Source organism: Triticum aestivum, chromosome 7D, assembly GCF_018294505.1.
Source record: "Triticum aestivum cultivar Chinese Spring chromosome 7D, IWGSC CS RefSeq v2.1, whole genome shotgun sequence".
Taxonomy (NCBI): domain Eukaryota; kingdom Viridiplantae; phylum Streptophyta; class Magnoliopsida; order Poales; family Poaceae; genus Triticum; species Triticum aestivum.
In genome coordinates, this window is record NC_057814.1 from 505,482,318 (window position 1) to 505,554,406 (window position 72,089).

The window sequence follows — 72,089 nt, forward strand, 5'->3', positions numbered from 1 at the left end:
TGAATTCTAATGGAATTTACAACAGCCCATTTACAGTTTGTTAAAAGTACAGCCCATTTTCTAGCTAGGACAACGATTAATAATTTCAACCAACCGTTGAAGACAAAATTCAATAAATTTCCCACATTTTGATGGGATCCGAAATATTTTTATCCCGAAATTTCTAGTCAGATTAATATAAATTTGTATTACGTAAAAATCCAACGAAACATTGCGCGCGCAATAATGAAATTTAAGATTTTCAAAATCCATAAATAATATTTTATAAACTAATTTCGTGTTTGGTGCATTTTTTATAGTTACTGCCCAGTTTTTATAATTACATCCCATTTATTATTTTTTAAAGCCCCATTTTCCTGTTAAGCCTAATGCATCCCTCTAGGAAAGATTGCAGCTTAGCGGGGCGGAGAATAACAAGTTGACCTTGCCTGGGTATTCCTCAAAAAGACATATAGCTGGGCTAGCCATTTTCATCTTGAAAAAATTAGTATCTGGGCTGGATATCTGGCCTGGGCTAGACGGGCCACAGCCCGCCCAGTTAATACCCTGCTCTCCTCTGAACAACAACGAAATCATCGCCAAGAAAAACTCTGCAGTGCTCACGCCTCAAAAACACAAATACTACTCGAGCTGCTTGGTCCCAACTGTCGGCCACACCTTGTGCAATTCTCTCGTTTATATTGACTACATAGGTTGACAATGGTGTGGGACCATGATGTCAGGAAACTAGGAGAATGCAAAAAAAAAGTTGTACATAATAAGGAGGCACTTGCGTACGTACGGCTATGGCCCTAGTGGGTCCCTAGTGTCATCCAGTCAAAATAAAGTCATCTCCTGAATCCTCATGTTCGTTGACGATGTTAACAATGCTCGGTGCCACGGCGAGCGCAACAACTCGAAGGACAATGGAGAAGGCCTCGCGGGCCCTACGGATGGTCTGATACAGCGCCCGCTGCTCATTCAGGAAGCCAGGATCATCGGACACCTATGAGTACCTTCGTGAAACTGAGACGGCATGAAACGGTAAGGCCGCGCTTGGGAGCTCTGGTTTATTTCAAACCTGTATTAACATACAAGTGTAATTTACTCGTCATCGGAAACAACGCGTAAAATACAGGCGTAATGAAACCGAGGGCCCGAGGTCTGTAAGTAAAACCGGCGGGTTACGCGTGTAATTTGAGAGACCAGTGTATATTTTACGAGCACTGCTATATGGACGACATTACTAGACGATACATGCACGACGTGCGTATCATGCCATCCATGGGCAAGGCTGAAACAGCAGCTAACGGCTGGATTAGCAATCGTCCGAGTGTCGTTCAGCGTTTTTATCGTGTGTGAAGTACTTCCGATATTTTACTGGTCGAAATCGACCAACCAAGCGCCTTCGCCCGAGACCATCTGCTTTAATTTACAAGCGTCAGTTTTACAAGCGGTTTTGGTTGGAAAACGACGATCCAATCACGGCCTAATATCATGAGTTGGTCGGAAGATCATATGGTTTCACGTCTAACCTACCCGACTTGTCGTATAGGCTATGAATGAAACATCAGACGATGAACTTCTTAAGCACGGAAACAACAGAAGAGGATGATCTTCTTAACAAGCAAATCACTGGCATTAGATCGACATGCAAAACAATACGAAGCATTATTCTCAGGAGGCACGGTGAACAGCTCGTGATGCCGCATGCCACAACATTCCAAGCTCAACTTTGCAATCAAACACAAGGCCTGGCATTACATAGACAATATTCAGAACAAACTCTTAACACAAGAATATCTCAGCAGAGTAACTATTTACTTCTAAACTGAACACAGGAATAGGAAAAAACACTCGACGCTGCTCACAGCAAGGGCGTCCCACTCAAAAATATCAAATGCATGTCTTCTGGCTAACATCAATGAGCAAATTTTGACAAGGTTTTCCAATTCCAATATATTAAACTAACGTCTTCTTGCTAACATCAATGATTAAACTTTGACAAGCTTTTCCCATTCAAAATATGTAATGCCTATGATCGTGGAGTCCTGTCGTAGCTTCTTGTACTTGTTTGGGCACTTTTTGCCCAGGGCACTCCACGTGTTGTTAAATTGCCAATGGTCTCTGCAGACTAGTCATGTCACCGGTGTCTAATAATACTCTGTAAAGCTTCTCGGTCATTCCTTCTGTAATGTAGCGCAAACAGTGACTACTTCTTTCTGCAAAGTGGAACGACCAACTGGACCCAGTAACGCAGCAGTTTGCCTTGGACACATTGGCTCCTTTTGTGCAGTTCAACTAAATCAAAGTCGGAATAAAACCGAGCTTTAATTTTGATATCCCTGTAAGCAACAATAGGTATAAGGGAAACAATTACTGAGAAATAACGGTTGATGACTTGTACTCCCAGAAGAAAAGCATCTACTGATCTACTTTATCTTAATGGGAAACAAAGCAGGAGAGTAGCAATTCTCCATCAGTGTGATTCATTCATATTGACTGAGACATTATCTTAACAATGCCTTGTTTCAACATGTATAAAGAACGACAAAGCAGAAAAGTACCATTCCTAAAACAATGCAACTGATTCATTTTAACAGAGACATTATCTTAACAATACCTTGGTTAAACATGTAGAAAGAACTACAAAGCAGGATAGTACCATTCCTAACAAGTGTTGCAGTTTTGAACTAAGATTCAGTAGTTAATTAATTCTGAGAGTGGCATTGCTTAATTTTACCAGCGGCATTAGATTAACGAAAAGCATAAACAGTTCCAGGGAGAGTGGGCGCAACAACAGTATGTGCTTCCATCTACTTATAAAGGGGGTGATGCAGAGTTTGTTGTAACAAAGCAACAAGCATCATGTCTGGGTTGGTCCCATTTTTGTTCACTACTTAATGGGAAAAGACAGCAATACAATAGCTTCAATTCAACATTTATTTAAAACAGTACCAATACAAGTAGCACAACATCTCAAAGCACACTGCACAATCATGTGGATGAAGGCCTGTACTGACCTTTCATGAGACCGACAAAGGTAAAATACGAATCTCGATCTCCTTTTGTGCAGTTCCACCAAAATTAAGCAAAGTCACCGGTGTGACATTCAAGTTGAACTGCACAAAACACTCTTAAAACATAAGTGTTTCGAGTAGCGAAGCAAAATGTCGCAATAGCAACAAGTTGAATCGATAGCCCTGTTTTAACAGAGGCAAAAAAGGAAACAATTACTTGCCGATAAAGGAGGATGAAACAAACGGTGACAGAAAGAAGCATCTAACTTATCTTGGATGGAAAACAAAGTAGGACAGTAGCATTTCTAAAACGGTTGCATTGATTCATATTAACAGAGACATTCTCTTGAAACAACATTCGTTAAAAAATGTAATTTACTTTTAACAGTGGCATTGCTTCAATTTTCCGGCGGCATTCTTAGATTAACAACAGCAAAATAGCTGTATGGGACATGCCAGCACCATGTGCGTCCACACGTATAAATGGGTGATGCAGAGTATGTAGCCAAGCAGCATATATGCGCTGGTCCCATATTTGTTCTCTTTGAACCTTCTTCCTATGTGAGGGCAGCAAATCTAGTCCTGCACAAACTACCCGACCCCCAGTTTCTTTCCCTTTTCAACAAAGAGATCGGTTCCTTACAGATGTGTGTACTGGGTTACCCCTTTTCCTTTCGACTACAAAGGCTGGATAGCCAGTCTATACTACTTTCCGCCCCTCCTTTCCTCATTGAACCACGTCCTAGATTCTTGCTCCAGCCCACCGCACCCTTCTTTCCTCTTTGAACCAAGACCTAGATTCGACTACAGATCGAAAAAGATCCACATGCAGCTAGAGCAACGACGGTTTCAAAGAAACTTATACCTTAGGGTCGTCGGGATGTGGCAAGGCGTGCGGCGGGAGGCCGGATCTGCCCACACTACGTACGGCAGCGAGGAAGAAGGGGTCGGTGGCCCTCCCGCACAGGCGCTGGGTGAAAGAGAACAGCGCAGCCGGCAGTGGATTGCCTCCCTCGCCGAAGGCGATAGAGTGAACGCTGCACCTCCTCCCCTTCCCGGTGCGACGGGATACGGACGCCTCCTTCACCAGCTGTGAGGGGGGAGAGAGAGACAAGAGGCCAACGCAGTCTTGTTTAGATCTGGTGAAGAGAGGGTGAGAGACTGTGAATATAGCAAACCCTAGCAAATGAACGCTGAGCCTCCAGCGTGTAACATATATGTAGTGCGGCGAGCGTGTGGAGAGTGCAAACCCTAGCGAACAAGCGCTGAGGCTCCCGCTTATATATATACTACTGTAGTACGGACTGAGCTCCGGTGCCTTCACTGCACCTGCTTTTGGCTGTATGACAGGTGAGCCAGCCACATTTTGGGCCCACCTGTCATAAATCCAAAGGCAGGTGCACTAAGTCAATGAAGCTGCGTCCATATAGTACTCTCGTGTATACGACTAATATATAGTGGAGTGGTTTTCTTATTCTCTCCATAACAATCGTTTTAAATTGTGTAAGTACGAAACGAAACTCTTTATTTAATGTACAGTGAAGAAAACTAGTACTACTTCCGATGAACTAACGATCCACGCCCACGCGTCCTGGTCGCACTTCCTGTCCTTCACGTGTGGTACACTACCCTCCCTTAAGTGAACAACCACACATGCGCCAAATTATCGGAAACGTGTGAGAGTGTGTACAAATAAAGAATTTTAATTTCAATTATCGGAAAGGTTTGAGAGTATTACAAAGTTTGACTTCAGTCAAATCTAATATGCGGAGTAAATAAAAATGGAGGGCTACTACGTCCATCCGGGTTTTTAGTCCACACCATTTTTAAATCAAAGTTAATAGCTGGACAAATAAAATTACAGGGGAGCTGGAGACAAAGTTGTGAGAAGGCTTAGAAATCAATACAAAACTTATGCTCTTAGTACCAACGTCGATCCTTCTTCGAGGAAACATTTGGTTCATAGCCAATTGTGTGATAAAATTGCACCAACGTGAAAGACGACTGCGTCTCCAACGCAACCAAGGTGAACTGACGAAGGATATCATCTTTGTGCGTAACAAGCAAAGAGCACTGATGGAAGACAGGTTGTTTTTCATTGAAAATCGATCAGCTTCACCAGCCGACGCAACCATGAGGCGCAACCATGAGCATCGATAGGTCATCGTGGTGATGCATCATCCATTTGGCATCAAGTTTGGGTGAGGCACCTATGAAGTTCGACAAATCCTCACTGTGGTCTGTTTCTTCTCAGTAATCAAGCTCGAGGAAGGAAGAACCACGTGGCAGAGGACAGTGAGGCGGAACAACAATGGCCATCCAATTTTGTGCAGTTCCACTAAAATTGAGGAAGACATGCCCGGGTATGGAGACACGCATCGCTGTTTCCAAAAATATAAAAAGGGTTAGCAACGACATCTCAATTGTCAATAAGAATTAATGAAAAGTACACCAACAAACAGAAGCATCATAATTATCTTGATGGGAACTAAACCAGGATACCCGAGAAAAAAAGCATTTCTTCATTTAACCAGTGATAGTACTACCACCATATGGACAATGACCGCACAACCACCATGTACTTTTTGTCGAAACAACATGTATACCTCCACCGAGGCATAAATCAGGACAACTTTTCGAGTGGCATTTCCTCTATAATAGTACTAGTAGGTGATGTTGGACCAGCCGACGAACCCTAGCTACTATGCATGGGGAGCTGGGGAGTAGTCGCATAGAAGAAAACCCGCACGCAGCGACCTGGGGAGCTGGACCAGTACAAGAAGTTATACCTCAGGTGGGCGAGATGTCGTTTAGGCGGGCGGGCGGGATCTGCCCACACGACGGCAGCGAACAAGGGCGCGGAGGATCTTCGTCCGCGCCAGCGCCGGCTCCGAGAGGACGGTGCGCATCGGCTTCCTCCGTCGCCGACGGCGACAACGTCAACGCTGCACCTCCTCACCTCCCGCAGCGGACGGGATTCGGCCGGATCTGTGACCACCGGTGAGGAGAGAGATAGAGTGGACACTGTCATCTTGTTTTGATATGGAGAGGGTGAGAGAGCGAGACGCGAGAAACTCTATCAAACAAGAGGCTATAATGGAGTAAAAAAATCTCTCCATAGCAGTGGTTTTAAATAGAATACGCGCGTTCCCGGAAAAAAGAAACGAAAACTGGCGGACAATTTTTCTAACGTACCAAGAAAGAAAACTCGATCAAAAACACGCCCCCGCTTCCAGGTCGCGAGAGTCGTCGCGCACACACACATAGACATAGACATGCATATCCGTGTTTACGTAAAATTCCATTTCCATCTCCATCTCCAATCATATTTGTCCAACTGGCACATTATTTACGTTGTTAATTATATACGCAGCAATATTAACGTACAACATCTCTTGTTTGCGCACGTCCGGACCGCTGCCACGGCCGGTCCTGACCAACCCGAACCCTCTTCATCACCCGCGCGTGCTTCCCGCCCGAAACGGTCAGTGCCGCATTCATGCCCGGCCAGAGCGGACGCGACCTCTCACTGGCGCCGGCATTGAAGCGGCGCGCCGGCCGAGAGAGCGTCGCCCGCGCCGCTTCCGGGTGCACGCGGCTGCTCCGCGTTCAAAGGTCGCAATAGCCGGCTACAACATGCATGTAAAAAGTTCTTGGGAGTCCGTGCTACAGCTAGTTGTCCTCCCCCAACTCGTCAATCTCTTCCAGTAGTGCTAGTACTCCATGGCGCGATCCATCGACAAGCAGGCGGGAAAGTTATCGTATACTCGGTTTGCGGTGAGTGGCATGCCGAGCGACCGTGTGGGGTCGAGCCATGGAGGAGGGTGAGACACGAACACGACAGACGTGATTTAAACGTTGGTTTTGCTCGATGGCGCGATCCAACGAAACGAAACGTTGGTTTCTCTCCGTTTCCATTTTTTCTCCGGAAAAACGGAAACTTTCCACTCCATTTTCATTCCTATTCCAAGGTTGCCCCGTTACAACATTCCATCAAATACAAAGGAAAACTAACACGCATGCTGATGCATCTCAATGATTCACAGATCATAGCCAATATTTACTTCACAACTAAAGAAAAAAGTTGTGAGAGCGTGTACGAAAGAAAAACTACTGATGGGGTCACTACGACTTAAACCCTAAACCCTAAACATGATTTAATTTCCTGGCCAGGTAGAACCTGTCGAAGGAAAGACGGCTGGCACCCTCGGATCATACGATGCTTTTGTGCAGTTCCACTAAAATCGACCTGAGCATCCCTGATGGCAAAGATATTGAAGAAGTGTGATTAGAATAATAGTACTGGCACTAGTTCATGAGACATAAACTCATCACAAGTAGAAGCCGGTAGAAGTAGAGAAAGATCGACATGGAGATGGAGCTACGGCAGTGGAGCAAGCCGGCTCCAAAAGGAAGATGGACTACCTGGGACGTCGGGCTGTAGCTAGAAGGGCGGTTGGGACGCGGCATCGGCCCATACCGCGGTGACCCCCGATTGGGACGCACCGACTGTGGGTTTTCTCCCTCGCCGATGTCGACCGCGTCTACGCAGAACATTGTTCCCTTCCCCCAGCTGCGGGATCAGGCCCGTCGTTCTATGCTTGTGAAGAGAGCAACCTAAGCAAGCAGGCTTGTAGCTTAGGCTCCTGCTAGTGTATATATAGTGGTTTTCTTTTTCTCTCCATATCAACCATTTTATATTGCGTACGTGTCATTCAAGAGTGAAATGATGGTTGCTTCTTCCGACTAACTTACTGTGTGATTTGACTGCTCCTTAGTGGCCCCTACACGTACTCCCCCTACGTGTATGCAACAGTCACACGTACACATGGACGCAAAAACGCGCGCGACGCCCTAATGCATGCATGTCCGAGCACACGACGGAACACACACGGTCACGCTCAAGTGCTCAACCTACACGTGCATGCACACACATACTCAGTCAGGGTGAGCTAGTGACCGTATAAACACCGGAAAATATATATATTGAGCGCAATGAGCGTATTATGAAGTCCACTGACCGTATTTTTACAAATATACAGTGACAGACAGTGTATTTATCTCGTTTGAAATTAAGACAATATTAACCGGAGAGGAGGCAGTATGGACTAGCATTACTTTGCTGTGTCCCGTCAACTTGCCGAACGAGGAGAAGGTTGCAGGACGGGAGAAGCTTGCGCGCGGTGGCTCGCAGGACAAGGAGAAACTTTTGACTAATGCAAGCTCTCCCTCGCTCAGGCGGTGGACGTGCAACAGTTAATTCGGTGTCAGATTGCCAGAAGCATACACTATACTACTAGTGCTATTATTGTTCGACTTCCCGAATAGGCGAACAGCCAAGCGCAAAGTAAACAGGTCAGCAAACCTTGCGGCGCATCTTCGTGCGAACCGTGCGGCGCATCTTCGTGCGAACCGTGCTTGCTGCACTTTGAATGTGGCCGAGAGCTGGCTTGATGAAACACCTCGCTTCCTACTTCTTTTTTGCGGGGTACCTCGCTTCCTAGTGACCAGTGTCTTGGCTGATCGTCCTAAGAATGCTTATATATGAATAAAGCTCTCTCATTTACCCGCAAAAAAGATTAAGCCATATTAACCGGAAAGGAGGGAGTATGGACTAGCACTACTTTTTGGTGTGTCCCGTCAACTCGCAGAACGAGGAGAAGCTTGCAGGACAAGGTGAAGCTCGCTTACGCCTTTTGACTAATGCAACCTACCCTCGGTGGACATGCATCAGTCCATTCGGTGTCAGATTGTCAGAGGCATACACTGTAGTACCCAACATGCGGAGTACCATCATTGTTCGACTTCACGAAGAGGCGAAGAGCCAAGCGCAGTAGTACGAGTAGTACTACTACTAGAACCGCATGGTGGAGCGTCTGTACTCTTTTTTTTATCTCTGATAAAGTACACGTTTATTCCGGAGAAGGGCGGAAAACGGCAGCCCAACATGTAATGAATGATATCGATCAACCAACCATGCTCGAATATATCTTGGCCTCCGTGCGAGCCCGTCTGTGTGTTCTCGCTCCTCGTCTCTCTCAAGGAACGGCGGGTTGGCTCTTTGCCGTCAATTGAGATCGGTTTGCTCACACTCCTGTCCCACATGTCAGTGATATGCCAAGAGGAGGTGCGTTGACCGACTGGCCATACGCGTACTTGGTTTTGCACCTTCATACTACTCCTCCCTCCGTCACAGTTTACAGGGCGCGCTTCATTATGATGCATTTCTCTCAATGCATTTCCACCACCAGAGAGACTTTAGACGCGTTTGGTTTAATGCTCAATTAATTAGGGCGTGGTAACCGCAATCAAGTCCACAATTTTCTCTCCATGTACTGTACTACTACGGAGTGGAGTAAGTGCATGCATGTGTGTACCCGGGGTGGAAGCACTGCATGCATGTGTGTACGCATTATTCCCTCTAGTAATAGACGCCGTGCTATAACTACCAATGCTATTTTTCAGGCCGATCGCTAGTCGCCTTGGTCCCACAGATTTTTTTCTTTTTCTGAAGCGCGCTGTATAAACAGTGACGGATGGAGTAGTATGAGCGGATTCAAAGAAGAGCGTATTGATGGTTGCTTCTTCAGAGCAACTTACAGTGGGAAAGGTGGGGCTTATGATTTGACTGCTCATTACTCACTATTAATGCGGCGCAACGACCGGGCTGAGTCTCCCATGCGGTTGTGCACTACCCCCTCGGTTCTTAAATATACTCCGGAGTATTTGTCTTTCTAGAGATTTCAACGAGTGACTACTCAAATATTTGTCTTTTTAGAGATTTCAAATGGACTGGCACATACGGATGTATATAGACATATTTTAGAGTGTAGATTCACTCATTTTGCTCCGTATGTAGTCACTTGTTGAAATCTCTAGAAAGACGAATAGAATATTTAGGAACGGAGGGAGTACACATACGAAGCAAAATGAGTGAATCTACACTCTAAAATATGCCCGTTTGAAATTTGTAAAAAGACAAATATTTAGGAACGAAGGAGTATAATTTTGTGCATGGCACATGGACCCGGATGATGAAGAGGCTTCTGGCAATGCTATCAAGCTTCCATCATTTGTTTACATAATTGACGTACTATACAAATAATTTTCCAGCGACATGAAATTGTACAATGGTGTGAGCTTTCAGCTTTTGTTTCGCGTGTCTTGCCATCGATGCTCTTTCGGAAACAATAAAAAACTAACTTCCTTGCTAATGCATGTCAATTATTAGCAGATCAGAGCTAATAATTACATCACAACTGAAGACAGAGTTGTGAGAAGGTGTTAAATTAAAATTGATCCATGCTTTCATTGGCAGCAACGTCCCCCCAGCTCTGTCTAAATCAACAAGGCATGTTGGGAAAAAAGTAGCTGTCTGGAGCATGCAACATTCCGATCATTTTGTGCAGTTCCACTAAAATAGAGCTGAGCGTCCCTGTTCCAAAGATATTAAGTGTGATTACGATAATAGAGGACTGCTGATGAAACAATAAACACACAAATAGAAGCCGGTCACCTTTGCAGTCTCTCTTAAGACTAACTAGTTGGAGAAGATTAGGCTCGGAGTTGGATGAGGAGGATAGAGCAAAACCAATCTCCCTTTGTGCAGTCGCACTGAAATGTAGAGACGTTGCCCGTGTGACATTTTAGTACAACTGCACAAAACACTCTTAAGAAAAAAGTGATTTGTGCAGTTCACCAAAAGGTCGCAATAGCAACGAGTAGAAAGGAAACAATTACTGGCCAATAACAGTTGATGACACATGCGACGACAAAAAAGAAGCATATTCCTTGTCCTAAGGGAAGATAACAACACGGTTGTGTTTGTCTAAAAAGGTGTGAGGACGAGAATGCAATATGGAAAGTACGTTGGACGAGCTACGTTTTGGGCAAAGAACTATGGAAGATCCACATGCAGCGACGTGGGAAGACGGGCTGTGGAGCAAGGCCGGAGGGGATACCTGGAGGTCGTCGGGATGTAACTAGGTGAGCGGCGGCGGGCGGAATCTGTGAGTAGGTGGCGTAGGCCCTGCCGCGCCGGAGCTTGGTCAGAGAGAACAGCGTGTACCGCAGATCGGGACGTGCTGCCTCGGCGCCGTCAAACGGAGAAACGATGCACTTCCTCCCTTTCCCCCGGCGGATGGGATGCGGCCGTATCAGTGACCAACGGTGAGAGAGAGAGAGAGGCCACCGCACTCCCTTTCCCCCGGCGGACGGGATGCGGCCGGATCAGTGACCAACGGTGAGAGAGAGAGAGAGGCCACCGCAGCCTTGTGTGAGATACTCTGAAGAGCGACAAACCAGGCAGGCAGGCTCCATTGTATATAGTGAGCGGACTACCTTTTTCTCCATAAAAATCGTTTTATATTCTGTGTACGTGCCATTGAGCGCTATAACTTTATTTAAAAATAACGCGGTAACGCGTCAAGTCGAACTTTGTTTCGTGCACGCGTGGTACACGACCTCCCTAGGTAAACAACCGCTACAGGCATTCAAATTAGCACGTGGGCTGCCATTTCATAAAGAAATGAGCTCCACCGTGTACCCGCGCGGGTGTGGCTGGGCACGAAGCGTGAGTACGTGCACGGTGCACCTATTCTCTTCTTGTATACGTACACCACCTACGTGGGGTTGTGTGAGAGAGATACAAACCTAGAGAGATATAGTGTGTGGGTTCTTGAGAGTTTTTTGGGGGGGGGGTCAATCAAAAAATGTAACATATGCAATGTGTGTGAAATAGAGTCCTGGATATAACATATATATAGAGGGGGCGATCCACGAGAAGAGAGTGGAGGTATCATCGGCTTGAGGTGTCCATAGAATCGAAGAGAGGGATGATGTGTGTGTGTGCGCGCGCGCGATCGATAAAGAGTGCCATCGAATTTGTGTGTGCCCACGTCAAAGATATAGAGTGGCTGGCCTACTGGAACGTGAGATGGGACATGTGCAGTTTGTCTCTGTGGCATGGATACCTACCTGCAGCGCTCGACTATCGGTGTGTGGTGGGGGAAGAGGGAGGCCCAATTAACTATAGAGGTACAATGGCTGGTATATGTGTGGAGGAGGAGAGAGGCCTACCTCATGTATTAAGGAGATCGATCTGCCTCATGTATTAAGGGAGATCGATCGGCATCCATGCATATGTGCAGGAGAGGAATAAGGTTGGGAGAGAGACAGAGCTAGAGTGTTGGAGGGGGTGGTAGTGGAGTTGCTTCTAACAAATGGTGGGATAGGCTTGCTAGACAAACGGAGGGCACGCCCGCAATATCAATAAGAGAGGAGATGGCTGCTTGTTGTCTGTGCACGTGCGTGTGAGAGACGGGTCAGGAGGCATGCACGAATGATGAGGGGGGACGATGTGGCTGTGGTAAGCAGACGTAACTACATAGGAAGATCAATCGCCCTTTGTTAGAGAAAGGAGAGACATAACTTGTGAGGTACGTCGATCGATGGGGGGGTAGTTAAAGTCGATCTAGGTATATGTTGGGAGATCGATCGGTATACATGCATGTGTGTGTTAGAAGCAAATGAGGCACGAGGAGAAGGATAGAGAGAGAGGGATGCATGTAGGAGGTGGTACGAGAGGCATACTATATCGAGGGGGGAGGAGTGTGCGAGTACGAGAACGATGAAAAGAGTGGTGGGAGTGAGGCATGGACGGTGACAAGAGAAGAGGGGAAGCTTGTGTTTGTGCTAGGCACACCTGGCTAGAGAGGCATATCGATCGATGTGTGCCGTAAAGAAGGAGCTGGGGGGCCTACACACACCGTGGGTGAACGACCTAAAGTGAAAAGACGAATTTGCGCGATGGAGCTAGAGAATGCTGAGGGAGGGTGAGAGGGATGCGGGCGTGTGCATGCACAAGAGAAAGTTAGCGCTAGCTACAAAGATAAGAGGGTTGTGTGGGTGTAAAAGACGAATAGAGATCATATATACTTCATTATAAAAAGCGAATTCGGATATTTGAAGAATTTATCATAGTGTTTCAAACCGACGCATGTGTGAATATATATAACGGTGATACACATGGTGTGGTTATGAACATGTTATACTACATTTAATATATTTTATCTCTACTCTTATAAAAAACGGAGTTGTTGATGATGGTGTGCCTGCCATCCTGCATTATAGGCCGTCCGATTTATATCTGGCGGATAGCAAGGAAACTATGATGGTTGAAGTTGGCAACAATCATGATTGTAGATTCTTATTGAAATAGAGAAACGAATTCAAATTTAGTTCGAATTGCAGCGGTAGTATAGACATTTGGAATGCACTAAAATGTTGGTATGAGTAGGTTACATGCATTATACAGCAAGCGAAAAAATTTAATCGGACATAACATGGATTCATACTCCCTCCTTCCATCTATATAGGGCGTAATGAGATTTTTAAGACCGCCTTTGACTATTGACAAGATTAATAGTACATGACATGCACAATGTGAAAATTATATCATTGAAAGAACCTTTCACAGACGAATTTAACGGTGTGCTTTGTGTAAGTTGCATGTCATATATCATTGCTCTAATATTTGGTCAAAGTTAGCATCGAAAAACGCATTAGGCCCTATATAGATGGAAGGAGGGAGTAGCTTTGAATAGCATTTGTATAGTAAAACGGGGCAAGACTCTCTCTTTGTGTGGTGTGAATAGTTTTATTTTTTTCGTTTTCTTTTTGGTTGAGGGAAGTGCGAATTGATTTGGTACGTACAAGTACAATATTACTACACGTTAGGCTTGTCCCTAAAATTCAACCCGCGTCTTGTTATATCCCGAAAATTCAGATATCGTGCTCCCAAAACTGGCGCCTTCACAACCCGCGCCTTGCTATCCCGAAATTACAACGCGCGCGAAAACTCCCTCCAGCTGCCAAATCCCGACACGCGAAATCCCCCTTCTAACCCTGAGCCGAAAGGGCCGCTAGTTCAAATCGGTGGGGGGTACTTTTGTAACACACCCTACATTTTGGACAAGCGCGTCCCTAAGTCATGCTTCACCCCCTCCCATCGCCCCCTTTTCGCCATTCGAAATCCCAGGCCGCCATAACCTCTCCGCTCCAGCCGCGAAACCCCACCCTCCTCCGTCCGCCATGTCACCGCTGCCCAGCCGGAGCCTCTTCCCCGACGACGTCGTCCACCGCAACAGTTCGACGTCCCTCGTCCACCTCCCCGGATGAGGATCCGTCGTCCATCTCGTCGTCCCGCCGGTTCAGCCGCCCCGTCCTCCACCTCCAAGGAGTTGCTCCGACGATCGCCTCGTCTATCGCGGCTGCTCCATCCCCACAGCGCCGCCTTAACCTGCTCCACCAGAACCGCAGCATCCTCACCGACTCCTCGGACGAAGCCGAGGCCTACTCGGCGCCACCAAAGAGGTTGTACACTCATCGCATCGCACCTTCTCCTTAACTTGACCTCCCGGCGCCGGCGGTGCTCCATCCCGCACCCCCATGGAGCGGCTACCTTGAAGCCGGCGCCACGGGCGACATCTCCACGGTAGCTCTCCCCTAGTGCGAGGCCCCTTCGGCGGCGGCGTCCATACCAGTCGGATCTGCTGCTGCTGCTCCGGCTCTCGCTCGCTCGCTCGCACTACTGCTGTTATTCCGGCTCTCGCTCATCGCTCGCTCGCCCAGCTGCTGCTGCTGCTCTCCCCCTCGCTCGTGTTGCTGCTCTGCTCTGATTAAGCCACACTTCAGTTGACTGAATCGACTTTTGGGTCAGTCAATTTTCAGGGGTTGTGGGGCTCGCCGGAGTTAAGGAAGAACCACCCGCAGCGGGGACGGGGGCTCGCCGGAGAGGTACCCCACTATCTATCTTAGGGTTCAGGGTGGGGGCGGGGGCCTAGAGGGCTGGCCGGGGTGGCGGTGGCGAGTTGTTTCGGGGCGGCGAGGCGGCGCTGGCGCCGGCGGTTCGGCCGGTGGTGGCTGGCGGCTCAGGGGGGTGCAGGTTGAAGATGAACTGCAGGCCCTCCCTAAACGTCAAGTGCCTCTCTGCTACCATTGCGTTCAGTTTCGACAGTAGCATTCAGATTCCACAGTAAATTTCAGTTTCGACAGTTAAGTTCAGAGTCAACAGTTTTTACCTCATTTGTTGTAGTCAGGTGGTTTTTGGTGATGTTAATTTTACATCCATTTTACATCATCTATTGGAGATGCTATTAGAATCCCACTTGAGATTGACGATGTATGTCTTGTGCTGCTTCAGCCTTGACGTCTTACGGCTCACCGGAGTTGCTCCAACGACAGAACGATCCATCACAACAGAGCAGTGCCCTGGACGCCGTCTACAGATTCCTCAGATCTCCCTCCACACCTCCGACAGCCACCTCTGCCTCAACTGCTTCAGCGACCAACCCAATGATGCTGAGGTCGACACGGCTACGGCAAAGAGGTTGTACACTTGTTGCATCACTTATTACTATACATTCACGTCGATCCATTAGGGCTATTTTGGTTCAACGGAAAAACGTCGATCCACTCTAAATTTCTGCATGCTCTCCTTACATAATCTCACCATATTTTTTTCGTATGCATGTCAGATATTGTACACAGTCATGCTGAACATGTAGAGAAAAAGAGAAGAGTTTTGCACGGCAATACAATGTCATGCAGACATCGCTTCATGGTGGGTTCAATGGCAAACCCTCCCCACCCCTCTCCAGATTGTAATCCAGAGGAAGATATCTGTTCTGAGGCGGATTCAGACGCCGCTGACCACTTCTATTTACCCCCCAAGGTGTTTTCTCTACCTTGGCATGATGATGTTAGTCATATCATGCATATGTTGCCTTGCAGTGCCTACTTTTGACATCATATATGTCATCTGCTTAGTTTAGACATGTTCTGTAATGCCACCTGTTTAGTTTCTATATCATATATGGGAATTATGCAGTCTCATGTCTTTTAGCCAGCCATAATATATGTGAAATATGCAATGCCATCCTGTTTAACCAGGCATCATATATTTGAATGATATCTTGCCCATCCTTTTCTTCATTACATTTCCATTTGTCGACAATGTTTGTACATTAAACTACTCTTCCTGTGAATCAGCCATTTGGGTGGGAGATGGAAAAATCTGGAGTGAAAACAAGGCCTTCAGAGCAGACAGTGCTACCTGTCGAAGCAGATCTCTTGTTGGGTCCCGATAGCTCCTCAGAGATGGATTCAGAGACAGATGACCAGTCCTATTCCCCCACTGAGGTGTATGCTCTAACTTGGCACGGTTATACTGCTCATATCATGCATACAGTGTCTTGCATTGCATAGTTTAGACATCATATACACAATATTCAACACCATGTTCTTAGTTCAGACATCATATCGAATGCCCTCTGTTTAGCATATAAATCACATATGTGAATTAAATGATGCGATCCTGATTACTTAGATAACATGTAGGTGAATTATGTCATGCGATCCTGTTTAGTTATTCATCATATCTTTGAATTATGTTATGCTATGCTATCCAGTTTAGATAGACATCATATATGTGAAATTATGTCATGCTATCCGTTTTAGTTAAACAATATACATGTCAACTATTTCATGCCCTCTTTTTTCCACACTATCTATTGCATCTGTCTCTCATACAATGTCTGTACATTCAACTATGTTTCCTGTTTATCAGCCATTTGAATTGGAGCGGGTGATGCCAGTATCTAGCGGACTAAAAACACGGTCTTCAAATAAAACAGTGCTACCTCTTGGTGGAGATAGCACCCCGGTTGTACATGCACAAGAACCAGCCCTACCACACATAACCCAAACTCTCGCAGATTGTACCCCTACTGCGATGGACAGAGAACCAGCTTCACCCAATCTAACCCCAACCCTAGCCGATAGTAACCCAGTTCCTGTTGACACAACACCATCTCCACCACAGAGCTCCCAAACAAGAGCAGTTAGTAAGGCAGCTCCAGTGCCCAAAGGGCCAGTACTATCACGGCGAACCCCAACTCCACCAGTTAGTACGCCTATTCCTGTGGAGGAAGCACAACCAGCTAGTCGTAGTTTAGCATCTATCGCATTTGATGTTGTTAAATCGTATGTGCGTATCTTCCCATCTTGGAAATATTATACTGAAGATGAAGGAAAATGCCAGTTGCAGGTGTTTGTCCAGGAGTTATGTGTAAGTAATGTTATTCATGGCAATTACTTTGCTTCGTCCCATACATCCTAACTCCATGATGGTTATAATACAGCAAATTTTTCCATTTTTCTCTATAGAGAAGGACAGATTTGGAAACTCAGGATGAGGTAACCTGTGCTAATACCTCTGCTATCTTCAAGAATGCTTGGTGGCAGTATCGGAATTACCTGAAGAAAACGTACTTCACCAGCAAAGAAACTCATCAAATTCCCTTACGTTCTCCTGAGACACATTTACTGGACAATGACTGGGAACGCCTTGTTCTGTACTGGTCCCGAACAAAGAATGTGGTAAGGTCTATGAGCTCATTTTCTATTTTTTAGTATTATATTCTTGTGTCTTACTGTATTCTGTTCAAGTAGAACAAGTGCCTAAACCTGAAGAACAACTGTTCTAATTTAAGATCTCATTGCTAGCATAGTTCAAAAAAGCGCTAGGCGTTAATTGTGCGTTTTGCCACCGCCTTGCGCTTTACTGACCAAAGCGCATGCTTATGCGTAGTTATGCACAGATTATGCGTAGTTATGCGCAATGCGTTTTGCCAACGCCTAGAGCCTAGGCGCGCTTAAGCGCTCGCTTAGGTGCGCCTTTTTTAACTATGATTGATTTGCTCTTCTATCACTGTATTTACTCATACAAACTTATTTTTAGATTGAAGGATCCAATCGAAACTCCAATGGCACAGCAGGTATGTTCACGCATGTTTCTTTAACAGGTTTGCTCTTATCAATAGCTCTGTTGATTTCAATTTCAATTGTGTATACAGTTGACTTTCATATCATGCACATTACTAGCATCACAACAGAGCCAATAGTGTTGTTGGACATGTAGACCCGTGGTACCCATCTGAAATCTTGTTGTGCCGTGTAGTTTCCCACGCTTTGTATTGTTTCACTATTGCTTTGTCTTGAACTGATATGATTTGAACCGTGTCTCTATTTTGATTTGGCAAGACAATGCAGTGACCATAGGACATAGATATATGTTTGTTTGATGCTTTTATTATGTACTAGTACTTGGCAATAGAAGACTTGGTAGTTTAATCCTGTCCACCTTACTAATGAACTGGTTCACCGAAATGAGTTTCATATACTAGTACATGCTAAACTTGTTATGTGTCTGCTTGTTTCTTCTTTTAGAATGCTGACAGAATATTGGGGAAGAGTGCCTTATTAAGCAATGGTAAAGGAAGTAATGCAGATAAGGTTCAGGATAGTGACACATCCTTGTTGGTCTCCAACAAAGCTGATAAAACAGCTAAGGAAGACTATCTTGAAGACAGCGAGACAACCCCAAAGTCCTGTCTTGGTTTAGTGTTCGAGTTACTGGCCACTACCGCTTGCACAAGCTATTCAAACTCACTGTCTGAATCAGTTCGGTTTCTTGAGTCTCAACTACAAGCTGAAAGACATCGATCAGCTGTGCTGCGACAAGAAGCGGAAGGACTGCGGAAGTCCCTGGAGCATTCAGATGCATACTTTCTGGTGCAACAGCAAGCGTTGGAGGATTTTAGCGCCAAACAGGACAAAGCTAATCAGCTTGCTAAGCTTATTGCCAGCATGGTGGATACCCAGGATAACGTTTCTTGAGCTCTTCTGAAGTCGTTTCAGTTATGCTCTTGTTTTGCTGCCGCGTTTATTTGCACTGGTGGCCAATTTTGACGGCCAGTGTATGTAATGTGCTGCTTTGTTCCCTATATTTGCACTGGTGGCGAACTTTGATGCCTAGTGGATGTAATATGTGTAATAGCGGTAATAGGCTAGCGTTAATTGCTTGCTTATTTATTTCCTTATTGTCTTGTTTAGTTGTTTGCATGTAGTCATTGCAGTTCTTTTTCTGTTTTTTTCTAGTGGCCACAATAGCTATTTTTGGTAACTAGGCCAAAATAATCGTGGCAACACACGGACTGTTGTAACCATGGGCCTCCTGCAGGCCGTATGATCCATGGGCCTTCGTCCGGCCGTAGGATCCATCGGCCTTCTATACGGGCCTTAGGGTCCATGGGCCTTCTACGGGCCGTAGGGTCCATGGGCCTTCTACGGGCCGTACGATCCATGGGACTTATACGGGTCGTACTATCCATGGGCCTCATACGGGCCGTAGGATCCATGGGCCTTCTACGGGGCGTTTCATCATTTCGCCAATCATGGGTCGTACTATTCGTGGACCATAACGGGCCGTTAATAGGCCGTATTTGATAACTCTATGAAAACAGCCCAACGGGTTTTTTTGACATGAAAACGGCCCAATGTATTAACGGTCCGCAAACGGGCCAACTGTAATGACAAGCTGAATTTGGCCCACAAGCAGAAAATGACAGTAATGGGCCGTATGTAACCAAATGCTGCAAATGAGCCCAAGAATCAATGGGCCCTGAGAAGGCCGAAAGATAACTTGGGCTGGAAACGGCCCAATGGAATAACCGGCCGTTAATGGGTATAAAGTGATACACTGTTCATTACGGGCCAGTTTCACCACAGGCCGTTAATGGGCCAAGGGTTACAAAGGTCCTCATATGGGCCGAAAGAAGTCATGGGCCACACACGGGCCGGAAGTTAAAACGGGCTGAATCATATTGGATGGCCCAGATGACGCTACTGGGCCTAATTCGGATAGGGCGTAACGGGCCCTGGGTTAGCGGGCTATAAATGGGCTATATGCGAACATGCCGTTAACAGGCTTTCCGTGGGCCGGCCCGCCACCTTTTGACCAAATCAAACGGGTCGGCCTTTTCACAGGAATGGGCCTCTGTTGGGCCGTGCCACGTGTCGCTGTATCATAGGCGCCTTCGGTCCAATGAGCGGATGACATCTGTCCCAACGGTGAGCCGACACGTGTTTCCTCCAGCCAATGATGATTTTACACGTGGAAAATCCCCATTGGTCGGGGTTGTTAACGGGTTATCGGATCCAAAACCCGACCCGATAGCTTAACGACGTTCCGTTACGGTGGATGCCACGTGTCAGTCACCCTTGACGAAAGCACTTCTTTGACGCGCGATTTATCGTCATGGAAGTGGACATTTCCGTGATGATAATTTTGGTAATGTCATGGAACACTTCTACGACATCACAGGTATGACTATCTTGATTCTGTCATAAATTTGTCATGGATGTACATGCATAACAAAAAACGCGGCCTACTGTGACAAACATGTATCATCACATAAGTGTATTTTTTTGTAGTGTCTTGAGCTTTAGATAAGCGTAGTGCAGGACCGCATTGAAACGGGTGAAGGAGGTTCGTCCGAGCAGTGCGCGATAGCCACTGCGGAAGGGGACGATATCGAAGATCAAGTATTCGCTTCGGAAGTTGTCTAGTGAACCAAAGACGACCTCCAGTGTTATTGATCCCGTGCAGCAGGCCTCTACACCAGGTATTACTCCTTTAAAGGTAGTTTTAGTGGGCTTGATTCTTGAAGGATCAATGCCAATTTTGCGGACGGTGTCCTGATAAAGCAGGTTAAGACTACTGCCGCCGTCCATGAGGACTCGCGTAAGGTGGAATCCGTCGATGATTGGATCAAGGACCAGAGCTGCCGAACCTCCATGACGGATACTGGTTGGGTGGTCCTTTCAATCGAAGGTGATCGGACAGGCCGACCATGGATTGAATTTTGGGGCGACCGGCTCTATGGCGTAGATGTCACGTAATGAGCGCGTGCGCTCCCGCTTAGGGATATGTGTGACATATATCATGTTCACCGTTTTTACCTCGGGGGGAATTTCTTCTGTCCCCCTGTGCTCGGTTGACGAGGCTCTTCGTCATCATCCTTGCTGGGCGGCCCTTTCCAATTGTGTTCGACGTTGAGCTTGCCGGCTTTTTTGAAGACCCAACAATTTCTGTCGGTATGATTGGCAGGCTTATCGGGGGTGCCGTGAATCTGGCAAGGCCGATCGAGTATTTTGTCTAAACTGGATGGACCATCTCTATTTCCTTTGAATGGCTTCTTCCGTTGACCGGATTTGAAGCCATTGAATCCGGCGTTGAGCCGCCGTGTCTTTGGTACTTTCATTATTGATTCGACGCTTATGTTTGTTACGTCGTGGCTTGCCATTGCCGTCCCAGGCTTCGGAGGTGCCGGGGTCGCTGGTGCTATTGCTTCTACGGGCTAGCCAGTTGTCTTCTCCCGCGCAAAAGTGGGTCATGAGTGCGGTAAGGGCCGCCATGGACTTCGGCTTTTCTTGGCCGGGGTGTCCGGCGAGCCATTCGTCGCGGACGCTATGTTTAAAGGCCGCGAGGGCTTCGGCGTCCGGATAATCTACAATTTGCTTCTTTTTAATTAAGAACCTGGTCCAGAGTTTCCGAGCTGACTCTCCGGGTTGCTGGACTATGTGACTGAGGTCATCGGTGTCTGGGGGCGCACATAGCATAGGGGGTGTGCGGCGCCTCTGTATCGGGCCACGTCACGACGCAGTTCAGATGAAGTCCGTGTGTGGTTTTTGGCCCGGATAGGGTTATGCTTGTCGCGCCAGGCCTGATAGCCGTCTTCTCGCGCTGGGGCACACCCACGTGATCCGTAGATTGATCTGGTCTGACCGGCTCTATTGTCCAGGTCATGTCGTAGGTCGTAGGTGTGTCCTGGAGCCGCTGTTTCTCTGCCTCTACGGCGAGGTGGTGCGGGCTGGTGTTCGGCTTGAGTTGCCGCTCTATCCCGGCCACGTGGTGGTCGGTCGGGTCTATCAGCAGCATCAAGCGTTGGTAGTGTGGGCTCCAAGGCCTCGTCATCGAATTGGGGTAGCAGCTTGCGCTTCGGGTAACTCTTAGTTGGGCGTGCGAGGCCATATTCCTCGGCTGCCAGGACGTTAGTCCATCTGTCATTGAGTAAATCCTGATTAGCTTGAAGCTGCTGCTGCTTCTTTTTCAGGCTTTTTGCAGTAGCGATTAGCCGGCGCTTAAAGCGCTCTTGTTCGAGGGGTTCCTCAGGCACGATGAAATCTTCGTCGCCGAGGCTCACATCCTCTTCGGAGATCGGTAGGTATTTACTATACTCTAAGCCCTCGTTCCCGACAGGATCGTCGGGGTTAACTTGCCCATCCTCCCAGTCGTCCTGTTCGGATGTTGGCTCGACAGGGGCTTCGGGGTCTTTGGCGTTCTCTGGAGTGTTATTGTCTCCGGTGCCGGTATTGCTGTCCTTGTTGCGACGCGATTTTGAGCGGCGCCGCTGACGTTGACGCTTCGGGGGTGCTTCAGCAGGCCTGTCCTCAACCGAATCCTTCTCGCCATCGCCGTCGACCTCTTTGGGTGTGTCTACCATGTACACATCATATGTGGAAGTGGCCATCCATCGTCCGGTAAACGGCGGGTTTTGGCCCTGCTCATCTCCGGCATCATCGTCCATACTGTCGATGTCTTCAAAGGCGTAATTGAGCATGTCGGTTAGATCCTCGACAGTGGCTATGAAGTGGGTGGTGGGTGGGGCGTAAAATTCCCCGCTCTCAGCACCTGGCATGGACTGGGGGCAGTTCAGCAGCGATTCATCTGTAATAGCGAGGGATAGCATTAGGTCCAGAGTCTTGCTTAAAGGCGAGGGTTGGACGGGGGGACAAGGACTTTTGACGCTAAGTGAGGAGAAAGCCTCTGGGTCGCGCCCGCTTGCCACAGACTTCGGGAGTCCGGAGTTAGAATCCGGGGACTATTCCGGACCTTCGGTGACGAGGGGAGTCCGGCTAGGCTCCAGGTCCCCCGATGACACGGTCCTATCTGGATCTGTGGTAGTGAGCTCCACAATTTTGGAGAGTCCGGTGGGTTCCGCGCTCCCATCTTCGGACCCAGCAGTTTGCTCCAGATCTAAGGCCAGAGCGGTGGTCGGTGTCGCGAACCCCTCGAATATCAAGTCTCCTCGGATGTCGGCGATGTAGCTCAGATTTCCAAAACTGATTTGATGACCCGGGGCATGGCTGTCGATTTGCTCCAGATGGCCAATCGAATTGGCCCACAGTGCGAAGCCGCCGAATACGGAAATTTGGCCGGGGAGAAAAGTCTCCTTCAAGGTGGCATTGTTGTAGATGATTGATGGAGCCATCGAGCCTTCTGACAACGACACAGTGGAACTCTCAATGAAAGCACCAATGTTGGTGTCAAAACCGGCAGATCTCGGGTAGGGGGTCCCGAACTGTGCGTCTGAGGATCGAAGGTAACAGGAGACAGGGACACAATGTTTACCCAGGTTTGGGCCCTCTTAATGGAGTTGATTGACTTCGATGAGTATAGGGGTTACAAGAGTTGATCTACCTCGAGATCGTAATGGCTAAACCCTAGATGTCTAGCCTGTATGATTATGATTGCGTCTACGGACTAAGCCCTCCGGTTTATATAGACACTGGAGGGGCCTAGGGTTGTACAGAGTCGGTTTACAGAGAAAGGAATCTTTATATCCGAACGGCAAGCTTGACATCCACGCAAAGGAGAGTCCCATCCGGACACGGGGGGAAGCCTTCTATCTTGTATCTTCACGGCCCATCAGTCCGGCCCACGTCACATAGCCCGGACGCCCGGGGACCCCCTAATCCAGGACTCCCTTAGAGAGGATGAAGGTCGATGCCATGGCCTCTGTGATCGAAGCAATGTCGAGATGGATGCCCTTCTGACGATTCCCCTTCGGACCCATTTCAGATGTGAGGTTACTGGTGATGTTTCATACGGTAGAGTCTCTATGTTCGTCGTAACTGAGATCGGATTGCACGGGGTGGATATAGTTGACCAGCAGAAGGCGGCAATGAGTGCTACAACCGCTAGTATGAGCGGCGCTCTCGTACCACCCGTCATCTTCTCTTTTGGTAGGCCAAATGCAACGTGGTTTTTCCTCACGTGTTCATCTTTTCGTATGGAAGGTTTTTATGACGTCCAATTGATATATTTTGACCAAAAATGAGTGTTTTCAGTGAACGCTCCAAATCTACTTATTCTAGCGATCCTGGTGAAATCAAACAAAAATGTGTGAGCGATCACGGTAAAATGCAGAAAATCTTACATCTACTATGCAAGAACATGATGCAAAATGCACTCATCAGTGAACAGAATAGCGTAAGACATATTAATTAGAGCAGTACCTAAATCGTTAACTAGGATTATATAAAACAATTATTCATGGACTAGTATATTATGGGAGAATACCATGTAGGCTTCTAATATACTCCGTATACCAAATTTTTTAAATTATAAAAGTTCATCGAAAGTACAAAGCACCTCAAACGTAAAGTTCATCGGATACTACAGGTGCGTTGATCAAGAGGGCTGAAATGTATCAAGAGTACAGGAAGCACATCCCAATTCTTGATCACTGTGGTTCCCTGATCCCATCCACATCATGGCTGGGGGGTAGGGAGATCGGTGAAGCAGTTGTATGAGCAGCCCTTGAGTTACCTACATCCTCTTGAGACAGTGGGATCAGCAGAGGGTCGGGAGAGATAATGAGCACCAGGATGCTATCATTCACCCTATGAAAGCTCAAGCCCTCATTTGGGCCACCGAGGAAGCCCATAGGTTGACCACCTCTAGCGACCACTTAGGGAAGCTCTGGGCCAAAGATCCCATGTATCATGCTTACATAGATCCAGTGTTCCCTTCCCTAAAGTTGCATTAGCAAACATCGCAAATTGGACCATCTTATCCTGTCTATTTTGTTTCCGCCAGCTGTAATATGGCACATTTTGATTGTTAGCGAAGTAATATGAACCATATATCACTTGATGTTTAAAGTACGATATGTCATGGTCAGGGTCTCTTTTAACGCTAGTTTTAGCTCTCTGAACGGCATCTATGTTAAATAAGAAGAAACCTGGTGGCGTGGATTTAGTGCTTTGAGCCGGCACGGGTATCGTGGCGGACCATCTATACTGACAGTTGCTCCTCCAAAGGTTGAACCTAACTGGACTTGGTCCACTGGGAAAGATTGCAACGAGAAGGAAGTTCTAACCGAGTCTTTTGAAGAGCGGGAACGCACAAGGGCTGCAGTAACTGAAGGGGAGAAGCTTAACGGTGTGATGAACCCCCAACCAAGGCAGATCGAGAAAGAGAAGGATGCTTCATTCTCACAGAAGGAGAAGTGGAAGAGAGATCATGGGCAGGCCAGCAGGGGTAAGAACTACGTCGAGGAGGAGAAGCGGCTCCTGAGGGGGAGGGGCGTCTACTCTGGCTTTGATACTTGAAATTGTCCAGAACAAATTCTGAGAACCATGTTTATCTTGGTACTCATACTAAAATGGTCGTATGCTTCCATAGTTGGTGCAGAGGCCGGGAAGTGAAAATCTCTCCCATTTTTAGAAAAACATATGCTAGTGTGCTTCGCGTCGCCTCCCCTATGGCGGCGCCAGGGGCCCCTGATCCCGCGCCGCCAGCCCCTCCCCGCTCCTCCATCCCCAGCCGCCGCTGCCGCCGGCAAGGGCCGCGGTGGCGGCGGGCCCTGCACCATAGATCCAGGGTGGGTGGTCGCCGCGGCAGATCCTGTGAGGCGGAGGCGGCGTCTCAAGTGGGGAGGCCGGGGCGGCAGTCAGGGTGGCGCCCCTGCTGCGCGGTGGCGACGGGAACCTACATGGCTGGCGGTGTGGCGGTCGCGGGTGCATGGGTGACTCCGCTGGCTGCGGATCTGGAGTCATGTCCAGGTCCGTCTCGGTATGGCCTTGGCCGGCCAGTGGCGCGAGGAGGACCAGTGAGGGGCAGCTAGAGGCTCCCTGCCGGCGTGCCGATGGCGGCCCTCGTCTGCGCCGCGAGGCTCCGTTCAGTTCCAGCCAACTGCGAGGTTGGGGGCACGCGGCTTCCGGTGAAAATCGCGCGGACTTCGGTCAAGGCGGACGATAGTGGCGTCTATGACGTCGTTCCCTTCTCGAGGCATCGTTGTTGCAGGTCGTGACACCCCACTCGTGATGCTCCGGGGGGAACACTAGATCTAGATCTACCGGATCGGACGATGATGGTACCTTTGATGTCGTTGTCCTTCCTGAGGGCATCGTTTTGGAGCAAGTGCTAGTTGGACGGGACAAGCGGAACAGCGGTGTCTCATCCACCGCAAGACCGACGGCGGATCCCGGAGGCATGGTGCTGCGGAGGTTCGGCGACGGGCGTGTGTGGACGGATACGTGCAGGATGGTGGGGTTGTCTGGCATCGTGGTGGCATTGACAGCAGGCCAGGCACGGTCAATGGGTCAATTTCTGCTCTGGAGATTGACCGGTGGAAGATGACAGCAGCAGCCTCTGAAAGTGCGTCGGTCCGATATGGGACCCTGTCCCGGTGTGTGACTGGGCTGGGGCATTCGGCTTTAGATGTTAGGGTTTGGTGCGATGCCCTTTTGGTATTAGGCCCGGATATTCGGCACACCTTCATCAATGGGATAGGAGTAGCAACAGGTATTGCCTAGATGATGTCTTTAGACCGATTGATGTATTAATAATTCATCGGCCGGGGTCTATCCTCCTTTTCAAAAAAAACTTCCGTTAGTTTTGTCGCGAAGGTGACGGGCGGTCAGTGGGGGCAATGCTTATTTCTATTACCTATCTCGCTTTGTGCTGGTTTAAACTTTTGACATGCCTGCTATTTTGCCAGAGTAGTGTCCCTTTATGTGTGCTCCTGTGTCCATCTTCGGCTGTGATAGATCCTGCGCAATGTATCGTAGCCAGTCTTACTGTGATACTTGGGGCTGGGGCGCGCCCATGGCGCGCCTCTTGACATGAAGTTGTGCGCACTTGTATTGCTGCAGCGCCTCAAAGCATCTCATCCTATCATTTTCATACGTCCACACACATTAGTTATCGATTGTTAGCAAACTAACAGTAGTTGTTAGCATCACGATATTTGTTTTATCTTTTATGTAAGAGGGATGAAAGCTTTGGCTTCATTTTAAAAAAGCAAGGTTTACTGAATAGCATAGAAAATTATGTAAAATTACTAAATGAAATGAATGAAGATTTTCCATGCCATTCAGATCAAAGGAGAAAACAAACGAGCTTTACCAGCATTATAATTTATTCAACTAAATCATTGTATGTAGCACCAACTCAAGAGGCAAAAGTGTTAGCTCTGCAATCAGATCACGTGGGTGTACTCTTCTCAAAGATTTGATGTAGACTGATGCTGATGATGTTTGCAGTTCTGCTGCAAAAGCAATTGGTACATTTATCTCAAGTACGGGTAATCTGTGGCACCTTTTCAATCATTACAATATTATCAGAAAAACTTAGTGTGTGCCTCGTGGTTGTGGATTTGTGGGGTTCAGATGAAATTAATAATCATTGTGTTCACTGAAAGTGAACCATAACTAGGCCATGTTCTAAAACAACTCTGAAAGAAAATTGAAATATACTCCCTCCGCCCGGAATTAGTTTGAGCGTCAACTAATTCCGGACGAAGGAAGCATGTTCTAACATGGAGTGATGTACTTCAATATACTCCCTCTGTAAACTAATATAAGAGTGTTTAGATAACTAAAATAGTAATCTAAACGCTCTTATATTAGTTTACGGAGGGAGTACTTCCGAGTAAGGTATCACTGCATCAGCACATTACACGATAAGGTCATCATCTTGCAAATGTTTACTGTGAAGGACCATGCTTCTGTCACTGTTGTTGGATTTTTTTCCTGAAGTTTTATGTGTACTGAAGCATATGCTTTCTTCAGTACATGGATGAGACCAAGACCACCGATCTGATGCAGATCCTGTTGAGCATGTGCACATTACCAGAGTGGTGCACAAGACATGGTGCTTTGTTAACATTCTCATCCATATCAAGGCACTGTCCAACAAAACTGTGCCATTCAACATCATTTCCATCTATTGTTGATCTTCTGGAAGATTCACTAAAAGATGACAAGGTATTGGCAAGCATCTTGTCTGTTTGTGGAGAAGTTAACTATTCGTGAAGCCTCGACTACAACTCTGGGGAGGCTACTCTGTTACCAATTAGATACTTAGCTAGTAGCAATGCTGCACGGTGTTAAGTGCAGACTTCATCTGAATGGCCTTGCTTGTTCAGTGTTCCTAATTATGGTGCGGACTTCAATCCTAATTTAACGGACCTCATCCGGCTCTCAAATCAAATGTACTACAGCTCAAAGAGCAGCAGCTTTCATTGCTTCAGCCTTTTGTCCTAACAAATCAAGTGCCCATTCAATCTGCAGGTTGCAATTTCAAGTAATCACAAGGCAAAACAAGCACAAGTAGCCTAAACCCTGCAAGCCAATTTGTTTTCCTCATTTCTAAACCCACACTGTCTTGATCAATGTTCTGCATCACCAGTGCAGACGTATCAAACAGATAGTCCAAATTATAAAATCCACAAATTCAGTTTTTCGTTGCTCCCCACCAACTATAAGGCCTTAATACCGAGTTACTGACGGAGTTGCATAAAGTAAGAAACGCAGCGACATGAAAGCAATTTGCAGTCTCAATACCTCTCGCCTTTGAGGTTGTCATCGACGCCTCCGTCATCCCCAAGATCCTCCTTCGGCGTTCCGCTTGCTTAAGATCTGAAAACAATACGCACACCATAGTACACAGAAGAAACAGAACATTAAGCTGTCAGCAATCCATAACTACTATATACACATCGAATCCGATCCGACGGTGCAAGAAAGATTCACAATCTACTCACCGTGTCGTGGTCGACCAGGAGTACAGGAAGGCTTCCCTGAGCTGGCTTTGGCACATGAGTGAATCCTGAACCAGAGAAACACCAAAAGAAATAGATCATCACCATGCGAACCGAAAACAAGAGGTCTAGGGAAGATCAAAGAAACACCTCAACAACAAAATCGACTATATCTCTTCTTTAATAATTTCTTTTCTTCTTTGTAATTCTAATTTTTAAACATGGCAGAAGAATCTATCCCTATTAAATCTTGCATTAAGATCTAAATTTACTGTGTGACATATATGATAATACCCCAGCCAAAAATCTGAGAAGAGAAAAAACTAAAAAACCGAGAAAGTTCCCTTGGTTATTTTAAGTTTCTGTCGAACTAGCAAAATCATCTGTAGGCAGTTCTAGTTTTACGCCGCCTGAAGAACTGAACTTCCTCGGCCACCTCACAAATGTAGGACAAGTCAGGCAAGCAATAATATATTGAGGATGAAAAAAACGCTTATCAATACATGAGTTGAGAAACCAATAATATACCTTCAGATTTAACGACGTAATTATCCTAGAAAGATCTTAAGCCAGGAGAGCTCTTCAACTGAATCAAAAAAGCAAGTCTGCATATCAATCAACAACATAAGAGACGGTTTGTTAGCAAATCAACAGTAAACAAAAAACACGCTGCTAATTCTTGATATCATAAACCTGTAACATTTGTACACACGAAGCCATGTCAGTAGTTCTTACGCCAAATTAGTATACCACTTCCATAGTACTACACCGTGTAATTACTATACGGTTAACAGACTAAGGAAAATCATTTCAACATGAATCAGACAAACCATACAGAACTAATTAAGGTGTAAATTCAGGCACATACCTCTGCTTATAGAAGTGTCTCTTACAGTACTCTCTTCCATAGCTTGATTACAGATCTAAGCTTCTGTGTAGCATGAACCAGAGAGCCCGACATGGCAATGATGAGCATCGATATATTAAAAAATATATTCCTTCAAGTCAGTGGCAGAAAAAAGAGAACACTCATTCAGTTACCACATAAAGGCATTCACATTGGAAATTAAATGTAATGGCTTATCAATCAAAATACAAAGGTAATAAAATAAACTTGAATAACCGGATCATGATTTGGTTCTGGGAAGTATCCTTTGCGACCAGCAAATTCGATGTCAAAACTTAATATGCAAAAGAGGGCCATCTTAGAGTATTCCCCTTCAGGACCATGGCTTACCAAATCTGAATATCTGTTGGTCGACTTAAGGAATGACCGAATGAACAATATCACGATTTAGAGACAAGAATAGAGGCATTAAATTCAGTATGTAGGATACAGGCAATCCAACTCTAGCTGACAATAGGACATGATGCGAGTTGCTTTGCTATACATCCGAGCAGGAAGTTCGATCCAATTGCCACCAACAATGTTGCACTCAATCGTAAAGAAAAGGGCAAAGAGAGTGTTGCTTTCATATGTCAGGAAACTCTTTGAACCAAGACTGCCAATCGTTATGCCCCTTTCAAGGACACCTATAATGCACACAAAAAACATGCCAGCTGTGGTAAGCCATAAAAATGTGATGCTGCTGCTAGCCACTGATGCAGAAAATCAGACAAGGTGGGCACAAAGTAAAGATCAAAGATTCACACAATAATTAGCAGCCAAGCAAATGAAAATCTTCTTTAGGCTAAAGGTTATTCATTGAAAATAGAGCTAACAACGTCAATTGACAACAATGGAAAATAAGTGTACTGTTCTTAAACTACCACTGACCATGACGGCTAGCAACCATTGTACGTAGGGCAACTACTATCTTGAGGAAGGACTGAGATTTATTTGGCTGGTGATGCTTAATTGTCCCAACAATAGTGATTCAACAAGGCGCCACCAACGACGAATACTAACATCATATTTGGAAGTACATACCTGTAGAATATTATCTTCCCGGGTTTAAGATTGCTCTCGTTAAAGAATGACAGTAGTAAATCCCTGCAAAAGATGCTACGGTTTGAAACACCATCGCCATTGACTACTCTGAATGAACAAAAAAGACATACCTCAGCATCCCAACGTGTACAGGGGTGCCCTTCTCATGTGCAACTCTGTAGTTTGTGATTTCATGCCATTCCATGGAGGCCACCACGCACCCATCACAAATTATGCTAACTGCATCACCACAGTGACATCCATTTCACCTTCTGCTCATCATCAATTAACCATGGATATACATTTACTATTTTCTGAATCGCTAGTCAAGCATAGGAAAAAATACTTCAGTTCAGAGGAGTTGTATTCGGCCACACCTATCAGAAGACGCCTCAATCTATAGGTAAGCTATTCTATGTTGCATTGCTGCTTATGATTTCATATTCTATCTACACTTCTCAAATTTATGTTGTGGGGCTTCACACAGAATTAGTATATTCCCTAATAATTAATTTGTATTTCTCAAACAAAGTCTTAAAAGAAATACAGATTCAATAACTTCCGAACGTCAGGATTTTAGCGTTTAGTCCTGAACGCCTCGACTGCCGTCAGATGGTTTGCATAGATCTTAGAGCAGGTGACACTGCCAAGTCAGCAGAGAATTAGTTCGGGATTTTCCTCCTAACTCCCGAACGACCTCGTCTCCTTCTCCCCCCGCAGCCTTATCCTTTCTTTCCCTCACCCACTCTTCCTCTCCACAACGTCTTTGTGGATCGCTGCTGCCGCCAGCTCCCCGCGCCGCCGCGTTGGGCGGGGTCGAGGCCGCATACACCCGCGTCATCCTCGCCGGCGTAGAGGTGCGGTCGTGGCGGAGGCCAAGCGCCACCTCCTCGCCTGCGCCGCCGCGGCAGCCGTCTCCCCTCCTCGAGCTCGTTCAGGCGATGCTCACCGAAGCGCGGCGTGACTCTGGTTCGCCCCCACCGGCTAGAGGTGCGGCCGTGGCGGAGGAAGAGTACCGCCCCTACGATGCGGCGGCGGGCATCTTGGTCATCTCCCTCCTCAAGCTCACCGACCAGCTCGAGGTGTGATCACGCGGGGGGGGGGGGGGGGGGGGGGGGGGGGGGGGGGGGGGGGGTGACCCGATGGGAGCCCGGCGGGGAGGTGCTCGAGCTCGAGCTACACCACGGGCGAGGGGGATCCGACAGGTTGATGCGCCGTCGCTCTCCTTCTGCAGTTTTTGTGTGTGCATATGTACAACGTCCCATTTTCCCCATTTTTACCGATGTTTGATGAATTTTGCTAGATGCTGAGTACTATGAGCTTTTTTGAACACATTTTTTGCCACTATGTGTGTACGAAATAGTCCCGAAATTTGCCATGCTACACTAAAATCTGAGTAGAACATAATTTTTTGCTGTGATTTTTGTAGTTACTAACTTTGTCATGTGATTAGTACACAAATTTAGGTTTTTGGTCCTATAATACATGACAATTTCTAATCACGATGTTTAGCACAACATGGAAATTCCTTAGATTATTACAAATTCTCATACCATGGCAAATTTATAAATTGTTAGTTCATTCACACATGACAATATTTTTGATAGATTCTCTCTTAATAGTTTATTGCCATGGGAACTTAGGTAAATTTACCATGTTAATAAGGGTAAATTAGCCATGGCAAATAAAAAGTAAAACTTGCCATGCCAATAAAAGTTAAATATTGTCATGGAGATTCACGTAACTTTGCCATGTTAATAAGGGTCAATTAGCCATGGCAAATAAATAGTAAAACTTGCCATGGCAATAAAAGTTCAATATTGCCATGGAGATTTAGGTAAATTTGCCGTTATTAATAAAAGTCAAATAAATAATAAAACTTGCCATGGCAATAAAAAGTTAAATATTGCCATGGGGATTTAGGTAAATTTGCCATGTTAATAAAAGGTAAATTTGCCATGGCAAATAAATAGTAAAACTTGCCATGGCAATAAAGTGTTAAGATTGCCATGGGGATGTAGGTAAATTCACCATGTCATTTTGTGTTGTTTTCGACAATTTAAAGAATTATGTGACAATTTAAAAAACCATAAGTTGCCATGGCAAGAAAGCAATGACTTTGCCATGATTCGAGAACTAAATTTGCCATGATTCGATAACTATGTTTGCCATCTTCCAGGATGCAATTTTGCTATGATGCGTAAACTAAAATTTGCCATGATCAATCAACTAAATTTTTTATGTTTACATGGCAAAAAGTAAATTTTGCCACCTTCCAGGAAAATTTAAGAAAAATTGTACAGTGAGACGGCAAATTTAAGAAAATCACAGGAAATCTGTATAATAAAAGAAAGTTGGTTCAGGCTTGGTTCAACAGTTGGATGGTACAAAAAAAATTGGAACCACCCTCTGTACACCATTAGGTTCTTGATTGTATGTCAAATTTTGAAAGTTGGTTCAGGTTTGGGTCACAGATTGTAAATCAGTTTCACTCCATTCAGGCATTGGCTATTAATTTGATCCATCAGCCATGCCATGTCAACTTAATATGTTCAAAAACATGGCAAACTTGCCACGGCAAAATTTACTTTTACATACAAGTCAAATTATTTGTTTTAGTCTATCATTGAAAATTAAACTTGCTTTTCTATTTTTGCCACGGCAAATTCAGCTTCATTGATATGGCAAATTTAGCTATACTGCCATGTCAAAGTTTACCTTTTATTGCCATGGCTGTACGTTTTCTTCATACTTTTTTATTGCAATGGAAAATTTAGTTTTAGTGCCATGGCAAAATTATCTACACTGTCATGGCAAATTTAGTTTTATTACCATGTAAAAATTATCTATATGCAACTCATGTAAATTTCTGTAATATACCTTTTTTCATAATTATATGGTGGTTTTTTGTATATTAGACCATGGCAACTTTGTCCCTAGATTTTTTTCAGTGAGTCTTTTTCTTGGTCCAGCGCATTTTTAGGTCTTTTTTGTGTTTTCTCTATTTATTGGGACAGAAGCAGTTTTTGGGCCTACAATATTGTTTTTGTGTATTTGCCATGGCATTTTTATACATGAAGGCAAATCATTTGTTCCTTTCTTGTGGTTTTTAGGCTTGTTTTAGTGAATCATTATGCAACTGGCCACGGTGGCCTTATTTTGTTTTGGGCTGGCTGGTTCAGCGTCCTAGTGGGCCAACGTGAAGCGTTCGGTCTGGGGGTAGCTCCCACGCCGAACAAAAACGTTCGATCTGTTCCATCCTTCGCACCGAACCATTCGTTCGGATCGATCACCTCCCAGCCCGAACGATCGGGTGTTATCGCGGTCCAAGAAATAACCAAACACCATGCCATCAGCAGCCTAGCAGCCAGCATGGAGCATAGTCTATTTCAAAGAATTGATAACTCGTCGGCAACCAATTCAAATGGATCATAGTTTCAAATTCAGTAACGAATGTTCCAACCTGGAGCCTAGCCGTTTTGACTTGCCTTAAGTTTTTCCTCCTCCTTCTCTCTTGCCTGCAAGCAGAACAACCTGGCCCATAAGTGATCTTTCCCCACACATTCACATAGAACAAGTAGTTTGACGTCGGCCAAAAATCAGGAAAAACTGGTCACCAATTACCAATTCGGGCCAAAATCATAGTCTTTGATGAGGAAGTCACCGAGTTCCAGGAAACATACCTTCTGGTCCTTCTTCAACTTCTGCTCCAGGAAATGTCTTTGATGGCCGTTTGCGCCGCCGCGAGGAACACGGAGGGGCGGTCGCCGCTGGCTGACTTGCCGGCGTCGAGGTAGATATTGATCCAGCGTCTCCGCTGCCAGCAGCCTACCACCACTGCCATCTCGTATGTCGTCGAATGCAGCGGAAGGAAGCCGTGCTACGCCACCGCCGAAACGCCATGACACATACCTCGCCCCCACCGGTCCACCACCTCCGGCCACTCCGCCTTATCAGCCGCTCGAGAGGGGGGAGGAATACAGAGCAGCAGCACGACGCATCATCGGATCCAACTGAAGGCAGGCTCCTCTATCTCTTTCTTTCTTCTTGGCGAAGGAAATGGGGCAGTGGTACGTGGGCCAATTATTAATACGAGCAGACGAGAAGGCGCCGAGAAGGCGCCCTTGTCTCGCGTGCGTTGACTGCCTTCGTGAAGTTACCTTGGGGATTGGGGAGGTGTTAACTGAGCTGCAGTAAATCACGGGACGTGGCATAGGCGAGGAGGCGCTCCTTCCGCAACCTTAATGGGTTTAATTTGTGTGCTATGGTGAAGTGTTCTTCCGAATTCTCTTTTCTGTCTAGGAAGGCTGACTAAATGGGTTTATCGACAAATACCCAAGCCTCTATCCGGCAAGGTTTTCGCTCTATTATTCATCCATTTGGATGAAAAAGACCCATGGTGAATTTTGGGCTTGGCACGTGCCCTTTTTTTGGTACCTGGCGGTGTAGAAACGAGTGGTGTACTCAGCTATTTGGTTCAAATTTTTTGAACGGGTGTGGCTATTGGTTTGGTTGACTTAGCATTTTTTTACTGCATGTGGGGCAGGCTTGTGTGGTCGCTTCTTACGTGCTTCTTTTGCGTCTGCTTCTCCGTTCGATTTGTCTCCCAGCCGCTTCTGGCCCAATCAATGTTTCTTCGTTCGGTTTATCTCCCGGCCGCTTCTGGCCCAATCGATGTGTCCCTTTCTGTTTCTGCCGCTGTTGGACAGCGCTCACTAGTGCCACTTTGGTCGTGTTTGCATGCAAATCTGGCATGTGGTGTTGGTTCTCGACACCTGTGAAATCGTTTTCGCCAGAGCTTTCTCGATCCAACTTGATCCGATTTTTCTGGAGCGGTTTGTCTCTATAAATACCGGAGTGCGTCCTAATCGCTGTTGCACTTGCACCCACTGCACCACGTCCTCAACATACCTTCACCCCGCCACGCCCTCGCCGTGAGATCTTCATGCCACCGTCTTCTTTTGTGCCGCCTGCTCATCAAATGCATGGATGTGGGTGATGCTGCTGCCGGTTTCGCATGTGTGAGTCTCCCAAACCCATCGTCCCGGACCTCGCGGTCCGCGAAGCTCGAGCTTTGTGAACGACCAACGGAGGAAGGCGACCGGCCATCCGCGAAGGAAGACGAGGTAGGCAACCACTGGAACGGCCCGGCGGTGGATGGCTGAAAGGGGCCATGGGGAGAATGTTCACGCGGTCGCAGAACGGATGGCATGGTCTTGAACGGAGAAGGACGGAGCGGTGGTGGCGCTAGGCGCTGGTGGTCGCAGGGAGGAGGCGACTGTTCCAAGTTGCCATGCCGCCGAGCTCGCAGCCGCCAGTGGAGTTTGGTAAACTCTCTCATGTGACCATCCCCTCTCTGGTTGCCGCCGCCGTACCTATCCCGATTCCTGCCCGCTCCTCCCCAACATCTTATGTGGCCATTCCCCTCGCTGTGGCCGCCCTGTCGCACGCTGACTCGACGACTCCCGACGCTCCAGTCTCAGCATCCCCCAGCGCCATCCTGCTAGGCTGCTACACGCTGACCACGATGACCTCCACGAGGGTCGAGGTTCACCGTGCTACCTCACGCGCGGCTGCTATCTTGCGATTGCGCGGCTTGATGTGATGGACCTTAATTTACTGCTTTGTCAGGCGATCGCTTAGTTTAGGCGGTGGCTGCTTAAGGAGTTTATTCTGGATTGGATTGCTTTTCCTCTATGCGTGTTGTCAGGTCGGTTGGTGGATTATATGTTTGCTGGTCGCTTATAAATTATAAGCTAGTCTTCAGATTTGATCATGTTTTTTCATCCCGCTGCGTTCATGGCGTAGGCGATTCCCTCCACTGCTTCAGCTGTTGATTCTCTCTGTCCTGTGGTTGATGCGGCTGCTGATTCGTCGTCTCTACTTTAGGATGGTCGTGTTGCTGTTTCGGCTTGATCAGTGTTGCCTGCAGGGTTTTGCTACTATGCGTTACCTTTATTGTTTTCTATATATCTTTCTTTTGTTCCACCTGCTTGATGATTTCTTTTCTATGTATTTATTCGTTGGCTGCTATTCCGGATGCTGTTTATCTTCATTACTAATGCTAAAACTTGAAACCTGAATGTAGCTATATATCAGGTAGTTCAAGTTGTTCAGAAAATGATGATTGATCTTGAGATCATATCGTACCTACATCTTATTGTTCGAAGGAATTCCTTGCTATTGGTTTTTCCTCTTAATTAAACCCTGATGTATTTACATGTCCAAATAGAGGCCAATTGAAATTTACATTACATTACATTGTACCTGTGTCACTGAAGTTGTTATAGTCTGGAAAACAGTGCACTGAAATTGTTAGGCTGAAAAACAGTTTACCGAAATTGCAGCTAATAAGTGATTAAGAGAATGAAAACAGTTGGTTTTGATACTAACGTGCTTTGATACAGATGATTTGGTTTTTCAGTTTCATAGTGCTATATATACCACTGGAAATTTTTGGAACTTCATTCATATAAATTCAGTCCGCTCAGCTCAGAGAGAATATAATGATTTCTAATTTTTTAGCACACTGCTTTATGGAAGATTTACTTTATGAATTCAGTCCGCAGACTCTTTTCATTCAAAAAGCTTTTCTTTATGAAAGATTTCAATTCCGCGCCAATAGGATTTCTGTACATATACCATAACATAAAAATAAAACGAACAAGCAAAAGCATAATAATTAATCAAATAATAAATAAATAAAGTTTAATATCACCATACACAGAATTTTTCACATGGCGTATAAACAGGTGGGGCGTGCCGCCGCGCGGGCATTGCTAGTAGAAATAACTGCTGGCACTAGGCCAACTGGTCAACCCAATGAACTTGTTGACAAAAAAGTGTGTGCGTATATATATATCCACAAAAGGCACAACGTTCCACATCAAATGTTTGGATCAGAATCTGGCGTTTCTATTGGATCAAAGTCAGGTGTTCTCGATGTTCTTCATTTTTGCAGAGAGAAACATCAAATGATATTGGATCAGATTGATTCTTGATGTTCTTCATTTTTGCAGAGAGAATCATCAAATGATATTGGATCAGAATGAGGTGTTTCTGTGCCGCACATTGGAACAATCTGCCAAATCTAAATGCACCTTTGGTCGAACAATTTCTTGGATCAATCTCTTCTACCTTCGCAAGATCCATCTCTTCTCCAGCTGCCATTTTCTAGTACTCATTTCTATTTGTTTGGTTTGCTCGAATATCTCAGAAAACGTGTTTCACTTCGACAACGGAAGGAAAAGAAACACTTCAGTCATCCTGAGCTCTCACTCGAGAAGAAAATAAATGCTATTGTGGCTCCTAGCACACACACTATTTGCAGGCATATATAAATGGAGGGTGCATCACAACACAAGCCAGTCTCATACATTTTTTGCCTTGTCATGCATAGATTGCCTTCCTTGGGAAAAAAAACTCCGCATAAGAGAAGCGGACCGTGTTTCTGCTTGTGGTCCATTTCATTCGATCCGTCTAGGTCTCCCTCTGCTATTGCAATGCCAATTTGAGGCGGATTTATTAGCTGATCACGAACTAATCTGTGAGGGATGGTGGAAAAGGCCCGTGTATCTATATTATTAACTAAAAACTTCAAGATAAAAACATAGCTGTAATTCTCCAGCTACTAGCAGGATTTGCGTCCTGAATGTAGAATAATTGTGACAAATTTCATTCACACATACTATGTATAGGTTTCAACAAAGCTCTAGAGTGGATACATAACAGCATGCGTACATAGAGCGTATTAATTACTGTGAATTTCTACTTGTTTGTAAAGGGATAAAACTAGTAAACAAAATATGATGCATAAAATTTAAGTGAATGATGTCTTGCAAATGTAGAGGGCTGGTTGTATCTGCTTTCGAAGTAAGAGTATCGATTCCATGAAAAGCTAAACAAAATGGTCATTTGCCTCTACAGAGATTGACCGCAAAGTGCTTGCAAGTTATCTTGGGCATCTCCAACAACGTACTCCAAACTGCCCCTAAATGTCTGGACCATGGTGTCCGGACGTTTTTTTGCCATCGAACACCGTGCCACAAATGTCTGTGAAGTATTCGGGTTTCCGAATTCCCGCAAACTGGACATACACTAGTGGGAGGTTTGTAGGAGTCCGTGGACAGGCCAACAGGGGGAAGAACTACATCAGGAGGAGATGTGGCTCCTGAGGGGGAGTGGTGTCTGGCTTTGATACTTGACAGTGTCCTAAACAAATGTTATTTTCCCGTGTCAGCTTTTGTCATCACTATTGATGCGTCTGCTGCTATTGTTTTTTGGTGAAGGGGACTCGTCACACGTGGGTCAATGGGGTTTGCTTATTTATTTGTTATCTATCTGGCTTCGTGCTAGCTTATACCATGACGGCCGAAATCACTATTTTGACCCTTTTTGGAAACTTAAGCACGATCCGCCCCTGGTTTCAAAAAATGTAACGCCATAGTCATTGGCGGTTGGGTAACACACCCTACCACCGAGGACCTCGGCAGTAGGGGTAACGGCTCTAACAACTCTGCCGACGTTGATAAGACCCTACTGCTGGTGTCCCTGGCGGTACTAAAGAGTTAAGTGAGTTGGGGGCTCACCCAGGCCCCCACCCACTCATTCACCCCCAATCCTCTTCCTCCCCGAGCTCGGCCTCTCTCCCCTCTCTCTCCCCCACCCAAGCCCCCACCAAATCCCTCTTCATTGGGTGAGATTTGTTTGGAGAATTTAAAAAATATTTTTGGATTCTAAACATGTTCATAAAATTTTCAAAATGTTCGCAAATTTAAAATAAGTTCGCCAATTAGAAATAATTCACGAATTTAAAATGTTTGTGAATTTTAAAAAGTTCATGAATTCAGATTTTTGTTGCAAATTTAGAAAAGGTGTTCAAGAATTAGAAAAATTTCTGCGAATTTGGAAAGTGTTGGCTTGAAAGAATGTTCGTGAACTTGAAAAACATCATAGAATTAAAAAATGTTCATAGATTTTTTTTAAATGTTCGTGAATTTAAAAAATGTAAATAAATTTTAAAAAGTGGAAAAAATGAAAAACTGTTCGCAAAATTTGAAAAATGTTCAAGTATTTAAAAATGTCTGTGAATTGAGGAAGTGTTTGCGAATTTTAAAAATATTCATGAATTTAAAAAATGTTCACAAATTAATAAAGAAAGCAGTTAACAAACAAAAAAGGAAAGAAAGAAAAATATAGAAAATAAACTAGAAAAAAGATGTAGAAAAACAGAAAAAAAAAGTAAAAAACTTCTAGAATTCCAGAAGCTTCCTAAAAACCGGTAAACTAGGCCTCTTATGCCGGAGTGAACGTGCCACTCCCGAGCGAACACGGGCAGAAAAAAATCGTTCAAGGGGCCAGCCCAGGTGGGAGCCATTGTAGGCGATCGCTCTATATTGCTCGCAGAGAGCGATATGTAATCTTTTGTGGGTACATATGTGCAATATCTTACCAACAATAGCTAACAATATTGCAAGTAACACAAATCGTATGAACAATTCCATTGTTGCATAACATGCATGCTAGGTAGAGAAAGCATCATTAGCATACAATGGCGTGCTTTAGAAGGAAAAAACAACATAGATGTGTACTTCAGCCGACTCTCCTTACTAGTATGGAAACAAAGCAACACTTCCTTCATGCAATGTCTCTGTCGTTGATATATCTGTTCAGAAACCATTGGAGTTTGTGTTCCATAGGATTTATGTCTATAATTTTACTCATTAGGCAGATCTGGCTTTCTATTTAAAATCGTAACCACAAAATGCAGACCGAACCATCTAAAATAATTTGGATGATGTGGATGAACCGCACTGTGTTGAAAACAAGTCTTTGTATTGTAATCTTTTGGCGAAAATGCCTAAGGTCATATATTAAGTATAATAACTCCTTTCATGCAAATCCATATTAAAAGATAAAATTACAATCAAATCCTTGAAAGTGTCGAAGTCTTCTTCCTCCTGCACCCACCGGTGGCGTGCCGTGAGCATAGCTCGACGTCACCTCTAAGCCTCCGCCTCGGTGAAGCAAACTTTTATAAACCAGTCTTTGTGTTGCATTGTTAATATGTAATAGATTAAATTCCAATGGGAGTGGCATCAAGAAGGTTTCAAATGAGGTATTGGATTGAAATGAGGCGCTCGCACCAAGAAACTTAGCACAATCGATATATTCCAACCATTGCTGTTTTCTAGTACTAATTGTTTGGCTTGCTCAAATATTTCATCAAATGTTTCTCTACGTACGCACCAAAAAGAAGAGAAATGCCATTTTCGGTCATTCTGAGCTATCACACTCGAAGAAAAACATGCTCTCATGGCTCCTAGCCACGCCCACATACTATTGTACAAGTGGAGGGTGCATCCCAACACAAAACCATCATCTCATGCATTTTTCCCAATTCTCATGCAAACATTGCCGCCCTTAAACAAGAAATAAATCTGTTTCTGCTCGCGTCCGCTTCATTAGATTCATCTGGGTCTCCCTCGGCTATGGCTATGCTGATTTCAAGAGAATCTCCCTACTAAGATGAGCCAATCTAAAAACTCAAAAACTATAATACTGGCTATAGTTCTTTAGCTACACACCGGGATTGGACCCTCAATGTTACATGGTGTAATTTTGGAAAATTCCACTCTTCACATAAGATGTGCCGGCTTCAACAAAGCTTAAGAGTGGTGAACTGAGCGTAATTAGGATGGGTAGCTTCTCGTGGTGGAATCAGTTCATCAAGGTTTAAGTCCTAGACTAGGCACTAGCATTTGCATTTGCATGCTTAATAATATGGTTGCATGCATCATATTGATGCAGAGGCCGGGAGTAATCCTCCTTTAAAAAAACTAGTGTTTGCATTTTTTATGAATTTATTTCATACTTTTCGGCGATGTTCGTTAAGTGGTAGGAGACGTTTCCATCGACAACGAAGGCGTTGTGATGATTTCTTCAATCTTAAGATGTTATGCCAGCTCAGTATCTTAGATGTGTTGATCGGGGTAGGGTGTGCGTGCGTGCGAGCATGTGCGTTTGTACCATGTTAAAAAAAAGCTCGAAAGTGGGTACATGACAACCTCCTATGGAAGTAGTACTGATAGGCATAGCATTACTGATGACTGAGAGACATATCATTACTAATGAAATTGCTCGATTGAAATGTACTGAATAAATATGCAGATCGGAACAGGCATACTATTACTAGTGAAATCGCTTGATCAAACTATATTGAATCGGAATGAGGCGTCTCAAATATGTGTATGGGAACTGACTTTGTTGATTTGCTCGATGGAACTCAATCGCCCTAGTGTGATCGATGAATTCCACCACTGATATTTTTTTTGAACCATCAATTGATTTGAATTGAAAGCATGAGTGCAAAAGCATCCATAAGGACGGGTACGACAATTTACTTTCCCATAATGATAATATGAGTGCATTGATAGTTTGATATTGATCCGCATGGGGCAACAACCCTCACTAGAGAGAGGAGATTAGCACTGTCATACGGCTGCCGATGTCTGTTAGCTATAAGGTTAACTTCTGGTTTTGGCGTACTATGGGAACATCAACAAAACAACTGCCCTCTTCACTATTGTTACTTCGAATTCCCAATAACAGCTCAGGATCCAATCGGTATGTATCTTCTATTCTCCTTTTCATATGCTTGCTCCAACTATCCTTTACATGACGCCAACAGACATTTGTAGGACTTGCCATGTGAAGCATGATACCGAAGCTCCCGTTTGTTACAAAACTTTTTCTTTTGCAAGACTATACACCCAACAGATTTGAGAAAATTCTTGGCTTTTTATCTCAAAATTTCCTTTCTCCTGGTGTTCTACACATCAGCTTCAACACAATCTACTTATTTTCCTACACCATTAGATTTATTTTCTCGCTTGTTTACCAAGTCTTGCCATGTCCCATGAAACTGCTGCATCAAGATTTACTTTGTGCACTGCCAAATAATTGTGATTATGAGGAATGTCTTCAATATTGTTCCCTTTAACTCGTTTAATACATTGAAACACGAAGCTCATTAGTACTTGAAGGATAGGAACATAGTCTCCCACACAAGTGACATATACTGGTATCTTAAAAAAAACTTTATACCATTATCTCTTAAAAATATTTGGTTGTTATGATCTGAAGTTTTGAAATACTTTTTTTTGAAACTTGAATTTTTGAAATTCTGAAGAAATTGAAAACCGACAACAGGTGACAGGAGCAGTAGTTCTTTAGTTATCGGACGGACCTAGATTCCTGATACCCTTTTATCTATGAAGACTCAATGGCTCTAGTTGAATGACATTAGCAAATGTTTCCCGCCGTTGCTTTTCTCTAGCTTGCTCCATTACTTTTCGTTATTTCTGTTTGCTTTCCATGAGGATGAGCTGAGTTATAAAGCCAACAATGATGTATGGAGAGCATATCTACCCATTTGCTATTGCTAAAACAAATCCTAGCCACTGCATGTACTAAAGGAGTTCTTCCCTCTCATCCCATTTTTCTGTTTTCTCACCCTTATACTCTAAACCTCATCCCTTTATTCTTAAATTACCTCAAGATTTCTAGATCGAAGAGAGAAGTGAGTCGTAGGGTGTGACATTGGTTTACCTTTAAGCATTATAATTTTATGTTCTTTGAAGTCAATACGCCAACCTAATGCCAAGATATGGTTCTGTAGCTTCATCCTCATGGTTTCACTAATGTGTCCCTGGGAAAAAGTGGTGACTTCGTGGTAACTAGCAAGCAGTGACACTGTCTGAGGGGAAAGTTTTGCATCTAGCTGCACTGTACCCCAAAAGTTAAGGCATCCATCCTCAACTTGTTGGGGAACATAGTAATTTCAAAAAAATTCCTACGCACACACAGGATCATGGTGATGCATAGCAACGAGAGGGGAGAGTGTTGTCCACGTACCCTCGTAGACCGAAAGCGGAAGCGTTAGCACAACGCGGTTGATGTAGTCGTACGTCTTCACGATCCGCCCGATCCAAGTACCGAACGCACGGCACCTCCTAGTTCAGCACACATTCAGCTCGATGACATCCCACGAACTCTGATCCAGCAGAGCTTCACGGGAGAGTTTCGTCAGCACGACGGCGTGATGACGGTGATGATGATGCTACCGACGCAGGGCTTCGCCTAAGCACCGCTACGATATGATCGAGGTGGATTATGGTGGAGGTGGACACCGCACACGGCTGCGAGAGATCAACAGATCAACTTGTGTGTCTATGGGGTGCCCCCTGGCCACGTATATAAAGGAGTGGAGGAGGGGGAGAGGGCCGGCCCCTATGGCACGCCGTGGAGGAGTCCTACTCCCACCGGGAGTAGGATTCCTCCCCTTCCAAGTAGTAGGACTAGGAGACAAGGAAGGGGAAGAGGGAAGAGAAGGAAGGAGGGGGACGTCGCCCCTCCCCCTAGTCCAATTCGGACTAGTCATTGGGGGGCGCGCGGCCTGCCTCTCTCTCTCTCCCCTAAAGCCCAATAAGGCCCATATAATTCTTCCCCCGTATTCCCGTAACTCCTAGTACTCCGAAAAATACCCGAACCACTCGGAACCTTTCTGATGTCCGAATATAGTCGTCCAATATATCGATCTTTACGTCTCAACCATTTCGAGACTCCTCGTCATGTCCCCGATCTCATCCGAGACTCCGAACTACCTTCGGTACATCAAATCACATAACTCATAATACAAATCGTCACCGAACGTTAAGCGTGCGGACCCTACGGGTTTGAGAACTATGTAGACATGACCAAGACATGTCTCCGGTCAATAACCAATAGCGGAACATGGATGCTCATATTGGCTCCTACATATTCTACGAAGATCTTTATCGGTCAAACCGCATAACAACATACGTTGTTCCCTTTGTCATCGGTATGTTACTTGCCCGAGATTCGATCGTCGGTATCTCAATACCTAGTTCAATCTCGTTACCGGCAAGTCTCTTTACTCGTTCCGTAATGCATCATCCCGCAACTAACTCATTAGTCACGTTGCTTGCAAGGCTTATAGTGATGTGCATTACCGAGAGGGCCCAGAGATACCTCTCCGATACACGGAGTGACAAATCCTAATCTTGATTCATGCCAACCCAACAAACACCTTCGGAAACACCTGTAGAGCATCTTTATAATCACCCATTTACGTTGTGACGTTTGATTGCACACAAAGTGTTCCTCCGGATATTCGGGAGTTGCACAATCTCATAGTCCGAGGAACATGTATAAGTCATGAAGAAGCTAAGCTAATGAAAGCAGTAGCAATAAAACTGTAACAATCACAATGCTAAGCTAATGAATGGGTCTTGTCCATCACATCATTCTCCTAATGATGTGATCCCGTTCATCAAATGACAACACATGTCTATGGCTAGGAAACATAACCATCTTCGATGAACAAGCTAGTCAAGTAGAGGCATACTAGGGACACATTGTTTTGTCTATGTATTCACACATGTATCAAGTTTCCGGTCAATACAATTATAGCATGAATAATAAACATTTATCATGAAATAAGGAAATAAATAATAAATTTATTATTGCCTCTAGATCATATTTCCTTCAGTCTCCCACTTGCACTAGAGTCAATAATCTAGTTCACATCGCCATGTGATTTAACATCAATAGTTCACATCACTATGTGATTAACACCCATAGTTCACATCGCCATGTGACCAACACTAAAAGGGTTTACTAGAGTCAGTAATCTAGTTCACATCGCTATGTGATTAACACCCAAAGAGTACTAAGGTGTGATCATGTTTTTCCTGTGAGAGAATTTTAGTCAACGGGTCTGCCAAAATTCAGATCCGTATGTATTTTGCAAATTTTTATGTCTACAATGCTCTGCATGGAGCTACTTTAGCTAATTGCTCCCACTTTCAATATGTATCCAGATTGAGACTTAGAGTCATCTGGATCGGTGTCAAATCTTGCATCGACGTAACTCTTTACGATGAACCTTTTGTCACCTCCATAATCGAGAAACATATCCTTATTCCACTAAGGATAATTTTGACCATTGTCCAGTGATATACTCCTGGATCACTATTGTACTCCCTTGCCAAACTCAGTGTAGGGTATACAATAGATCTGGTACACAGCATGGCATACTTTATAGAACCTATGGCTGAGGCATAGGGAATGACTTTCATTCTCTTTCTATCTTCTGTCGTGGTCGGGCTTTGAGTCTTACTCAACTTCACACCTTGCAACACGGGCAAGAACTCTTTCTTTGACTGTTCCATTTTGAACTAATTCAAAATCTTGTCAAGGTACATACTCATTGAAAATCTTATCAAGCGTCTTGATCTATCTCTACAGATCTTGATGCTCAACATGTAAGAAGCTTTACCGAGGTCTTTCTTTGAAGAACTCCTTTCAAATACTCCTTTATGCTTTCCAGAAAATTCTACATCATTTCTGATCGACAATATGTCATTTACATATACTTGTCGGAAAGGCTGTAGTGCTCCCACTCACTTTCTTGTAAATACAGGCTTCACCGCAAGTCTGTATAAAACTATATGCTTTAATCAACTCATCAAAGCGTATATTCCAACTCCGAGATGCTTGCACCAGTCCATAGATGGATTGCTGGAGCTTGCACACTTTGTTAGCATCCTTTGGATCGATAAAACCTTCAGGTTGCATCATATACAACTTTTCTTCTAGAAATCCATTCAGGAATGCAATCTTTACATCCATTTGCCAGATTTCATAAAATGTGGCAATTTGCTAACATGATTTGGACAGACTTAAGCATCGCTACGAGTGAGAAGGTCTCATCGTAGTCAACTCCTTGAACTTTGTCAAAACCATTTTCGGCAAGTCTAGCTTTGTAGATAGTAACACTACTATCAGCGTCTGTCTTCCTCTTGAAGCTCCATTATTTTTCTATGGCTTGCCGATCATCGGGCAAGTCAACCAAAGTCCACACTTTGTTCTTATACATGGATCCCATCTCAGATTTCATGGCCTCAAGCCATTTTGCGGAATCTCGGCTCATCATCGCTTCCTCATAGTTCGTTGGTTCGTCATGGTCAAGTAACATGACCTCCAGAACAGGATTCCCGTACCACTCTGGTGCGGATCTCACTCTAGTTGACCTACGAGGTTCGGTAGTAACTTGATCTGAAGTTACATGATCATCATCATTAGCTTCCTCACTAATTGGTGTAGGAGTCACATGAACAGATTTCTGTGATGAACTACTTTCAAATAAGGGAGCAGGTACGGCTACCTCATCAAGTTCTACTTTCCTCCCACTCACTTCTTTCGAGAAAAACTCCTTCTCTAGAAAGGATCCATTCTTAGCAACAAATGTCTTGCCTTCGGATCTGTGATAGAAGGTGTACCCAACTGTCTCCTTTGGGTATCCTATGAAGACACATTTCTCCTATTTGGGTTCGAGCTTATCAGGTTGAAGCTTTTTCACATAAGCATCGTGATACGTCTCCGTCGTATCTACTTTTCCAAACACTTTTACCCTTGTTTTGGACTCTAACTTGCATGATTTGAATGGAACTAACCCAGACTGACGCTGTTTTCAGCAGACTTTCCATGGTGTTATTTATGTGCAGAAACAAAAGTTCTCGGAATGACCTGAAACTCCACGGAACATCTTTTTGGAAAATATTAAAAATACTGGAAGAAAAATCCATGTCAGGGGGGCCCACACCCTATCCACGAGGGTGGGGGCGCGCCCCCTGCCTCGTGGGCCCCCTGATGCTCCAGCAACCTCAACTCCAACTCCATATATTCACTTTCGGGGAGAAAAAAATCAGAGAGAAGGATTCATCGCGTTTTACGATACGGAGCCGCCGCCAAGCCCTAAAACCTCTCAGGAGGGCTGATCTGGAGTCCGTTCGGGACTCCGGAGAGGGGGATTCGTCGCCGTCATCATCATCAACCATCCTCCATCACCAATTTCATCATGCTCACCGCCGTGCGTGAGTAATTCCATCGTAGGCTTGTTGGACGGTGATGGGTTGGATGAGATCTATCATGTAATCGAGTTAGTTTTGTTAGGGTTTGATCAATACTATCCACTATGTTCTGAGATTGATGTTGCTATGACTTTGCTATGCTTAATGCTTGTCACTAGGGCCCGAGTGCCATGATTTCAGATGTGAACCTATTATGTTTTCATGAGTATATGCGAGTTCTTGATCCTATCTTGCAAGTCTATAGTCACCTACTATGTGTTATGATCTGGCAACCCCGAAGTGACAATAATCGGGACCACTCCCGATGATGACCATAGTTTGAGGAGTTCATGTATTCACTATGTGCTAATGCTTTGTTCCGGTACTCTATTGAAAGGAGGCCTTAATATCCCTTAGTTTCCATTAGGACCCCGCTTCCATGGGAGGGTAGGACAAAAGATGTCATGCAAGTTCTTTTCCATAAGCACGTATGACTATATTCGGAATATATGCCTACATTACATTGATGAATTGGAGCTAGTTCTGTGTCACCCTATGTTATGACTGTTACATGATGAACCGCATCTGGTATAATTCTCCATCACCGATCCAATGCCTACGAGCTTTTCACATATTGTTCTCCGCTTATTTACTTTTCCGTTGCTACTATTACAATCACTACAAAACCCAAAAATATTACTTTTGCTACCGTTACTTTTGTTACCGTTACCACTACTATCATACTACTTTGCTACTAAATAATTTGCTGTAGATACTAAGTTATCCAGGTGTAGTTGAATTGACAACTCAACTGCTAATACTTGAGAATATTCTTTGGCTCCCCTTGTGTCGAATCAATAAATTTGGGTTGAATACTCTACCCTCGAAAACTATTGCGATCCCCTATACTTGTGGGTTATCAAGACTATTTTCTGGCGCCGTTGCCGGGGAGCATAGCTCTATTCTTTGAGTCACTTGGGATTTATATCTGCTGGTCATTATGAAGAACTTGAAAGACGGTAAGACAACAATTTATCCCTCAACTACGAGGGGAGGTAAGGAACTGCCATCTAGCTCTGCACTTGATTCACCTTCTGTTTTGAGTAAGCTTGCGACACCTAAACCTGCTTCTGTTACTCGTTCTGATATGTCGCATGATATTGATGATGCCACTTCTGCTATGCATGATGCTTATGATGAAACTACTTCTATGCTTGATACTACTGTGCCACTTGGTGAATTTCTTGATGAACAACTTGCTAGGGTTAGAGAGAATGAAATTATTGAAACTGACATCATTGATGAAAGTGATGATGAAGACTCTCCCCCTAATAAATATGAATCGCCCGTTATTCCTGAGGGTTATGTTTTGGGAAAAGAAGCTGCTTTAGCTATTTTAGCTTGCAAAGATAGATACGAGCTCAAGAGGTTATTAGCTAAATGGAAGCAGCAATCTCTTAATGCTAGAATGAAACCTGACCCTGCTTTTGCTGCTTCACCTATCTGTGTTACTGATAAGGATTATGAATTCTCTGTTGATCCTGATATGATTATTTTGGTTGAATCTGATCCTTTTCATGGCTATGAATCTGAAACTGTTGTGGCACATCTTGCTAAATTAAATGATATAGCCACCCTGTTCACTAATGATGAGAAATCTCGCTACCTTTATATCCTTAAAATATTTCCGTTCTCATTAAAGGGTGATGCTAAGATATGGTTTAATTCTCTTGATCCTGGTTGTGTGCGTAGTCCCCAGGATATGATTTATTACTTCTCTGCTAAATATTTCCCTGCTCATAAGAAACAAGCTGCTTTAAGGGAAATATATAATTTTGTGCAAATTGAAGAAGAGAGTCTCCCACAAGCTTGGGGGAGGCTTCTCCAATTACTTAATGCTTTGCCTGATCATCCTCTCAAGAAAAATGAAATACTTGATATCTTTTATAATGGACTAACCGATGCTTCCAGAGATTACCTGGATAGTTGTGTTGGTTCTGTTTTCATGGAAAGAACACCGGATGAAGCTGAGATTCTATTGAATAATATGTTGACAAATGAAAATAATTGGACACTTCCTGAGCCAATTCCTGAGCCTATTCCTAAACCAACTCCGAAGAAGAGAGGTGTTCTATTTCTCAGTCCTGAAGATATGCAAGAGGCAAAGAAATCCATGAAAGAAAAGGGTATAAAAGCTGAAGATGTTAAGAATTTACCTCCTATTGAAGAAATACATGGTCTTAATCTACCGCCTGTTGAAGAAACATATGATCTTAATCCATCACCTATTGAAGAAACTCATGGTCTTGATAACCCGACACAGGTAGTAAAGGTAAATTCTCTCTATAGATATGATAAAGCTGAAATCCCTCCTACTAAAATTGCTAGCCAATGCTTGGATGAGTTTGATAACTTTATGGTTAAGCAAGAAGATTTCAATGCTTATTTTGGTAGACAATTAAAACAAAATGCTTATATGATTGAACACTTGGGTGATTATATGTCTAGAGTTGAAGGTGAACTTAAACTCATTACTAAACATGCTTCTATGGTTACCACTCAAGTAGAACAAGTACTTAAGGCTCAAAATGATTTGCTCAATGAATTAAATAGTAAGAAAAATGATTATGCTGTTAGAGTGGCTACTAGAACTAGTAAAATGACTCAGGAACCTTTGTATCCTGAAGGCCACCATAAGAGAATTGAACAAGATTCTCAGAGAAATAATATTGATGCACCTAGTCCTTCTAAGAAGAAGAAAAAGAAAGATGATAGGACTTTGCATGCTTCTAGTGAACCTATTGCTGAACCACCTGAGAATCCAAATGATATTTCTATTTCTGATGCTGAAACACAATCTGGTAATGAACATGAACCTAGTGAAAATGCTAATGATGATGTTCATGATGATGCTCAACCTAGTAATGATAATGATGTGGAAATTGAACCTGCTGTTGATCTTGATAACCCACAATCAAAGAATCAACGTTATGATAAGAGAGATTTTGTTGCTAGGAAACATGGTAAAGAAAGAGAACCTTGGGTTCAAAAACCCATGCCTTTTCCTCCCAAACCATCCAAGAAAAAGGATGATGAGGATTTTGAGCGCTTTGCTGAAATGATTAGATATATCTTTTTGCGTATGCGATTAACTGATATGCTCAAAATGAATCCATATGCTAAGTACATGAAAGATATTGTTACTAATAAGAGAAAGATACCGGAAGCTGAAATTTCCACCATGCTTGCTAATTATACTTTTAAGGGTGAAATACCAAAGAAACTTGGAGATCTAGGAGTACCAACTATACCATGCTCCATTAAAAGAAATTATGTTAGAACTGCTTTATGTGATCTTGGAGCCGGTGTTAGTGTTATGCCTCTCTCTTTATATCGTAGACTTGATTTGAATAAGTTGACACCTACTGAAATATCTTTGAAAATGGCTGATAAATCAACTGCTATACCTGTCGGTATTTGTGGGGATGTGCCTGTTGTGGTTGCAAACATTACTATTTTAACGAACTTTGTTATTCTTGATATTCCCGAGGACGATAGTATGTCTATTATTCTTGAAGACCCTTTTTGAATACTGCAGGGGCTGTTATTGATTGCAACAAAGGCAATGTCACTTTTCATGTTAATGGTAATGAGCATACGGTACACTTCCCGAGGAAACAACCTCAAGTTATAGTATCAATTCTATTGGAAAAATTCCATCGATTATATTTGGAGGTTTTGAATTTCCTCTTCCTACTGTCAAGAAGAAATATGATATTCTTATTATAGGGGATGTGCATATCCCCGTTGAGGTAACATAGTGTTATTTGAAATTTCTCCGGTTCCATGTTATTCGGAATGAGTTTGTTAACAAGACTTGATCAACCTTGTTAGTGGATTCCTTTTGATGAGCATGAGATGGATGAAACTAGAAGGCACAACCTTCTGTACCCTTCCTCTACTTTCTGTTATTTAGTTGAAATAAAGTAAAATTAGTATTTTCTGTCTGTTTTCTGATTTATCCATGCAATATAAAAATACCCCGAAAATAAAAGTTCTCCAAATGCCCTGAAAATGAAATATGATTTTTTCTAGAATATTTGAGAATATCTGGCACTGAGAACACATCAGGGGGAGCTGGCACCTGGCCACGAGGGTCAGGGGCGTGCCCTACCCCCCTGGGCGCGCCCCCCTACCTCGTGGGCCCACGGTGGGCCCCCTCCACTTATTCCTGCACCCACACACTTCTTCCTCCCAAAAAAATCACCATCCAGCTCAAGCACGAGTTCTAGCTCATTTTGCTGCGATTTTCGATCTCCTTGCTCAAAGCACCTCTCACAAAACTGCTTGGGGAGATTGTTCCTTGGTATGTTACTCCTCCATTGGTCCAATTAGTTTTTGTTCTAATGCTCTATTCATTGCAAATTTGTGCTGCCTAGGTGACCATGTTCTTGAACTTGCATGTCAAATTTATATGGTTCCAAGTAGTTCCAATGCATGATATAGTCTCTAGACACTTGTAGGAGTAGTTGCTATCAACTTTGTTGAGCTTGGTTCACTTTTGTTTGAAGTTACTAAAAATTTCAGAGTTTTTCAGAAAATAATGAAGAGATTTTTGAGGGGCTCATCGAGCCGAAGCTCGAAGGAAAAGCAAAATGAAGAAGCACAGAGGCCCAAATATAATTTGCCTCGCACCGCGGAGGTTCGGCCGTGTGAATGGCCTTCCGATGATTTCTTGAGAGAAGCCGGGATTTACAATGATTTTTATGAATTGGCTGAGAATGCAGGCCTCACCGACTTCCTCTGCGACCAACGCAATCAGTATCTCTTACTCACCAATACTTTTGTGCAAAACTTCTGCTATTATCCTAAGGAAACACCTCCTTCAGTAGAGTTTCATTTATATGATGTTGTTAAGAAGATGCCACTAGATGAATTTTGCAAGGTTTGCAAAATACCTTTTGAGGGTAGTTTAGATGAACCACATCGTAAAGATGTGGATGGGTTTATTGACACTATTAATGTAGGGGAAACTAGGAAGGTTTCCGATGCAAGAATCACTAGCATACATTTTCCTGTTTTACGCTACTTTGCCATATTTGCTAGTCGTTGCTTAATTGGTCGCAGAAACTATGGAAACCTTAGTGTTCCTGATATTATCATTTTGTTCCATGGTTTATTCTGTGATAACACTGTTAGTATGGGCGGTATTATTGCTAAACGGTTAAGTTTGAACCGTACAAAGGGCCCCATCTTTGGAGGTATTTATGCTTCACGCCTTGCTGCACATTATAACATACCTATTAGGCACTATGAAAAAGAAGAAAAATTGCTGCCCAATGCTTATTTAGATTATAAGAGTATGATAGCGCATGATTTTATTGTTAAGAATAGGGAAGGGGCGCTTAAATACAAATTGTTCTTTGATAAACATCATCCTGAGACTATTACCTTGCCTGCTCCTTCCTTGTTTGATTTATCTGCAGGCACGTATCTCGTTCCGCTGGCAGCCATTCACCCTACCGGAATCCTACACCAGCCACGGAGCTGGAACCACAATTTGAACCTCCACGACAGTCTAATTACTATTGGGATTCGGAGATGACTGCCAGCCAGTGGCAGTCAGAGTCTTCTTCATCTCAGTACGACCCCGGTTACAACTACGGATATCCGCCAGGCCATCCGTGGCAATAAACCAACTTAGGCCAAAAGCCTAAGCTTGGGGGAGTACGTATTTCTCGCCGACATTACATTCATGTCCACACACTCATTGCCAGATGTCGGTGCTCATACTCTTTCACTGTAATATCCATGCTAGTTTATTTTCTTTTTCCTGCCTTCTTCTTGTGTGTTTGATAAACCTTAAGAAAAACCAAAAAAATTAGTTGTAACTTTTAGTTAGTTTACATTTCTCGCTGTAGTAGTAATAATTAAAAAGAAAACCCAAAAAGATTTCATGTTCTTCTTTTTGCTTGTTGGGAGCTTTCCCGTGTAAATAGTTTTATTTCTTTTCTCTTCTTTGGGGGTCGATGGGAGAAGACCATAATTAAATTGTTGAAGTGGCTCTTATATGCATTATTGTTGATTTAACCAAGAGCCCATATTGCCTTGTCTTCTCCTGTTTATTGAATGCTCGCAGATTCCACTTAGTCCAATGCACGTGCACTCTTATTATTATTCACTTCGTTCGGTCGTGCAAGTGAAAGGCAATTATGACGATATATGGTGGACCGACTGAGATGAGAAAAGCTGGTATGAACTCGCCCTCTCTTGTTTTTGTAAATATGATTAGTTCATCGTTCCTGATTCAGCCTATTATGAATAAACATGTTTGCAATGACAATTAGAGATCATAGTTGCTCGTGCCATGCTTGATTAGCTATGAGTTATAATGGTTTACTTTGCGTGCCAACATGCTATTAAAATGGTTGTGATGTGGTATAGTGGGGTGGTATCCACCTTTGAATGATTTAAGTGACTCGACTTGGCACATGTTCACACATGTAGTTGAAACAAATCAACATAGCCTTCACGATATTTATGTTCATGGTGGATTATATCCTACTCATGCTTGTACTCAATGTTCATTAATTTTAATGCATGTTCATGACTGTTGTCGCTCTCTAGTTGGTCACTTCCCAGTCTTTTGCTAGCCTTCACTTGTACTAAGCGGGAATACTGCTTGTGCATCCAATCCCTTAAACCCCAAAGTTATTCCATATGAGTCCACTATACCTTCCTATATGCGGTATCTACCTGCCGTTCCAAGTAAATTTGTATGTGCCAAACTCTAAACCTTCAAATGAAATTCTGTTTTGTATGCTCGAATAGCTCATGTATCAACTAGGGCTGTCCGTATCTTCCATGCTAGGCGGGTTATTCTCAAGAGAAGTGGACTCCGCACCTCACTCACGAGAAAATGCCTGGTCACCGGGATGCCCAGTCCCGTGCTTTATGCAAACTAAATCAAAATTAATTGTAAACAAAACTCCCTCGGGGCTGTTGCTAGTTGGAGGCACTCGTTGTTTCGAGCAAGCCATGGATTGATGCTTGTTGGTGGAGGGGGAGTATAAACTTTACCATTATGTTTGGGAACCGCCTATAATGTGTGTAGCATGGAAGATATCGCGGTGTCTTGGTTGTTATGTTGACAATGAAAGTATGCCGCTCAAAATATTATTTATCTCTATTTCAAAACCGAGCTCTGGCACCTCTACAAATCCCTGCTTCCCTCTGCGGAGGGCCTATCTATTTACTTTTATGTTGAGTCATCACCCTCTTATTAAAGAGCACTAGCTGGAGAGCGCAGCTGTCATTTGCATCCATCATTATTAATTTATATTGGGTATGACTATGATTGGATCTCTTCTACCATGAATTACAATGTCTAGTCAGTCCTTGATCTTTAAAGGTGCTCTGCATTTATGTTTTGCGGTCTCAGAAAGGGCTAGCGAGATACCATCTTATTATATCATATTATGATTGTTTTGAGAAAGTGTTGTCATCCGAGATTTACTATTATTGCTCGCTAGTTGATTATGCCATTGACATGAGTAAACATAATACCTAAGAGTTACTGTGATTGTGGTTAATCATAATCTTTGCTGAAAACTTGAATGCTGGCTTTACATATTTACAACAACAAGAGCAAACAGTGTTTGTAAAAGTTTTTCTTTATCACTTTCAGTTTATCAACTGAATTGCTTGAGGACAAGCAAGGGTTTAAGGTTGGGGGAGTTGATACGTCTCCGTCGTATCTACTTTTCCAAACACTTTTGCCCTTGTTTTGGACTCTAACTTGCATGATTTGAATGGAACTAACCCGGACTGACGCTGTTTTCAGCAGACTTTCCATGGTGTAATTTATGTGCAGAAACAAAAGTTCTCGAAATGACCTGAAACTCCATGGAACATCTTTTTTGGAAAATATTAAAAATGCTGGAAGAAAAATCCACGTCAGGGGGCCCACACCCTCTCCATGAGGGTGGGGGCGCGCCTGCCCCCCTGGGCGCGCCCCCCTGCCTCGTGGGCCCCCTGACGCTCCACCGACCTCAACTCCAACTCCATATATTCACTTTCGGGGAGAAAAAAAATCAGAGAGAAGGATTCATTGCGTTTTACGATACGGAGCCGCCGCCAAGCCCTAAAACCTCTCGGGAGGGCTGATCTGGAGTCCGTTCGGGGCTCCGGAGAGGGGGATTCGCCGTCGTCGTCATCATCAACCATCCTCCATCACCAATTTCATGATGCTCACCGCCGTGCGTGAGTAATTCCATCGTAGGCTTGCTGGACGGTGATGGGTTGGATGAGATCTATCATGTAATCGAGTTAGTTTTGTTAGGGTTTGATCCCTAGTATCCACTATGTTCTGAGATTGATGTTGTTATGACTTTGCTATGCTTAATGCTTGTCACTAGGGCCCGAGTGCCATGATTTCAGATCTGAACCTATTATGTTTTCATGAATATATGTGAGTTCTTGATCCTATCTTGCAATTCTATAGTCACCTACTATGTGTTATGATCCGGCAACCCCGAAGTGACAATAATCGGGACCACTCCCAGTGCTGAACATAGTTTGAGGAGTTCATGTATTCACTATGTGCTAATGCTTTGTTCCGGTACTCTATTAAAAGGAGGCCTTAATATCCCTTAGTTTCCATTAGGACCCCGCTGCCACGGGAGGGTAGGACAAAAGATGTCATGCAAGTTCTTTTCCATAAGCACGTATGACTATATTCGGAATATATGCCTACATTACATTGATGAATTGGAGCTAGTTCTGTGTCACCCTATGTTATGACTGTTACATGATGAATCGCATCTGGCATAATTCTCCATCACCGATCCAATGCCTACGAGCTTTTCACATATTGTTCTCCGCTTATTTACTTTTCCGTTGCTACTATTACAATCACTACAAAACCCAAAAATATTACTTTTGCTACCGTTACTTTTGTTACCGTTACCACTACTATCATACTACTTTGCTACTAAATACTTTGCTGTAGATACTAAGTTATCCAGGTGTGGTTGAATTGACAACTCAACTGCTAATACTTGAGAATATTCTTTGGCTCCCCTTGTGTCGAATCAATAAATTTGGGTTGAATACTCTACCCTTGAAAACTGTTGGGATCCCCTATACCTGTTGGTTATCACATCGCAGCCCCAAACTTTAAGAAACGACAACTTGGGTTTCTTGCCAAACCACAGTTCATAAGGTGTCATCTCAACGGATTTAGATGGTGCCCAATTTAACATGAATGCAGCTGTCTCTAATGCATAATCCCAAAACGATAGTGGTAAATCGGTAAGAGACATCATAAATCGAACCATATCTAATAAAGTACGGTTATGAAGTTCGGACACACCATTACGCTGTGGTGTTCCAGGTGGCGTGAGTTGCGAAACTATTCCACATTGTTTTAATTGAAGACCAAACTCGTAACTCAAATATTCGTCTCCGCGATCAGATCGTAGAAACTTTATTTTCTTGTCACGATGATTTCCACTTCACTCTAAAATTCTTTGAACTTTTCAAATGTTTTAGACTTATGTTTCATCAAGTAGATATACCCATATCTGCTCAAATCATTTGTGAAGGTCAGAAAATAACGATACCCGCCGCGAGCCTCAACACTCATCGGACCGTATACATCAGTATGTATTATTTCCAAAAAGTTTGTTGTTTGCTCCATTGTTCCGGAGAACGGAGTCTTAGTCATCTTGCCCATGAGGCATGGTTCACAAGCATCAAGTGATTCCAAAAGTCCATTAGCATGGAGTTTCTTCATGCGCTTTACACCAATATGACCTAAACGGCAGTGCCACAAATAAGTTGCACTATCATTATTAACTTTGCATCTTTTGGCTTCAATATTATGAAAATGTGTATCACCACGATCGAGATCCAACAATCCATTTTCATTGGGTGTATGACCATAGAAGGTTTTATTCATGCAAACAGAACAACAATTATTCTCTAGCTTACATGAATAACCGTATTGCAATAAACATGATCCAATCATATTCATGCTCAACGCAAACACTAAATAACATTTATTTTAGGTTCAACACTAATCCCGAAAGTATAGGGAGTGTGCGATGATGATCATATCAATCTTGGAACCACTTCCAATACACATCGTCACTTCACCCTTAACTAGTCTCTGTTCATTCTGCAACTCCCGTTTCGAGTTACTACTCTTAGCAACTGAACTAGTATCAAATACCGCGGGGTTGTTATAAACACTAGTAAAGTTCACATCAATAACATGTATCTCAAATATACCTTTGTTCACTTTGCCATCCTTCTTATCCGCCAAATACTTGGGGTAGTTTCGCTTCCAGTGACCAGTCCCTTTGCAGTAGAAGCACTTAGTCTTAGGCTTAGGTCCAGACTCAGGCTTCTTCACTTGAGCAGCAACTTGCTTGTCGTTCTTCTTGAAGTTCCCCTTCTTCCCTTTGCCCTTTTCTTGAAACTAGTGGTCTTGTTAACCATCAACACTTGATGCTTTTCTTGATTTCTATCTTCGTCGATTTCAGCATCACGAAGAGCTTGGGAATCGTTTCCGTTATCCCTTGCATATTATAGTTCATCACGAAGTTCTAGCAACTTGGTGATAGTGACTAGAGAACTCTGTCAATCACTATCTTATATGGAAGATTAACTCCCACTTGATTCAAGTGATTGTAGTACTCAGACAATCTGAGCACATGCTTACTGGTCGAGCTATTCTCCTCCATCTTGTAGGCAAAGTAATGTCAGAAGTCTCATACCTCTTGACACGAGCATGAGTATGAAATACCAATTTCAACTCTTGGAACATCTTATATGCTCCGAGGCGTTCAATACATTTTTGAAGTCCCGGTTCTAAGCCGTAAAGCATGGTGCACTAAACTATCAAGTAGTCATCATACCGAGCTTTTGTCAAAACATTCAAAACGTCTGCATCTGCTCCTGCAATAGTTCTATCACCTAGCGGTGCATCAAGGACATAATACTTCTGTGCAGTAATGAGGATAATCCTCAGATCATGGAGCTAGTCCGCATCTTTGCTACTAACATCTTTCAACTTAGTTTTCTCTAGGAACATATCAAAAATAAAACACGGGAGCTAATCACGAGATATTGATCTACAACATAGATATGCTAATACTACCAGGACTAAGTTCATGATAAATTAAAGTTCAATTAATCATATTACTTAAGAACTCCCACTTAGATAGACATCCCTCTAATCATCTAAGTGATCACGTGATCCATATCAACTAAACCATGTCCGATCATCACGTGAGATGGAGTAGTTTTCAATGGTGAACATCACTATGTTGATCATATCTATTATATGATTCACGCTCGACCTTTCGGTCTCAGTGTTCCGAGGCCATATCTGCATATGCTAGGCTCGTCATGTTTAACCTGAGTATTCCGCGTGTGCAAAACTGTCTTGCACCCGTTGTATTTGAACGTAGAGCTTATCACACCCGATCATCACGTGGTGTCTCAGCACGAAGAACTTTCGCAACGGTGCATACTGTTGGAAATATGCCCTAGAGGCAATAATAAAATGGTTATTATTGTATTTCCTTGTTCATGATAATTGTCTATTGTTCATGCTATAATTGTATTAACTGGAAACCGTAATACATGTGTGAATACATAGACCACAACATGTCCCTAGTAAGCCTCTTGTTGACTAGCTCATTGATCAATAGATGGTTATGGTTTCCTGACCATGGACATTGGATGTCATTGATAACGGGATCACATCATTAGGAGAATGATGTGATGGACAAGACCCAATCCTAAGCATAGCACAAGATCGTGTAGTTCATTTGCTAAGGGCTTTTCTAATGTCAAGTATCGTTTCCTTAGACCATGAGATTGTGCAACTCCCGGATACCGTAGGAATGCTTTGGGTGTACCAAACGTCACAACGTAACTGGGTGGCTATAAAGGTGCACTATAGGTATCTCCGAAAGTGTCTCTTGGGTTGGCACGAATCGAGACTGGGATTTGTCACTCCGTATGACGGAGAGGTATCTCTGGGCCCACTCGGTAATGCATCATCATAATGAGCTCAATGTGACTAATGAGTTAGCCACGGGATCATGCGTTACGGAACGAGTAAAGAGACTTGCCGGTAACAAGATTGAACGAGGTATGGGGATACCGACGATCGAATCTCGGGCAAGTAACATACCGATAGACAAAGGGAATTGAATACGGATTGATTGAACCCCCGACATCGTGGTTCATCCGATGAGATCATCGTGGAACATGTGGGAGCCAATATGGGTATCCAGATCCCGCTATTGGTTATTGGCCGGAGAGGTGTCTCGGTCATGTCTGCATGGTTCCCGATCCCGTAGGGTCTACACACTTAAGGTTCGGTGACGCTAGAGTTGTTATGGGAAATAGTATGTGGTTACCCAAGGTTGTTCGGAGTCCCGGATGAGATCCCGGACATGACGAGGAGCTCTGGAATGGTCCGGAGGTGAAGATCGGTATATTGGACGAAGGGTATTGGAGTCCGGAATTGTTCCGGGGGTACCAGGCTATGGCCAGCATGTCCGAAAGGGGTTTCGGAGGCCCCGGCAAGCGTTGGGGGGCCTTATGGGCCAAGGGGAAGGGGCAAACCAGCCCACTAAGGGGCTGTGCACCCCTCCCAACCCCTCTCACGTAACCTGGAGAGGTGGGGGCGCCACCCCTAGGGCAGCCGTCCCTCCCCGCTTGGGGGGCATGTTTCCTAGGGGGTGGGGGCGCCCAAACCCATCTAGGGTTTCCCCTGGCCGCCGCCTCCTCCTCTAGATCCATCTAGAGGGGCCGGCCCCCTCTCGCCTTCCCCCTATATATAGTGAGGGGGTGGGAGGGTAGCCACACCCTTCCCTTGGCGCAGCCCTCACCTCCTCCAACTCCTCCTCCTCCTCCGTAGTGCTTAGCGAAGCTCTGCCGGAGAACCACGAGCTCCATTGCCACCACGCCGTCGTGCTGCTGGAGTTCTCCCTCAACTTCTCCTCTCCCCTTGCTGGATCAAGAAGGAGGAGACGTCCCCGGGCTGTACGTGTGTTGAACGCGGAGGCGCCGTCCGGTCGGCGCTAGATCGGATCTTCCGCGATTTGAATCGCCGCGAGTACGACTCCATCAACCGCGTTCTTGTACGCTTCCGCTTAGCAATCTTCAAGGGTATGAAGATGCACTCCCTCTCTCTCGTTGCTAGCATCTCCTAGATTGATCTTGGTGACATGTAGGAAAATTTTGAATTATTACTACGTTCCCCAACAGTGGCATCATGAGCTAGGTCTATGCGTAGATTCTATGCACGAGTAGAACACAAAGTAGTTGTGGGCATGATTTGTTCAATTTGCTTACCGTTACTAGTCTTATCTTGATTCGGCGGCATTGTGGGATGAAGCGGCCCGGACCGACCTTACACGTACTCTTACGTGAGATAGGTTCCACCGACTGACATGCACTTGATGCATAAGGTGGCTAGCGGGTGTCTATCTCTCCCACTTTAGTCGGATCGGATTCGATGAAGAGGGTCCTTATGAAGGGTAAATAGCAATTGGCATATCACCGTTGTGGCTTTTGCGTAGGTAAGAAACATTCTTGCTAGAAACCCATAGCAGCCACGTAAAACATGCAACAACAATTAGAGGACGTCTAACTTGTTTTTGCAGGGTATGCTATGTGATGTGATATGGCCAAAAGGATGTGATGAATTATATATATGTGATGTATGAGATTGATCATGTTCTTGTAATAGAATCACGACTTGCATGTCGATGATTATGACAACCGGCAGGAGCCATAGGAGTTGTCTTAATTTATTGTATGACCTGCGTGTCAATGAAAAACGCCATGTAATTACTTTACTTTATTGCTAACCGTTAACCATAGTAGTAGAAGTAATAGTTGGCGAGACAACTTCATGAAGACACGATGATGGAGATCATGGTGTCATGCCGGTGACGAAGGTGATCATGCCGCGCCTCGAAGATGGAGATCAAAAGGCGCAAGATGATATTGGCCATATCATGTAACTTTATGATTTGCATGTGATGTTGGTCATGTTTACATCTTATTTGCTTAGAAACGACGGTAGCATAAATAAGATGAACCATCACTAAAATTTCAAGAGGTGTGTTCCCCCTAATGTGCACCGTTGCGAAGGTTCGTTGTTTCGAAGCACCACGTGATGATCGGGTGTGATAGATTCTAACGTTCGCATACAACGGGTGTAAGCCAGATTTACACATGCGAAACACTTAGGTTGACTTGACGAGCCTAGCATGTACAGACATGGCCTCGGAACACAAGAGACCGAAAGGTCGAACATGAGTCGTATAGTAGATACGATCAACATGGAGACGTTCACCGATGATGACTAGTCCGTCTCACGTGATGATCGAACACGGCCTAGTTGACTCGGATCATGTATCACTTAGATGACTAGAGGGATGTCTATCTGAGTGGGAGTTCATTAAATAATTTGATTAGATGAACTTAATTATCATGAACATAGTCAAAAGGTCTTTGCAAATTATGTCGTAGCTTACGCTTTAGTTCTATTAAGATATGTTCCTAGAAAAAATTTAGTTGAAAGTTGATAGTAGCAATTATGCGGACTGGGTCCGTAAACTGAGGATTGTCCTCATTGCTGCACAGAAGGCTTATGTCCTTGATGCACCGCTCGGTGTGCTGAACCTCGAGCGTCGTTTGTGGATGTTGCGAACATCTGACATACATGTTTTGATGACTATGTGATAGTTCAGTGCGTAATGTTAAACGGTTTAGAATTGAGGCACCGAAGACATTTTGAAACGTCGCGGAACATATGAGATGTTCCAAGAGCTGAAATTGGGATTTTAGGCTCGTGCCCACGTCAAGAGGTGTGAGACCTCCGACAAGTTTCTTAAGCCTGCAAACTAAGGGAGAAAAGCTCAATCGTTGAGTATGTGCCCGGATTGTCTGAGTACTACAATCGCTTGAATCGAGTGGGAGTTGTCTTCCAGATGAGATAGTGATGGTTCTCCAAAGTCACTGCCACCAAGCTACTAGAGCTTCGTGATGAACTATAACATATCAGGGATTGATATGATGATCCTTGAGCTATTCGCGATGTTTGACACCGCGAAAGTAGAAATCAAGTAGGAGCATCAATTGTTGATGGTTAGTAAAACCACTAGTTTCAAGAAGGGCAAGGGCAAGAAGGGATACTTCATGAAACGGCAAATCAGTTGCTGCTCTAGTGAAGAAACCCAAGGTAGAACCCAAACCCGAGACTAAGTACTTCTGTAATGAGGGGAACGGTCACTGAAGCAGAACTACCCTAGATACTTGGTAGATGAGAAGGCAGGCAAGGTCGACAGAAGTATATTGGATATACATTATATTAATGTGTACTTTACTAGTACTCCTTGTAGCACCAGGGTATTAGATACCGGTTCGGTTGCTAAGTGTTGGTAACTCGAAATAAAAAGCTACAGAATAAATGGAGACTAACTAAAGGTGAGATGACGATATGTGTTGGAAGTGTTTCCAAGGTTGATGCGATCAAGCATCGCATGCTCCCTCTACCATCGAGATTGGTGTTAAACCTAAATAATTGTTATTTGGTGTTTGCATTGAGCATAGACATGATTGGATTATGTTTATCGCAATATGGTTATTCATTTAAGGAGAATAATGGTTACTCTGTTTATTTGAATAATACCTTCAATGGTCTTGCACCTAAAATGAATGGTTTATTGAATCTCGATCGTAGTGATACATATGATCATGCCAAAAGATATAAGATAGTAATGACAGAACCACATACTTGTGGCACTGCCATTTGAGTCATATTGGTATAAAACGCATGAAGAAGCTCCATGTAGATGGATCTTTGGACTCACTCGTTTTTGAAAAGATTGAGACATGCGAACCATGCCTATTGGTAGATATGCATGAAGAAACTCCATACAGATGGATCGTTTGGACTCACTTGATTTTGAATCACTTGGGGCAAATCATACCACATGGGCAAGATGACTGAAAGGCCTCGTTTTTAGTCAGATGGAACAAGAAAGCAACTTGTTGTAAGTAATACATTTTGATGTGTGCAGTCCAATGAGTGCTGAGGCACGCAGTGGATATCGTTATGTTCTTACTTCACAGATGATTTGAGTAGATGCTAAGAATATTTACTTGATGAAACACAAGTCTGAATTATTGAAAGGTTCAAGTAATTTCAGAGTGAAGTTGAAGATCGTCGTGACAAGAGGATAAAATGTCTATGATATGATCATAGAGATGAATATCTGAGTTACGAGTTTGGCACACAATTAATACATTGTGGAAATTGTTTCACAACTAATACCGCCTGGAACACCATAGTGTGATGGTGTGTCCGAACATCATAACTACACCCTATTGGATATGGTGCATACCATGATGTCTCTTATTGAATTACCACTATCGTTTATGGGTTAGGCATTAGAGACAACCGCATTCACTTTAATAGGGCACCATGTAATTCCATTGACATGACACCGTATGAAATATGGTTTAGAGAAACCTAAGCTGTCGTTTATTAAAAGTTTGGGGCTGCAACGCTTATGTGAAAAAGTTTCAGGCTGATAATCTCAAACCCAAAGCGGATAAATGCATCTTCATAGAATACCCAAAACAGTTGGGTATACCTCCTATTTCAGATCTGCAAGCAAAAGTGATTGATTCTAGAAATGGGTCCTTTCTCGAGGAAAAGTTTCTCTCGAAAGAATAGAGTGGGAGGATGGTGGAGACTTGATGAGGTTATTGAACCGTCACTTCAACTAGTGTGTAGCAGGGCACAAGAAGTTGTTCCTGTGGCACCTACACCAATTGAAGTGGAAGCTTATGATAGTGATCATGAAACTTCGGATCAAGTCACTACCAAACCTCGTAGGTCGACAAGGATGCGTACTACTTCAGAGTGGTACGTAATCCTGTCTTGGAAGTCATGTTGCTAGACAACAATGAACCTACGAGCTATGGAGAAGCGATGGTGCGCCCAGATTCCGACGAATGGCTTGAGGCCATAAAATCCGAGAGAGGATCCATGTATAAAAACAAAGTATAGACTTTGGAAGAACTACTTGATGGTCGTAAGGCTGTTGGGTGCAGATAGATTTTAAAAGGAAGACGGACAATGATGGTAAGTGTCACCATTAAGAAAGCTCGACTTGTCGTTAAGATGTTTTCCGACAAGTTAAGGGAGTTGACTACGATGCTAAGAGTCTGTTAGAATTATATTAGCAGTTACTGCATTATTTATGAAATCTTGCAGATAGGATGCCAACAACATTGTTTCCTCAACGATTTTCTTGAGGAAAGGTTGTATGTGATACAACCAAAAGGTTTTGTCAATCCTGAAAGATGCTAACAAGTATGCAAAGCTCCAGCAATCCTTCTAAGGACTGGAGTAAGCATCTCGGAGTTGGAATGTATGCTTTGATGAGATGATCAAAGATTTTGGGTTTTTACAAAGTTTATGAGAAACTTGTATTTCCAAAGAAGTGAGTGGGAGCACTATAGAATTTTTGATGAGTATATGTTGTTAACATATTGTTGATCAGAAATGATGTAGAATTTATGGAAAGCATACAGGGTTATTTGAAAAGTGTTTTTCAATGGAAAACCTGGATTAAGCTACTTGAACATTGAGCATCAAGATCTATAAGGATAGATCAAAAACGCTTAATAGTACTTTCAAATGAATACATACCGTGACAAGATTTTGAAGGAGTTCAAAATAGATCAGCAAAGAAGGAGTTCTTGGCTGTGTTACAAGGTGTGAGTATTGAGTAAGACTCAAGACCTGACCACGGCAGAAGAGAGAGAAAGGACGAAGGTCGTCCCCTATGCTTTAGACGTAGGCTCTACAGTATGCTATGCTGTGTACCGCACCTGAAGTGTGCCTTTCCATGAGTTAGTCAAGGGGTACAATAGTGATCCAGGAATGGATCACATGACAGCGGTCGAACTTATCCTTAGTAACTAGTGGACTAAGGAATTTTCTCGATTATGGAGGTGGTAAAAGAGTTCGTCGTAAAGGGTTACGTCGATGAAAACTTTGACACTAATCCGGATGACTCTGAGTAGTAAACCGGATTCGTATAGTAGAGCAGTTATTTGGAATAGCTCCAAGTAGCGCGTGGTAGCTGCATCTACAAGATGATATAGAGATTTGTAAAGCACACACGGATATGAAAGGTTCAGACCCGTTGACTAACAACCTCTCTCACAAGAGATATATGAACAAACCCCATGGGTGTTGGATTCATTACAATCACATAGTGATGTAAACTAGATTATTGACTCTAGTGCAAGTGGGAGACTATTGGAAATATGCCCTAGAGGCAATAATAAAATGGTTATTATTGTATTTCCTTGTTCATTATAATTGTCTATTGTTCATGCTATAATTGTATTAACTGGAAACCGTAATACATGTGTGAATACATAGACCACAACATGTCCCTAGTAAGCCTATAGTTGACTAGCTCGTTGATCAATAGATGGTTATGGTTTCCTGACCATGGACATTGGATGTCATTTATAACGAGATCACATCATTAGGAGAATGATGTGATGGACAAGACCCAATCCTAAGCATAGCACAAGATCGTGTAGTTCATTTGCTAAGGGCTTTTCTAATGTCAAGTATCGTTTCCTTAGACCATGAGATTGTGCAACTCCCGGATACCGTAGGAATGCTTTGGGTGTACCAAACGTCACAACGTAACTGGGTGGCTATAAAGGTGCACTATAGGTATCTCCGAAAGTGTCTGTTGGGTTGGCACGAATCGAGACTGGGATTTGTCACTCCGTATGACGGAGAGGTATCTCTGGGCCCACTCGGTAATGCATCATCATAATGAGCTCAATGTGACTAATGAGTTAGCCACGGGATCATGGGTTACGGAACGAGTAAAGAGACTTGCCGGTAACAAGATTGAACGAGGTATGGGGATACCGACGATCGAATCTCGGGCAAGTAACATACCGATAGACAAAGGGAATTGAATACGGGATTGATTGAATCCCCGACATCGTGGTTCATCCGATGAGATCATCGTGGAACATGTGGGAGCCAATATGGGTATCCAGATCCCGCTATTGGTTATTGGCCGGAGAGGTGTCTCGGTCATGTCTGCATGGTTCCCGAACCCGTAGGGTCTACACACTTAAGGTTCGGTGACACTAGAGTTGTTATGGGAAATAGTATGTGGTTACCGAAGGTTGTTCGGAGTCCCGGATGAGATCCCGGACATGATGAGGAGCTCCGGAATGGTCCGGAGGTGAAGATCGGTATATTGGACGAAGGGTATTGGAGTCCGGAATTGTTCCGGGGGTACCAGGCTATGGCCAGCATGTCCGAAAGGGGTTTCGGAGGCCCCGGCAAGCGTTGGGGGGCCTTATGGGCCAAGGGGAAGGGGCAAACCAGCCCACTAAGGGGCTGTGCACCCCTCCCAACCCCTCTCACGTAACCTGGAGAGGTGGGGGCGCCACCCCTAGGGCAGCCGTCCCTCCCGGCTTGGGGGGCATGTTTCCTAGGGGGTGGGGGCGCCCAAACCCATCTAGGGTTTCCCCTGGCCGCCGCCTCCTCCTCTAGATCCATCTAGAGGGGTTGGCCCCCTCTCGCCTTCCCCCTATATATAGTGAGGGGGTGGGAGGGCAGCCACACCCTTCCCTTGGCGCAGCCCTCACCTCCTCCAACTCCTCCTCCTCCTCCGTAGTGCTTAGCGAAGCTCTGCCGGAGAACCACGAGCTCCATTGCCACTACGCCGTCGTGCTGCTGGAGTTCTCCCTCAACTTCTCCTCTCCCCTTGCTGTTTCAAGAAGGAGGAGACGTCCCCGGGCTGTACGTGTGTTGAACGCTGAGGCGCCGTCCGTTCGGCGCTAGATCGGATCTTCCGCGATTTGAATCACCGCGAGTACGACTCCATCAACCGCGTTCTTGTAACGCTTCCGCTTAGCGATCTTCAAGGGTATGAAGATGCACCCCCTCTCTCTCGTTGCTAGCATCTCCTAGATTGATCTTGGTGACACGTAGGAAAATTTTGAATTATTACTACGTTCCCCAACACATACTCAGGGAGAACACTTATACCTTGAAATTTATTGCGAGATCATCTTATAATGCTACCGTCGATCTAAGCAAAATAAGATGTATAAAAGATAAACATCACATGCAATCAAAATATGTGACATGATATGGCCATGATCATCTTGCGCCTTTGATCTCCATCTCCAAAGTATCGTCATGATCTCTATTGTTACCGGCATGACACCATGATCTCCATCATCTTGATCTATATCAATGTGTCGTCACATGGTCGTCTCGCCAACTATTGCTCTTGCAACTATTGCTATCGCATAGCGATAAAGTAAAGCAATTATTTGGCGCTTGCATCTTATGCAATAAAGAGACAACCATAAGGCTTCTGTCAGTTGCCGATAACTTCAACAAAACATGATCATCTCATACAACAACTTATATCTCATCACGTCTTGACCATATCACATCACAACATGCCCTGCAAAAACAAGTTAGACGTCCTCTACTTTGTTGTTGCAAGTTTTACGTGGCTGTTACGGGCTGAGCAAGAACCGTTCTTACCTACGCATCAAAACCACAATGATAGTTTGTCAAGTTAGTGCTGTTTTAACCTTCTCAAGGACCGGGCGTAGGCACACTCGGTTCAACTAAACTTGGAGAAACTGACACCCGCCAGCCACCTGTGTGCAAAGCACATCGGTAAAACCAATCTCGCGTAAGCGTACGCGTAATGTCGGTCCGGGCCGCTTCATCCAACAATACCGCCGAACCAAAGTGTGACATGCTGGTAAGCAGTATGACTTGTATCGTCCACAACTCACTTGTGTTCTACTCGTGCATATAACATCTATGCATAAAACCAGGCTCGGATGCCACTGTTGGGGAACGTAGTAATTTCAAAAAAAAATCCTACGCACACACAGGATCATGGTGATGCATAGCAACGAGAGGGGACAGTGTTGTCCACGTACCCTCGTAGACCGAAAGCGGAAGCATTAGCACAACGCGGTTGATGTAGTCGTACGTCTTCACGATCCGACCGATCCAAGTACCGAACGCACGGCACCTCCGAGTTCAGCACACGTTCAGCTCGATGACGTCCAACGAACTCCGATCCAGCAGAGCTTCACGGGAGAGTTTCGTCAGCACGACGGCGTGATGACGGTGATGATGATGCTACCGACGCAGGGCTTCGCCTAAGCACCGCTACAATATGATTGAGGTGGATTATGGTGGAGGGGGGCACCGCACACGGCTGGGAGAGATCAACAGATCAACTTGTGTGTCTATGGGGTGCCCCCTGGCCATGTATATAAAGGAGTGGAGGAGGGGGAGAGGGCCGGCCCCTATGGCGCGCCCTGGAGGAGTCCTACTCCCACCGGGAGTAGGATTCCTCCCCTTCCAAGTAGTAGGACTAGGAGACAAGGAAGGGGAAGAGGGAAGAGAAGGAAGGAGGGGGCCCCGCTCCTCCCCCTAGACCAATTCGGACTAGTCATTGGGGGGCGCGCGGCCTGCCTCTCTCTCTCCCCTAAAGCCCAATAAGGCCCATATACTTCTTCCCTGTATTCCCGTAACTCCCCGGTACTCCGAAATATATCCGAACCACTCGGAACCTTTCCGATGTCCGAATGTAGTCGTCCAATATATCGATCTTTACGTCTCGACCATTTCGAGACTCCTCGTCATGTCCCCGATCTCATCCGGGACTCCGAACTACCTTCGGTATATCAATCACATAACTCATAATACAAATCGTCACCGAACGTTAAGTGTGCGGACCCTACGGGTTCGAGAACTATGTAGACATGACCGAGACACGTCACCGGTCAATAACCAATAGCGGAACCTGGATGCTCATTTGGCTCCTACATATTCTACGAAGATCTTTATCGGTCAAACCGCATAACAACATACGTTGTTCCCTTTGTCATCGGTATGTTACTTGCCCGAGATTCGATCGTCGGTATCTCAATACCTAGTTCAATCTTGTTACCGGGAAGTCTCTTTACTCGTTCCGTAATGCATCATCCCGCAACTAACTCATTAGTCACATTGCTTGCAAGGCTTATAGTGATGTGCATTACCGAGAGGTCCCAGAGATACCTCTTTGATACACTGAGTGACAAATCCTAATCTTGATTCATGCCAACCCAACAAACACCTTCGGAAACACCTGTAGAGCATCTTTATAATCACCCATTTACGTTGTGACGTTTGATTGCACACAAAGTGTTCCTCCGGATATTCGGGAGTTGCACTATCTCATAGTCCGAGGAACATGTATAAGTCATGAAGAAAGCAGTAGCAATAAAACTGTAACGATCACAATTCTAAGCTAATGAATGGGTCTTGTCCATCACATCATTCTCCTAATGATGTGATCCCGTTCATCAAATGACAACACATGTCTATGGCTAGGAAACATAACCATCTTTGATGAACAAGCTAGTCAAGTAGAGGCATACTAGGGACACATTGTTTTGTCTATGTATTCACACATGTATCAAGTTTCCGATTAATACAATTCTAGCATGAATAATAAACATTTATCATGAAATAAGGAAATAAATAATAAATTTATTATTGCCTCTAGGGCATATTTCCTTCACAACTTATTATGGGGTTTGTTGTCCCTTAGGGTATGATTTGTGCCAGTTGGGTTGTAATCTTCACTATTTTGAGTCACGTGTAGAGAAAAAAAATTGTATGACAACCTTGGGGATAATTTTTTACTCTCCTTCTGCGCGAGGTAAGCCTCACATGCTTAACATATGTGAACCGCTTCCCATTAGGTGATACAAAATACTTTCTATCGTTACAAAGGTCCACACTAATGATTTAATATGGTACTTTGCATACTCCCGTTTGGCACCATCACCTATCCTGTCATTATCGTGATAGTATGGGATGAATTTTGACATGGCCCAGGAGATAGCAGCTGATGTGGTTTCTATAGAGTATCCCGTTTTTATTTTGAAAGGCTGCAGATGTTGAAGTTTCTGATGATCTACAAGAGTTTAGTATTTGTTTGCATCTTGGGGAGGTCTGTCACACACAAACCATAATTCAACAATAAGGGCTGCAAGTGATCTCTCCCAAAAATATTATGTTCCACACATCCACATATTGAATTTGATCGCAAGTCATACCATATCTGCCTGACTGATACACATAAACCATGTTTCTCTTCATGTGACACAAGCATCTAGAGAAACAACCAGATTCCGGGTGGATTCCGTTTACTACTACGTCCATCCCAGTTCTTAGTATGCATACCTGATTGACTGCATAATGCGTTCATGACCTTCATCAGGGAAAAAAACTTTCCTCTCCATGGAGCCTTCAACATGATCAACAATAACACCTTCCCAGTACGATCTTCCCACGAGGGCATCAACACGGAGTCCATTGCTTGCATCAAATAGTTGTATATGTTGATGTGGATGCACAGGTCTTACTTTTCCACAAGTGGATCCCTGAGGGACATTTGACTTTCCACCGATAGCATCTGATACCTGAACTTTCTCAATAAGAGGTGACCTGCTACCATTGTATCCACATAACCCTGGATCCAAACTAAATAACTTGACTTGCAAGGGATACTGTTGGATTTTGGAGATGGATAGTGTAGATGGCAAAGGTAGTGGTTGGAAAGGAGGAGGAGGCGAAGGTGTAATCGTGGAAGGGGGAGGTGGATGTCTAATTGTTTGGTTTACTCAAATATCTCATGAAACGCCATGCATACAACAAAACACTTTCATTCATCCTGGGATATCTTTCGACAAGGAAAAACATGCTCTCACGACTCCTAACCACACACTATTTATAGACATGTATAAGTATAAGTGAAGGTGTATCTCAACACAAAATCGTCTCATGCAGTTCTTGCCTAGTTCTCATGTGTACATTGTCGTTCTTGAAAAAAGAACATGCTCTTCACAAACGAGAAACACAATTTGTTTCTGTTTGTTGTTTGCTTCATTCAATTTGTGTGGGTCTCCCTCATGGGAACGCTGATTTCAAGTAGATTTCCTAAGTGAGATGAGTGGACCACAGACAACCCATGATGCATGGTCACAAAGGCCAGTGTGTTTATAGCGACTAAAAACTTGAAAGATCTGAACACTTGTAGTTTGAGCTTCCTAGCAGGATTTTCATATTTAATGTAGGAGTAAACTGAAAAAGATCCACCAGAATTGCGGTTAGGGTTTAAAATAATCACAAGGTTACATTTTTCCGAAAAGGGAAAAAATCTGGCCTCTACATTGTTTGATGCACACAACTATCTAGTACTGCATTGTTTCGTCATCCAAACATGTCATACAAGAGTGCAAAGGGTAGCACAACAAAATGGTAATTAGATTAGACAACACCCTTATGCTTCACTAATCATATCATGGA

At 44.3% G+C, this 72,089-nt stretch overlaps 1 long non-coding RNA gene and 1 pseudogene across 7 annotated transcripts; one reads left to right on the top strand and one right to left on the bottom strand.

Annotated features, from left to right (window-relative positions):
• Positions 1-24,909: 24,909 nt before the first annotated feature.
• Positions 24,910-25,298, top strand: LOC123171206 (uncharacterized; annotated as a pseudogene).
• A 792-nt stretch (positions 25,299-26,090) lies between these two features.
• Positions 26,091-34,930, bottom strand: LOC123165588 (uncharacterized). Of its 7 annotated transcripts, none has more exons than XR_006483074.1 (10): positions 34,346-34,928; positions 34,126-34,180; positions 30,794-30,902; positions 30,663-30,725; positions 30,070-30,265; positions 29,601-29,982; positions 29,261-29,337; positions 28,736-28,800; positions 28,536-28,610; positions 26,091-26,862 (listed from the first exon to the last, which is right to left on the bottom strand). It is a non-coding gene; the product is annotated as an uncharacterized lncRNA (long non-coding RNA). The 7 variants fall into 7 exon arrangements; XR_006483072.1 differs by lacking the exon at positions 26,091-26,862 and adding an exon at positions 26,930-27,238; XR_006483073.1 differs by lacking the exon at positions 26,091-26,862 and having other exon boundaries at positions 28,188-28,610; positions 29,601-29,730; positions 29,856-29,982; positions 34,346-34,929.
• Positions 34,931-72,089: the final 37,159 nt, after the last annotated feature.